Source organism: Mchenga conophoros, linkage group LG12 (assembly GCF_057382185.1).
Source record: "Mchenga conophoros isolate Kocher_MC1m ecotype Shallow Benthic linkage group LG12, M_conophoros_male_GT1.1, whole genome shotgun sequence".
Classification (NCBI taxonomy): Eukaryota; Metazoa; Chordata; class Actinopteri; order Cichliformes; family Cichlidae; genus Mchenga; species Mchenga conophoros.
The window spans coordinates 3,074,984-3,147,072 of record NC_140537.1 but is presented as its reverse complement, the minus strand read 5'-3'; the positions used below and the strand labels follow the sequence as shown (position 1 = coordinate 3,147,072).

The window sequence follows — 72,089 nt, the reverse complement described above, 5'->3', positions numbered from 1 at the left end:
GTTACAGAGTCTTGGACTCTTGGGACTTGAGCTAAGGCAATATTTCACAAACCCACAGTTACTGTGTTACTAATATTGAAACTGCTTCTGTGTATCACATCTGTGCTATGGAAGGAGAGGAAACTGACCTTTTTCTAAATTGGGGAAGGACTAATTTAAATTTGCAAAGATCTTAAGATCTGCAAAGGCAAAGTCTGTTAGTTTTTGGAGCATTTTAGTCAAAGAATCAATGGGCATGGGAAATTAGTGGTGCACTGGGAATTATTATATCAAATTCTTAGCACAATAAAAGCATTGCTGTATGGGTTACAGTGTGAGTGATTGTGTGATGGCGTCAGCCACACATAGATAAAACAAGTCCATTCATTCACTTTATTAGTTTGATTTGCAGTTGCTTCACTAATATAATTCATTAATGTTTTTACTTAAACCTGACACTAATTTAATGAAGCGTGCACATAATGGCATTGTGTGGTTTTTCTAAAGATGTTTTTTGTTATATTAATTATGTTTTTCTTTCTTTGAGTTACCTGGTTTGGGGCGGTGGCTGTTTCCTGTCTGGGCAAAAGGCGTGGCCGAGGGCTGGGGGCTTTGAATGCCGACCACTATAAAATCTACCCTCCTGTGTCTTTGCGATTAGGCCAGTTTGTGAGTTAAATTGTGTCAACTTTGTTTCAGTTTCTGGAAGTTGTGTTTTGATTAGAGTTATATTTAGTTGACCTCTTTTATGGGCCCACTAATTATATTTTTGAATTCTGTCTCTTTGAACTTTTTTGAGGGTTAAAATAAAGAAAACCCATTTTAAAGACATTATTTCTGTGTCTTCTATAATATAAAACTTGCACAACCAAGATATGGAGTTGTTTTTTATTATAAGACAGTTACTTTAATACACAGAGAACACAGTGACTTCAGAGCCAACATTTAGTTTCACACCATGGTCTTTCCTTTACCTTAACCTAGGTGCTTTTATTGTCTAACCACAGGCTGGAGTCTGGATGTGAAACTTGGAGTGTGGTGTGGCAACACATGACATGGTTTTCTTGCTGGCAGTTTGGCATGTGACAACAGGAAACGCACAGGTGATACTGAAAATGTTAGAATACATGAGATCATTCCAGAATCCCTTATAATACAGACTGTCATGGTTTGGTGGGATGCAATCATGAATGTCTGCTGTATGGTTTGTAAGTTTATTAACAATCCCACCCACTCGCTGGTCCCCAGTGCAGTTCATAAATATGGTGATTACTACCACCACCATTTAGTAATATATATAGAAAAGGAAAAAATACAGAAAATAGTTTTGTGTATAAGATAGTTGTGAAATAATAGATAAAAGATGGGTACTGTGTGATATCTGTTAATATTTTGGGTACGTAGAGAGATCTTCACTGTAAACCAGCTAACTATATAACATCTGTGTTGTTTCTAAATGGGAATTTCAAACATAGTCTTCCGCCAACACTGGATCTTGGGACTCAGATACCAGTCATATCCATGTCATATCCACATGTTAGAAATTTCCAGTCATTTCTGAATCACTTCTGTTCTGAATGTCTACCTGCCCCTTCCTGAAAGACTGGAAGGTATCTCGAAAGTTTTGCGAACCGAAGTAGTACAACAGTGGATCCAGGCAGCTGTTTACTCCCGCAAAAATCCAGGTTGCGTAATATGCTGTCTCAAACTGAAGGAGAAGATGGCATTGTTGCGGGTAGTATTTTTTTAATATGACTCCTACAGTCCGTACCACATTCAGAGGCAGGAAGCACAAAGCGAATATAACCAGACACACACCTATCATCCTCTGAGATTTCACCTTCACTTTCAGACCTTTAGCTGTGCTAATGTTTAAGCGAGTTAAGGTGTTTGCTAGACGGCTATAGCATGCAGCAGACACAAAGAAAGGGAGTAAAAACCCGAAGATAAACAGGATAAAGTTAATGACAAAGTAGGATTCTGTCAGTTTGGTCTGATGAATGGAGAGACATTGTTTGTTTTTCCCTTCTGTGGTGGTAGGAAGAGTAAAAGCAAAGATCAGAGCCTGGATCAGTAGCAGAGACCAAACTCCAGCGCAGAGCTTCCTGACAAACTCCTTCCGTTTTATACAAGAGCTCCTGTTGAAGTGAACAACAGCCACATACCGATGAATGCTGATGAGAGTGAGGAAAATGGTACTGCCATAGAAATGTGAACTCAGCAGGGCAATCTTGAGTTGACACAGGAACTGACCGAATGGCCAGTTGTTACCCATAGCAAAGTAAACTGCCATCATGGGAGTGACTGGTGTGGCGATGGCATCGCTGAGGGCCAGGTGGAACTGCAGCGTGGTTCCAGACGTCCAGCAGGGCAACCGGCAGCAGAACACCCACAGGCTGAAGGTGTTCAGGAGGAAGCCAATGAAGAAGACCAGGCAGAGCAGGATGGTGATGGACACATGCTGACTCTCCGCCAGGCAAAGGTCAGAAGCATTGCTGTTATTCCCAAGCTGAGAGAGAACTTCACCAGGCATCTTTGAGTTCCTTACACCTGTGAGAAAACAAAGCAATCATCACAACACAGTCATGTGGCAAAAGCTGTAGTTTGACCGCTTGAGGCTGGCTCCAAAGAGAGTAATGGGTAGTTATGCTCACTGCGTTGCCTGTGTCGTGGGTGTCACACCATGTGTATCTTTTTGTAAGCTGTTCAGCTGTGGCGACCAAGGCAAGACGCAAGTGTATGGTTGTGTCGGTTTAATGTTCCCGCGCAGAGACATACAGACATACAGAGGGAGACGTTGGAACAGTTTGAAAATTCTGGACCTTGTGAAAAACAAACACATGACAAATTCTTGGCTTCTGGTTTTGACTTCTTCCTCTTTTACATCAGCGTTTGTGTGACAATATTGTCTGAGTGTCGACACCTGTTGTTCAGGATAATACTGCAGCGGCTCCTGTACCTCAATGGCGGTTTTAAATACAAGTGACTGTGACACAAGGTTGCAGCAGTGAATATAAATGGGCCCTTTGTACTCACTGTTCTTGCCCCAAAATGACACACATACTGGTGCAAGTCACATTTTGGTATGGTTTTGGCCAGTTGTGCACATCTCAGTTTTTGTAACCTTGTGTGTTTGCTTGGGGTTTATTGGGGCTTACATAACCACCACACTTCTCTAGGTGATTTTTGTTTGCTTGTTTTTTTTAAAAGCTTATTAGTTGAGATTTTGTTGAGGATTTGGCTGATTTGATTTGAATGTAAATGAACCGGTGCCTCTTTTCTACTCTAACCCAGCACTCAGAGCACTTTACACAACTTGCCTCATTCACCCTTTCACGCAAGCAACCCTAACCCTCCTTGGGATTGATCAAGAGATTGCTGAAAATAAATGAGGCCTTAAATTACACGGGGTAACATTTTACTGGCAATTTTTACCATCTGTTTAATAGAGTTGAGATAAACTGGGTAATCAAATGCCATTGAAGTGTTGTGTGCTGTTAGGAATCCTTAACTGACCAATCAGCATGCAAATATATTAGTATTATTGTCCTGCTTCTGGATTATTATTTTAACCATTTAATGCCATCTGCTCCTGTTTATTGAGGACTGTGAGTGACAGTCACTTCAGGCTCCCAAAGCCTTTGTTTGAACTCTGAATTGGCAGTATGTTTAGCCAATTCCTCCCAAAAAGAGAAAGCTCGTGGAGAGAAATCCTTTCATTTTGTTGATGCTGTTCTGCAACTGAGAAGTGTGTGTTTGTTTTTCCTTTATAAACACACCTACACATCCGTGTCCATCATCTTGCTTCCCCAAAACAAGGCTTCCTGACATTTTACTGTGGTAAAACTGCACAGCAGCATGGTTCACCTTGAAACCATTCAAACAATCCACTTCAGAAAAGTAAGAGTAAAGTACTCAACAGATTCAGTTTCAGTGCCTCATGTTAATCTCACTTTATTCATTCTTTTTTCCTTTGATCTGTTTATTCTTACTGAATCTTTTCTATATTATTGCCCTTGCACTCTTTTTCATTATTTATTCATAATGCTGAATGAATAATGAACAACTTTTAAGAAATCCGGCCACATTCTCTTCAATCTGCTTCAATCTCAGCACAGTTTGAGATTGAAGCAGTTTCCCTTGTTGCCCATGCTGATATGACTTCAGGCTCAGCTTTGAAACTGCCTGTCTGAGTACAACAGTCTGCGTTTTTTCTTATTTGTTATTCACAAATAAATAAATGTCTCCTGTATGCATCAGGCTTAAATAGGCTTATTAACTGCTTGGTACTTTCTTACTGTCAGGCTTTCTATGATCCTGTCTGAACATTTTGAATTGCACTATCCTATGTGCTGTAGTAATGAGTGAAGAGCTGCATGGATTCCAGATTCTGGTGACTCAGACATCATCCCAGCGTGATGTGGCAGCTTTCCTAACAGCGTCAGTGTTCAGTGGAGCTAAGGTCAGGTGACATGCAGTTATGTTTGTCTTCTTCTGTCTTCAGACTTTAACCTCCCTGGTAGAGGTAATGTAAAAATCATGTCTGTTAGTAGAATTCATGATGCCTGTGATTTCAGAGATTTTAGAGATCTGGATCCAAGAATTTTTGGAAGAATTCTATTAACCTATATGCAGTTTTGAATCTTGAGCTGCTGCTTCTTCTTGTAAAATGTTTGGATGTCTTTGTCTGCATGAGCCATTTGTCCTGCTTTAGCTTTCTGAACAGTGTTTTGAAGACTTTCCTCTAAGAACACCACCTGTTGATAGGACCTGTGCTTTTTTGTGGAATCAAATCCTGTATCTGTATCTTTTCTATCTCTCACTGAACTGATCTTCCAATAGTGAGCTCACCTTTGGTCTGCCTGTTCCTGCATTTGATGCAACTGATTCAGTTTCCACAAAGAGTTTTACAGCTTCACGTGCTTAACTCTTACCAACCTTGTGTCTAAGATCAAACTAACAGCTCTTCTGACACTTTTAGATGCCATACTGTCCACGATAACTGTTTACATTTAAGAGTGTTTTTTGGAACAATGAGTTGATAAAATCAGTTTCATCTCCTTAACTCAAGGAAATTTGACCTTTGGTTCGGAGGAGCACTGAAGTACATCTTCTTGCTCATTAGTCCACAGTCTGAAATATTAATGTTCTTTTACTTTTACAGTTAGAACTGTACTTGTGTAATTTCTCACAGTTTCTTGTTATTTCTAAGCTTACATGAAAATGTGAAAGATTTCATTGGCTACAATCATACATATGTGACGCATATATATGAATGAACCACATGCTTTAAAGCAAAAGCAAAGTAAAATATGTAAGTCTTGTACTTTCTTGTAATTGCAATTGTTTTAAAGATCTTACCAGAGCTGAAGTTATCCTCAGTAATTTGTATCCAGTAACACAATGACTGCCTCTCTTGAGGAGTGTCAGCATGTAGAGTTGTTAGGGGCGGAGCTCTACAGTGACAACTACTGACAGCAGCTTTTTTTTCCTGCCAGCTATGTCAGGACTCAAAGTAACAATTTCCTTAAATGTGCCTTGTGTAGATGACGTGAAACTGCCAGCTGCCTGTTGGGATGCCCGTCAGTCAAAGCAGCCTTTTTTTCTGTTTCAGCTCTCTTTAGATTTTTCAGTGATCTATACAACGATAAGACTGCTGCCATATAACTGATAAATAGTTAATCAAATCTTCCTTCTGTTTACGTTCTAATAGAGTTCTTCATTAAAACACATTTAGAAACTCGACCAAAGAAAAAGTGTCAGGAGTGCACAGTAACGCTTATGCCTCTGCAGTATGCAGCTTTTCACATGCAATGAAAAAGCAGTTGTAACAGAAACTAATGTGAATTGTGAACTCTTTTACTTTTTTGCAATCTGCAGTTTCATCAGACCACATGAGCCCGAGACCTCCGTTTCCACACACAGAGGATGAATTTCTTATTGCTGATTTTATGAGGGGTGCTTCATATACAAAGTATATTTATTGTCTTGTGTTTCTGTCTGTTTTGTGACTCTTAAAAAAAGGATTTTGAGAATTTAACCAAGACAAACTGTCTCCGCTGTTCTCTACAAAAGCCTTGTGTTGATTGTGTAGATTGTCGTCTCGGATCTGTCTTGTGATACATCATAAATCCACTTTACTGCACGAGGATGTAACCATTTATATACTCCTATACTCATCACCACAATATGTTTAAATACTTTCTTGTTGCTAAAACTGATTCTGAAGAAGGATTTCAACAGCTCAGAAAGTGTAGCAACTGTAGCAGTTTGTCTTGAAACAACAACTGTAATCTCCACATTTTTACACATTTTTCATTTTTTACACACTTTTTTTTTTCTCAAAATAGATTTTCAACTTTAATATCAAAATTTTGACTCTTTTTTTTCTCTTCTGGTAGAGAAAGTGAGGCCTAGTACACATTGATTTGCTACGGCTGCCTGTTGGGATGCTGTCAGTCAAGCAGCCAGATGTGGACGTGGATGTGTGGATGAATGTTAAAATATACTTTCATCCACCATATAGTAGCAAGGAAGGGGAAAACTATCTCTAGGGTTTGAATCTATTTTCTGCACCAAGCTGGACACACACCATTTAATGCAGTAAAGTTACTATGTAAGATTCTATTGACATTAACATTCTTTTGGAATTAGCTTCAAGTGTTCGTTAGAGGAACTGCAATTTGTAGCAACTCCTGATGGCTTCAATTTCCCTCGGGATTAATAAAGTATTCTGATTCTGATTCTGATTTAGCCTTACTACTTGCTTCTTCCATGTACATTTGACGCTGTAGCCAAGTGACTGAAGTCTGCTAAATAAAATACAGGCATATGTCTTGTAAGCTCTGAAAAGCAACAGAATGCAGTGCCTTGTTGGTGCTTTTCAAAGCACAGCACATAACACAAAGCAACATAAAAAGTTTTTGCAAGTGACCTAAACACACTTTCCTACATTTTTTTGGTGCAGATTCTACATGTGCCTTTATTATTTTCCAGTCATGTCAAGAAAGGCATGGAGCATGATTTTATTTTGTACCATATTAGATCTGGATTGTCACAGTAAAGCATTCAGCATAGTTTCATTCCAGAAACCCCGGTAGCAACCCTCTGTTAGCTGAATATCATGTTGGAAACGCTCTCCTTTGTTACTCACCATTCACAGACTTTTCAAATGTGAATGTAGGAAATGGGTTTTCAGTGACATGCAGCAGCACATTTTCTGTTTACTTCCCAGTATGCAGCTGATTAAGTTTTCACAGAGCCACTTGAATGCTTTTCAAGCTTAAAGCTTGGTTGCTTACATGCATAGTCGAAAACCATCGTCCTTACATACCCATGCAAACAGCAGACCGCTTTTACCAATAAGTCTTCATTTCCTTTTGTGCTGTACGCTTTGACTTCTGGTCCAAAAATAGTGGTCAACAAACACAAAATGTATAAAAAAGTTCATCAGAAGAACTAGATGTCCTGGAGAAAAACTAAGTACAGGTTTGAAATCATTGTGAAAATAACTAACAGAGAAGTACCTGTGATGATTATTGCCTGCTGACCTGTGTAATGGATGAATGCTGGAAAGTTGCATTGAGCATGGAGCTGGACATTTTTACTGCCACCACACTGATATGCAGAGAATGAAACCAAGAAATACTGCAGACACATATGGTGCTAAATTTTCAGCCACAACACAGGGCCACCCGACAGTGTGTCATCTTAGCCCTCTTTCTGATTCTAAAAGGACCAAAATTTACTAAATTAATTTCATGGTGTTTTACGTGACATAAAACAACCTTAAATTTATCAGAAAAGTGCACTAAGGTCTCAGGCAACACTGTAACCAAAGAAGCCATCATGTTTGGCGTCGCGTTTCAGACCTGAAAGCTAGATTTTTTTATATACATGCTATGTTTAGTGAGCAGGAGCTTCAATGGTGACTTAATGAAACCCGTGTGGCCTGAAAAACATTTGCTCTTTCACTATGAAAGAAGAGACATGTCCTTTTGCAGATGACAAACTACACAAAGAAGGAGATGCAGTGTGTGTGTATTAGCAGATATTACTTGTGAATTCAAAGAGTTCCTGTTTTGTCCTGTTATGCCACTATTTGGTCCAGTACTCAAGACATAATCCAGCATAGCTAGTAACATTTTAAAATGCTGTGAGGGGCCAAAATCATCTTTCTGTCCGATGGATTCATTTATATTAAAATAATGTTGGAGAGAAGTAGTCTACTCTGAACTGCGTCAGCTGTAAACACATGGAGAAACTTGTTCCAATTTCTAGTCTTAGTGTGAAAAAGTATGCTTTGCATCTTCTGTTGACAACGGACCTGCTTTTATTAGTAACACATGTCAGGGACACATGATAGTGTGTAGAGGATGTGAGAGTCAGTAGGGAATTGCCAGGTAACCTAATGAAAAAACAATGAGGGGAACAAAAACGGTGCATATTTCCAGCTGGGGAAATATTGTCAACATCGTGGTAAAATGTAGAATCCTGGACAGTACAGACAGAATAACACCGTGTGCTCTGTCTGAGGGCAGACAGACATGAACACTGCTTTATACAGAATGTGTTCTGCAGTCTTTTCTTAAACTGATTAAACCATTTATTTGCAGCTTTCAGAAGTCTGATATTTGTTTGGACTGCTTCCGATTATTCTGTGTTATTTGTGTTATAATGTTATAATATAAGAGTATGTAAAGCGCTTTGGGGTCCTTAGGGATTAAGTACAGCGCTATACAAATACAAGCCATTTCTTTTAGGACTAGGCTACTCTAAACCCTTCTTCTTCGTCCTTTTTGAGTGATTCAGGAGTGCACTTGCTGGTGTGTTTTGAATCACTGCCCTGCTGAATAACTCGAGTGCGCCCTGAGTTTAAGGACGTGAACTGATAGCTGGACATTTTCCTTCAGGATTTTCGGATTGAGAGCAAATTTCATGGTTCCATAAATGATGGCAAGTCATCCTGAAACAGTGAAGCAGCTCCAGACTATGACAGTGTCAGCACCGTGCATGGATGAACTGCTGACGGTTCTTTTTATAACTTTTGCCTCATCAGTCTACATGATATTTTCCCCAAATCTTGGAGATCAGCAAGATATTTTTGGCAAATGTAAGATGAGCCTTGTCAAAGGAGCTTGCAAAGAAAAGCGTCTGGACTTCTTTAAGTTGCTTCAAGACGTTTCACCTTCATCCGAGAAGCTTCTTCAGTTCTAGGGTCAAATGGTGGAGAGTCCCAGATATAAACCTAGTGGGAGTTTCCCCCCACAGAGGGACAAAAGGACCCCCTGATGATCCTCTAATCGCCTGAGCCAAGGTAACTGGGCGTGGGTCCCAATCAGCCAGAGTTTCGGGTGAGCTCATTGTGAAACCTGGCCCCACCTTATCATGTGAATTCCTGAGGTCAGATGGCCCAGGATGTGAGTGGGCGTTAAGGCGTCTGGGAAGGGATCTCAAAACTGGATTATAGATGGCAGAGAGTTGGTGTCGTAAACCACCGCCTCTGTTCAAAGATGGTCGCTCACAGTGGACATAGATGCTTCTTTCACTCCTCTTTCAAACCATCTGTCCTCTCTGTCCAAAATGTGAACATTGGCATCCTTGAAAGAGTGACCTTTGACCTTTAGATGCAGATGGAGTGCTGAGTCTTGTCCTGTGGAGGTGGCTCTTCTGTGTTGTGCCATGCGCTTGTGAAGTGGCTGTTTGGTCTCTCCAATGTAGAGGTCTGAGCATTCCTCGCTGCACTGTACAGCATACACCACATTGTTAAGTTTGTGTTTTGCCGTTTTGTCTTTCGGGTGAACCAGTTTCTGTCTGAGTGTGTTGCTGGGTCTGAAATACACTGGGATGTCATGCTTGGAGAAAACTCTCCTGAGTTTCTCTGATACAAGACAATGTTGTTGCGTCTGTCCTTCTTATCCTCCCTCGCTGGTGTCTGATCTTCTTTTCTGTGCCAAAAGAAGTCCAGACGTTTTTCTTTGCAAGCTCCTTTGACTACGATGACCTGGATGACTGAGAACCTTCACAGACATAAGATGAGCCTTGTTGTTCTTTTTGGTGAGCAGTGGTTTTCCCTTGGAGCTCTCTGTGGCTCTATGGATGCCATTTTTGTCAAGTCTCTTTCTTATTGTTGATTCATGAACACCTTCAATGCGACCCTTTCCAGAATGATAGAAGTCAGTTATTTTGTTTCAGATTTGTTTCTTTAGATCATGATGTGATTGCAATTTAAAAAATCAACACTTCACTGACTTTTGTAGGGTATTTGTTTTGTGCTTTGACTGTAATGCATTGATCGGTCTCTCCCAGTGCCCCTGCACTGCAGTACTGTAATCTCACAGTGCCAAGTGCCACTGACATCATGGGTAGCAATGTAACTTCGTACATATACTTTGATATTTGAATGTACTCTGCACTTGCAGTATACTTTATTTGGCTATTTCATGCTGTTTGCAAATGTTGCATTTTGTACTTGTAGATAAAAGTACCAAGCAGCATACAAATGATTAAAATAATCTCCATCAATGATGAGTACTTTCACTCCTAAAGTGTATTTTGATGCTTAAATGTTTTCTCTTTGCAAAATGGTTATTCAATACTAAACAATGTTTAAACTCTTGTGCAGCTTATTTTAATGACATACACTGATATGAGAGCACAGGGCCGAACCTTCTTCATGCCTCAAAACTGTCCTCAGTGTATTTAAACAAATATTCTTATTTCCTGTGCCCTCATGTCTCATGTTTGTGATGTACAAGCCCTTAAAAACAATCCTGGAAACACTTGTAGTATAATGTGTATTTACAGATACTGTGACTCTGATCTCTCAGCTCCTATGCAATACCCAGATAAGCAATAAGTGTGACCCATGTGGACAGTAAACAGACTCCCTTCGATTTTTCTTAGTTTCCTGTATATTTCCTCCTCATCATCATCATTGAGAACATTTTAATATCAGATAAAGACAACACAAGTAAAATGCAGACAAAATGCAGGTTTTAAATTATAAAAGCTGTCCAAACCTACCTGGTGTGAAAAAGTAATTGCCTTCCTTGTTAACTGTAATTAAGCACACTGTTTGTAAAGCTGAGTTTCACCAGCCAATAAATCACATAACATTCTCTGTCTGACAAAGTGAAGTAGGCTAAAAGATTTAAATACGCTGCAGTAGGATTACAATGCCTACTAAAGTATTTGGATGATCTTAAAATAGGATTGAGTCAGAAATAACATTACTTCTAAAGAAACAGCAAAATAAGTTCAGATTGATGAGGGAAAAAAGTACTTGTACTCTTATTTTCTTTAGAATAAAGTTACTTTTTAAAATATGGTTTGGCACCATTTTGCTCACAGCACTAATTAGGACCTCAAGCAGTTTATGTAACAGCTGTGTTGAAACCTCTGGGTACAACACAAAAAAGCACAAAAGCTTAGTAAGGCTTCATTAAACTTGCAAGTAATGAGGCAAAACATTTGCCATTAATATTACCTTTGCTGAGTCAACATATCCATATGTCAAAACGTGACAATCAGAGTGCAATGAGTATTTCGACATTAAATTACTTTTACATCTTTTGCGTGAAAAGTCATCTCATTTACGTTTTAACTATGTTAATGAGATTTACTGAAGCCAAGGCAACAATTCCCAAACTTCAGATGTTGTTCTTGTTGCGTGTACAACTGAAAAGAAATACTTCATCAAAACTGCCATTTGGATTTTAAAAAATCCTTTTTTTCAGCTGGTCTGTGTGCAGAGGGATACCTGAGAGCGAGAACATCACTGTGTATGCATGTGTGTGTGGTGAGGATAATTTATCATATTTGAGTAAAAAGGACCCACGGATGAAGAAAACAAGACTCGTGCAATAATGTCAGAGGCATCACTGATCATTTTTGTTTCACTGTGTGTGTGTGTCCCACTCACTCATGCAGCTTCCAGTGGCCTCGGAGCAGATCCGTACTTGTAATTCTCACTGTAATCCCTGTTTTTCTGCTTTGTTTTCTCAAAGTGTAATAAACGCGCAGGGACATCTAACTGACATGTTCATGCTTGTGTGAGAGCTTACCAGAGTCAAACAAGTCTTCAGCATGTCGAACTCTATGTTTGGCTGTTGGTAAGTTAACCAATGGGGTTTACACACATCAGTCTCTTATTTCCTGTTGCAGTCGAGTGTGTCTCATCGAGTGATTGTGTTACTATCCAGGTGGTGCATTTTGCCTGGCTCATAGTAAATCAAACTATATTTGCAAACAGTTCTTTATTTACAGGGTTCTTGCACTACTGACACACTTCATAAACACACACAGCCCAGATACACATGAAAATATTGTATATCTGAACAATAATGCAAAAAAAACAGCAGTACACTGTCAGAGCTGGAAGACACGTCTACAGGAATGAAACCTTGATGAAAAAGAAAAAAAATACTACAACTGTAAAATTTCCAGCCTTTCATGAATCAGCTGCAGCCTGCATGTAAAGTCTATCAGCGATTAAGATCTTCAGAGAGGTGTGGTTGGTGTGGAGGCCGTAGTGGGAACAGTCACTGGGTGCAGCCCCAAGTCCAGGGATGGAGTTTCATCTGTTGGAGGCGGGCTCTTTTTCTGCGCCTCCATCTTCTCTGTCAGCTGGGTGTAGAGCTCCTTCAGTGGCTCACTGCACTGTGAACACACAGCACACGTGTCAGCACATACAGTATACTGACATTCAACTCGCGTTCACACGTGTGTGTGCGTGTAAGACTACAATGATCACTGTCCGCATTTTAAAAATGAGTTAAAGTGCATCATCCTGTCCACACTCTATGCCCTTAATTTCATTCTGAATATGACAGCAAAGAATCGTGAATCTCATCTGTCAGCCTCTCTGATCCCCTGCTCGTACTGCTGCATCTCAGTCTGCAGCTCTGCTCCTCAGGCCTGACATCTGATTAGACTGCTCTGCTCCAGACGTCAATCTTTATGTACTCAGATTAGTTCTCCAGACTCTGAACCTTCTTCTCAGTTTATCTGGCTGCTCTGCACAGACAGCACCGACTCGCCCAGTTCACCTCTGCCTGTAATCTGCTCGGTCAGGGCTCAATATCCCATCCATGATCCTTTCAGCCTGGAATGATTATTTATCTTCTATCCAAGCACAGGCTGCTAGATGCTACATTAAAGACAACAGATGCCAATGTGGTGGATAACTGCTAAGAGTTAAACATCTAATGTCAGTTTGTGTGCCGGCCAGGTTAACATTTATAACCTGTTAACCTAATAACTGTTCAACACTACAGTGCTGTTGAAAATGAAACTTTTTTCTACCTCTGAAATCCCTCCAAGTGTTGTTTAGGGTTATGAATGTTAATTAATTCTGCTCTTAGTGAGTAGAGGAGCTGTGTGTCTGTGTGCAGCGGCACAGTGCGAAGTGCAAATTTCAAAAACAGAAAGACTATTACGAGAAATGACAGCGAGGGGGAGGAAGTACACGCCACTGTGGTCGAGGAAGTTCTACAATGTTCTAAATGCTTAATCACTGGTCAGCTACCAGCAATTATTGATAAGTCACATTTTTGAATTAGATATAACTGTCATCTAAATATTCAAGTTCATCCTTACACACAGGTATTCGGGCCAGTTAAGAGGCATATTTTGAAGGCGGAGTAAAAAATGAATGATGTGATCAACCATCATTGAACAGAGGGAGAGGCTCCAACACCAGCTGCCTGCCACCTGCAATGTAGCAAATGTACTCTTGAGAGTCCATCCCAGGCCCTTCAACCCCCACTCACACCTTTTGTCAGGTGACTTTAAGTGTTCGCATGACAGGGTGGGGTAATGTCTCACAATAGTTCTTCCCGAAACCTCTGGTGATAATGACCAGTGTTGTGCAAGTTACTTTGAAAGGGTAATTAATTATAGTTACTAATTACTTATTCAAAAAAGTACCTGAGTTAGTGACGGAGTTAAAATTAATTACTAGGAAAAGTAACTATTGCATTACTTTAGAAAAATATTTAACCCTCTGGGGTCCAGAGGCTGTTTTTGACCACTTTTGATGTTTCCTCCACATTTCACCTTTAAAAACTGTTTATTTGCCTTGTTTGGTGTCATCCTCACACAACCTCACGTGTCTGAATTTACAGTTATGTTTTCATTTTGATATACTGTATTAACACAACTGATCTGAAATCAGACAAAAAACATAAACTCTGAGTAGAAAAAAGTTAGATTTTTTACTGTAACAACCACAAACATGTTTAATGATCATATTTCAGAACTTTAAATGCAAATAAAATTGCAAATTTTAAAATCCTACGCACAAGTTTTGCAAACAACAAAGTTATTTGCAAACTTTTACCCTTTTTAAAATAAACATTTCAACCTATTTACAGAACAATCAGCTGTTCTGCATTAAATAAGACGCCACACAAATTTCTGTCCACTTTAAGAGAACATCACAGCCTGATACCTGCAGGTCTGACATAAGGTCATAAGCAGAGAGGTCTCGCTGCGCTGTCCTTAGATATTAAACGTGACGAAACTATTCTGCGTATATCTTGTTTATCATGACTCTGGTTTTACGTGGACTATCAGCACAATTTAAAAACTGGTATATATCACCTTGTTGCTTTGTCATCGTGAAGTGGTCATGTGATTGTTTTGCCACGACTACTTTATTCTTCCAAACAGCAGCACTCATGCGATCGTTTTGCTCCCTTGTGCCAAAAAGTGGTTCAACACGAGGGTTTAAATGGAGCTCTCCACCTGAAACCTACCTGTTTTGGAGGGTCCAGCGTTTTCATTAAAGTTTCCATACATGATGGTAACACTTTGTGGTGTAGATGCAGTAACATCCTCAGGGTGTGTCTGTGGACATTTTCTTTACTGTAACGAATTCAGACAGTCGAGACAATCTTGGTTAAAACAACAACAACAACAAATCATGTGATGAGAGAAGGGTGTTTGCTCTTTGGGCAAAGACGTGTCAATCATGAGTCTTTAGCCAATGACAATCCTCTATTCTCTAACACTGAATGACCAACTGGAGAGCTGTTCACTGTGCTGTGACCTACGTAAAAGGGACTGTAGGGGGTGAGACCTATGCAGCACAGTTTATGCCACACTTGAAGGTGACTTGTGTGATTGCCTTGTTAGCTTCCTGTATTATGCTAACAGGAACTCACGTTTACATGCAGTATTATGTTCCACAGTTAAATTATGTCCTGATACACACAGAATAAATGATCTTTCCATGTTTTCATGCTTAAGGACATGGACTGGCAGTTTTGGGATGGCCCCTTTCGGCACCTGCTTACATCTTTAAAATCACTTTTAAACTTCTGTAAAACGTGTTTATAAGATGCTACAGAAATTAAATCTTTATTGTTAATATTGTCATCCATTAACCTTCCTAACTGCTCAGCGAATTTAGGCTGGTGGCGTTGAAAGGGGACGGTCAGCAGTTGGGGATCTGAAACTACTGAACCACTAAGCTTTCTGCTATTGTCAGAAGCTGGGTGGTAATAAGAGCTTTGTGTATTTATAGTCAACTTTGGTGGTGTGGGATGAGAATGGTGATGTAGTCTTATACTGTAACACTGAGTCAACCTACCTGGAGAAAGATGTAAGGAGGAATCCATCAAAGACAACTGAACAAAACTCTTCTGATCCAAACTCATCAGAGAGAAGTGTGAGGTGTCCAGTCAGCAGGTGAAGGAAGATGTCACCAAAAGCCATATCATTGTAGGTCTCCACTACAGGGGGACAAAAAAGGAAACACTTGTAAGACTCAAACTGTTCCTATAAAGTGGGATGGTCAGTCATTAACACACTGAATGTGAAGTTTCTGAATATATGTTCCTGGTGACTAATTTCTTAGTTGACTAAACTAGAAAAGCCTAAACATCGAAAGTGTCCTTACTCTACTGAAGAAACATTTCTGTTCAGCGAAATTAACATAGGGGTGAAACACGTGATTTCAGTTCACTGGCAATAAGTCCAGCAGCAGAAAAACTCTTTGACAACAGCAGATGTAGTGGGAACATAGACAGCGACTTGCAAGTTGATGTAGTCATGGGAAACGACTAATACATGGCTGACTTTGGGGTTTTATAATTGAAAATTATTCATTTCTTCCTCGTGTGTTTTAATTATGTTAGGAGGGTATTGTTCAGCAAACTCATGGTAAAAGTTCATCACAGATACGCGTGCTTCCCCACACAGACCAGTGGTGGCACTTTTGAGGGAGCACAGGGACCACGCCCTTAATTGTCATCTGACAGCTCTAAGGTAGGGACACACAGCATGTGCGTCCATCAGCTTTGTGACTGTCCTGTTTAGATCAGAACCGGCAGTTTTCATCAAGTTTCATCATCAAAACAAGAAACTGCTTCCTACTCCAACATGATGTTGTTTGCCACTACCTTATTGCTTCTGTTGTCTGGATACGTAACGACCTCATCTTCCAGTCCCAACTTGCTAACAGCACCTCGCAGATATGCTGCCAAGTTTTCCTCTAATCCACAAATTAAAAGCATTGCTAATTTCCTTCAGTAATAAAAGGACAGATTTTTGACACACGACTCATTTGTCGTGGAATTTGAACAGCCTGCTGTTGCATACTTAGCTTCATTTCCTCTGTCAGTTTTGGTTGTGCTACAGTCTGCCAGGCACCGTGTATTCAGGCTCATTATATTTAATGAACTTTTGAAAGCCTCTGCATTCAACAACACTGAGTGAAATCTTCTGCTGTGATGAGCTACGAACTGTAGCATATTCAGGTAAACAATGTCATACTGGTGTGGCTAACGTTAGCAAAAGCTTTCTTTACATGAAAATGAACGTCCCCATGCCTGTGCTAAATATGTGTATTGCTCATGTTGAGTGTTGACAGCCAGTTTATTCTGACAAAGCCTAGATACAACTCTGTTTTCATTTTCTGGAGCAAACCACGTTAGGAGGGGTGCAGCTCCATCTGGGGGCAGAGGGCTACATAACAACTATGTACTGGCACTGGACAGCAATCAAAATATTAACGATCATATTACATGACTGGTGCGTCTGTTGCAGACTGCTGAAAATATTGTAGAGTAGTCGACTAATCGCGCACATCTTTGTTAATATTGTGATTTATTAACAAAACCATAAAACAAGCAACGTAACTGAGAGATCAGGTATAAGACTCAGTCACGTGAAAAAAAGGCAGTGATACTGCATTTTGACTCAAGTTACAGGATGAAATTGTTGTTATAGTTATAATTCAGACACTCACCAAGTGCAGGCAGCAACCGTTGTAAGGCATTCTTGTTCCTCAGTTTGGCGATGTGGAGGACATAGTAGAGACCCATTTCACAGGCCACTCTGTTCTCCTGCAGGTATCTGAGGGGGTAGGGAAACAATAACCTGCTACACCTCTGTGTGTGGTCCTGGAGACAACCACTGTCACCATTTGTTCAGCTTAGTGAACCGACTTAATGAATTGCCTCCACAAACGGATCCACCCACTAATTCACTACATCCCATTTCAAATTCCACCCAGGACAGAATCAGAATCAGAAAGACGTTATTTATCCCCAAGGGGCAATTAACATACAACAGAGCAGCATAACGTTGAAGATAAGGACAATAAGAGTGAGATAATAAATACACAGAATATACAGTCTAAAAATCAAAGTGACTGAAAGTGAATAAAGTGTTGGTAGTATATTATTCTATGTGTGTCATCGATAGTCTGGATGCCCTTGCATCATTAGGGCAAAGTGAACAGGCCAGCTACTGGTAGACAGAGCAGACCAGAATGACCAACCCGTGTACTTGTGTAGGAAAGCCTATGATTCAACCCAGGAATGCCTACAACTGCAAAGATTAACAAAACCCCAAGAGCCTTCAACAGTAATTCAGCGGGCATATGGAAAATGAGACTAAAGGCCAACTTCAAGCCAAAGCCTCCATCAAGTGCAGGATTTGCCAAAGAGATGCTCTGTCCCCACTGCTGTGCTGCATAGCTCCTCACTCAGGTCCTTAAATATGACAGGCTACAGACAGGCCACCTCCTCTACAGATGGTTGACTCCAACGTTATGCCAGAAATAAGTAAGACATCAATTCACTGATCCACAACACTTAGATAGACGGAGCTGTAGGGACTGCTCTGATAGAAGGCAACGCTGCAGACACTGAGGATCGTTATAAATACCTTGAAATCTGACAGGCAAATTTTAACCACAAAGAGGCCACTGGGAAAGATGCAACTACCAAACAGCTGCAGAGGAAGCACGAGATCTGTGGAACCAACACGTATGCCCTGCCAATCATCGGATGCTACTGATGCCTGGCCTGCTGGGATAATAAACTGACCCAAGGAGAAGTTGCTAGAAGCATAGAAGTCATTGTCATAAAGACAAACATGCCCAAGGTTTCAAGTAATGAAGTCAATGCAACTGATCTCTTACACCTCATACGTGGTTACATACATCATGTTACATCAACATCTCTATAGTTTATCATTTAAAACTACTGTCTCTGAGAAGAAAAATAAAGGAGCAGTACTAAAGACTTGTGGTTTATGATTTCTCACTTGTGTTTGGTGATTTGTTTTGTACAAACATGTGAAGAATTGACATTTTATAGTTACATTTAGAAGTGACCTACATTAGAGTCAGATGTGAGGGTTACTGTGGTAACAGTGCTTCTTACCTCCCGAGAAAGGAAGCTATGAGATGAAAGTACTGATGACAACCTGCGTTTGATGCAATATAACATCTGCCTCTCCTCTTTTGCTGCTGTGTTTTTACCTGTTGAAGGATTCAGGCAGGGTGGTGGGGTATGACAGCGAGCTCTTTTCTTCACTTGGGAGCTTCTGTTCCACAGTAAAGGTGTGATCATCCACAACCACTGACATCATTGCAGGCAAAAAGCGAGTAACCACTTCCAAATCCTGAGGGTGACATAAAAATACCAATAATGTCACGGTGACTTCTGCTGGACTGCTTTCCTGATACTTGCAGTGATATCTTTCAAAGTAATGTTTGAAATTATTACAATGGAGATTTATCATTTGCTGATTTGGATTACTGTAACCGGACAATATAAAAGACTTCAACAATGCGCATCATCACTTTTTAAAAGCAAAACGAGGAAGGAACGAGGCACGTGCAGAGGTAAAGAGGAGGTGGAGAAGCAGCTTTCCCTGTTGCTGTTACAGTACAAACAGGGTGCAGAAAATGCCAAATATAAACTCAGGTTGCATTAGAGTGCTCTTGGTGCTTCTAAAATGTTTTTATTACGGGGTAGGGCTCCCATCTCTGATGAATTGAGACACCTAAGTCAGCCAAAGTGGCTGCATTGGTCACTCTGACAAGAACAGCAGACCCAAGCTGATCCCAGAAATATTCAATGGGGTTGAACCTGCATGCAGGCCACTTCATTCTCTCCACTCCCAAATAGTGGATGTAGTCTTTGAGATTGCCTCCAGTGATGACAAGCTAAATTTCCAGTGACAGAGATGCTGCCCCGTGCCATCACAAGTGCCATCACAAGTGCCATAGGCAGAATCTGGACTCACTGCTGAACATAATGTTCCTCCACAAGTTCCCAGCATATATTACCATCACCAGTACAAATGGACCTGACAGTGAAAGGCAGTGAATGGCGATTGGATGTGTGCAGTCTGTTCTGGATAGTCTGGGTAGAGGGATAATCTCAGCATATCTGTAGAAGACTGTCTATGGTTCCTAAGTGCTGAGAGGGTAAGGATACAGTCGTTGCGTTGTCTCCTCGGACACCCACTTTGCAGCCTATTTCTGACATCTCACGTTACACTGGAGCTGGGCCTTCAATTTGGAGATGGTACTAGGGTTCACTTCAAATAATGCTGCAAATTGGTTTTGGGGAACACCAGCTTGAAGTTGCCATATGGCACAGGGCATAACCAGATTGGCATGCAGGGTCCATGCTCACAGGTACAAACCAGGCATCTGACTATCAGCACCTGGGGTACCAGAAGCTCAAGACAAGAGTCAATAGAAGAATTAGCTGTATGGCACTGGTAGAGAAGATTTGCCACATTTTAGGTGCAACCCACAGTCAACTTTGCTGCTCAACCTATTAATGGATTGGCCTTACAAATGTGGCACAATGTAATGGGACATAAATAGGCTTTCCAACAGCATAAGATTTAGGGCGAAGAAGCATTCTTACAAGAAAGAAATAACTGACTAAACACGAATGATCTTACTTTTTGTGGTAAGTGTATTTAGTTCTGTGTCAAGAAATCAAGGTTTATTGAGATATTCAAGTTCATGAGCTGTGTAGCTCTGCCTATAACACAATGCAAGGACGGCATGAGGGAAGTAATTATTGAGTCACTAGGGCCATGACCTTCTAAAATTTTGGAATTGAAAATATGAGTTACAGGTGTAGTGACCACATCAGCACTGCGATGGAGACATGCGTCTAAACTGTCTTCGCCCCTACACTTCTATGGGATTGAGGCAGCTAGTTTATTGTAGACTAAAAGAGAATTTGTTGTCATAGCTTTCAGTACTTGTTGAGAAAACAAGTATTGAAATATATATTACATACGACTATTATTGTAAGATTATCAGTATTTTAAAAAACATTTCTTATTATCTGTCGACAGTTGACATTAAATACCATGAATTGGATAAATTACTCAATTTAATACATTTTCATAATGCAATCAAAGGTTAGACAGCAAATTATTTTATAATTCTAATGATCATTTCTGAGTACTGCTGGCCAAATAAGTACTTCTCATCCACTGTAAAAGCCAATGCGCAGAACCATGACTTTATTTTAGATCAGTCCGTTTGGCCTGTCTTAAGCATCTATTAATTCCCTCCAATCTGTCCAAAAATGTTCTCAAAGGTTCTGCACTGGCTTCCTGTAACATTGAGATTTCTGTTTCACATCTTGGTTCTTACTTCTATACCCTTACAAGGCGAGGCTCCCTCCTACATCCTTGATCCACTCCACTCCTATTCTCATGTCTACAAATAAAATTCTTCTTGTTGTCCCGCACACCTGTCTGAAATCTATGGGGGACTGTGCATCCCAAACTACTGAATAGCTTACCGCCCTCTCTTCGTACCACAGCCTCTGTGTTAAAAAACAGTTTAAAACTCATCTGTTTGGCGTTTGGCTCATATTTCATGTTCTGTGTTGTTTTACAAGTTCATACATGTTCATTTTGTCCTTAGACAAGCTGGTTATTGAAACCTCTGTAAAGCCCACTGTGACTGGTTTCTTGCCTTTCAAAGGCCTATATGGTATGAATACATTTTACTTTTTTTTTTTTTATTAACCGAAAGAAATTCAAATCAAATAGAAATCAAACTAAAGGAATTTGCTTCAGTTTGATTTATAGCTGGTTTAAATAAAAATACAGATTTTTCCAGAGACACTACAATACTGTGAGTAACAATATTTACGTACACAGCAGGTCCCCTGTTTTCTAATCAGTGAAAGCAAAAAATTGATGCACAGATTCAGATAAACCTGTGTTGTCGGCATTTACGCACCAAACGAGGCTCTTTGAAGACCTGACTGTCAATCATGTCCCAGGCTCCTTGACCCAGTGAGAGCATCCTCAGCAGCAGCATCAGGTCAGGACTATCCTGTGAGCAAAAACATACGACATGAGACTGTTATCAAAAATGCTGCCCCATCACAGTATATGTATGTGGGTACAGACAACTAGTAATTAGCATTAGACAACATTTAAAATTAGAGATGCACTGCTGAACAGCATTGAAATATTATGTTTAACCTAAATTAGTGCATGAATTTTGTTTCTTATTTCGACTAGTTTAAAACAAGCCCACATTCAACATAACATTAGCTCACTAACTGAAACTGATTTTAAAAACATAACATGTACTGGGGCAGTAATGGTGTTGTCGTGGTTAGCACAGTTGCCTCACAGTAAGAAGGTCCAGTGTTCAAATCCTGCTTTGGCCTTTATGAGTTTGCATGTTCTCTCCTGGTATTCCAGCTTCCTTCCCCCAAGGATAACTGGTGAATCCAAATGTGAGTGTGAATGGTTGTCTGTTTCTGTCAGTGGCTGCATGAATTAAATGCACCGCTCTGACTGCTTGCTTAAAATCAACCATTTTTACACTGTTGTATTTTCTTCTTTTACTGAAATAACCTCACAACCTTAAACATAATATGACACTGCAGAATAACTGCAGGGAATTATTGTGTTTTGGGTTTATTTCAACTTTCTGTGTTGCACAACTAAAACTTGCACTTAGAGTGGCACTGTTTCATCGTCTAAACTTCTAAATGTGCCTCCCTTCCTTTTCTTTGCCACATTGCGTGTTTTTGCTGTATCACCCCAAAGTTGTCAGTCAGTATAATACCACAAATTGTCAGCACAATTGTGTATCACTTCTTCTGTTTCTCATGCACAGTATACTCACTCGTGGTAAAGCATCCTGACTCAGCAGCTCTTGCAGGTTCCTCATGATACTCAAGACTAGGGTGTTGCAGGCAAACGGGTCACACAGGATCATAGACAGGTCCCTGCAATGCACAATGATCAAAACATTATTTTGTGCATCTACCAATGATCAGCAACTATTTTCATAAACCAGCTCCTCGTCTGTTACCCAAGGACTTGCTCTTGTCCTTTCTTCACTCCATCCAGGAAACCCTGTAACTCTCTGGCTCGCTTACCATCCACAAACTTCTCACGGATACAGGCATCTAAACACCAAGTGAACTGTCAAAGTGCACAAAACAAACGAGAAGAACCCATTCAACACACAAAGTAAAATACACTGGAGATGTGATTAGGGACTTTATTTACCACCAGTATCTGTGCCCTCACCTTATGGCAGGGATCCACCGAGCAGATCTCACTGATGTCCAGGTCATGAAGAGACATGAGCAGTTCTGCTCTCAGGGTGCAGTAGTGGACATTCCGGGTTCGCAGAAAGAGAGTTCGTAAAAACTGCAGCACCATGTCATACAGTTTCACATTCTTCCCGATCATCTGAGTCAGCTTTAGAACCACCTACAGTACATAGACAACAGGAATAGTCAGCAAAGGGAATTCCAAAACAGGAGCTGTATATAATTTACATGCTCCTGAGAACCCCAGACCTTTGACTAAGAATGCCAAGTTATTTTTACTCTCCCCTAAATACAGCACTTTCATCAACTATTTAGACCTGCTGTTTCGAACATTAATGATGGGATTTCCGGCTCTTTTTAGAGGACCGGCTCTTCGGGTTGTTTTGTTGCTTTAATTTATTATCAACAACAATATAAAATTATGCACAAAAGGAATTACTAATGTAAAAAAATTTGGTTTTATTTATATAATAGGGGTGCAACGATACACAAAATTCACGGTTCGGTTCGGTTCGATACTTTTGTGTCACGGTTCGATATTTTTTCGATACAAAAAAAATGTTCATGCCTTTTTAATTTGTCATTTATTAAAATTATAAATATATATTTTAACTCAAAAGTACAGTTTTTAAATTTAACCCTAACCCTTGTGCGCGTTTTTTATTTTGACAGCGAATGCGCATCAGTGCTGTCGCTCTCTATACACAGTTCGCGCGATTGCAAAGTGAAAGCAAAAAAACAAGCGCAAATTCAAATGCGACTTCAATATGTCACATATTGACAGTGGCTCACCGATGCCAATGACATAATTACCCAGCTACATTTCCGAAAGAATGCAAAAGCATTGACATATATTTTTCCTACAATAGCCCGACGGGCAGGGAAGAGATAGATTTTGGTAGCCCGACTGAAAAAATCGCTAGCCCCGGGACGTTGGGCTAGCGATATTGCGAGCCCTGTATCTGATTGAGGAATCACTCATCTTTGGAAAAGAGAGTTTATTACAGAGAAATGTCTCTTTCCAAAATAAAAGCTATACTATCCGCTTCTTCTGGGCTATATTCTCAGCAGCATATTAAACAGCTGTCTAAATGACTCGGCTAAAGTTAGTAGCATGCTTGCTTGTTTTTTTTCTGCTTCCACTTGTCTTTGCACTAGGATGATGTGAGCGTAAATGTGCAGTCATATTCGTTGTGTTCCCACTAGTGCTTTCAGGTTAATCTCGTTGAAATGACCTTAACGCCACAACACGGCAAATCTCCGTTAACGAGCTACCGCCGATCGCCCCGTGCATGGGGCTAGACGGCCAACACGTTAACGAGCTAACTGCGCTAACACACTAGTTCCCACCCATGTAATTAAGCATTGCATGGCACATCCAACATACTGTTTTACTTTAGTCCATGACGCGCTTACCTTCAGGGTCATACGTCACATGAAAACCAAAATAATTCCAAACGCCAGATCTGAATGAGGGTGGGGGAGGTCCATCTTGCAAGGAGAGCTTAACTTCTGTCTCGCTAGCTTGCCCTGCGCTCTTCCTTCTGATGATGCTGTCTGTGTTGAGCGCTCAGTGGATCTGCGTTCGACTACTCCGCCTAGGCTGCACTGTCGACCCTAGGCTGAGTAGTCGAACGCAGATCCACTGAGCGCTCAACACAGACAGCATCGTCAGAAGGAAAGTTGATAAAATAAATTACAAATGTTGTATTGTTCGATACATATGCGTACCGAACCGAAAGCACTGTATCGAACGGTTCAATATCGATACGAATATCGTTGCACCCCTATTATATATGTTTATATATAAATATATACGGTGGCCCCTAGAGAAAAAACACGTACAAACTCCAGAGCACATTGTTTTGGAAGTTCAATTAACGCTAGCAGAGCTACCTAGATCACTTAAATTACACAATTGAAAGCATATGTGTATTGTTTGTGTATTTATACACAAACACTCATATATATTCAAATAATTAAAAAAAGAAGACGAGTTAATTTACCTGTTACTACCACACACCAAATGCAGTCGTTGGTACTTGCTGGCTTGTGTAGCCACGAGGTAACAAAAGCTCAACACTGCCCCCTAGCATCCTGGAGCACTTCTGTTGTGTTTTGGAGTTTGTGCGCATTTTGGAGGTTTCACGTGCTTCAGAATTTGTATGTGTTCTGGAGTTTGTACGTGCTTTGTCTGTAGGGGCCACCGTAAATATACTTGTATTTATTCACACCACATGAAATGTAATAAATAAATCATATAATACAAAAACCAACTAGTTACATTTCAACTTTTAACTATTTAAATGCATGAATAAACTTACTGAATCCTTTATCATCTGCAACTGAAAATAGTTGTGGATGATTACTATACCTTTCTAATGTGACCTTGTTGTCCCTGGTTGTCTGTTTCTGTCAGTGGCTGCATGAATTAAATGCACCGCTCTGACTGCTTGCTTAAAATCAACCATTTTTACACTGTTGTATTTTCTTCTTTTACTGAAATAACCTCACAACCTTAAACATAATATGACACTGCAGAATAACTGCAGGGAATTATTGTGTTTTGGGTTTATTTCAACTTTCTGTGTTGCACAACTAAAACTTGCACTTAGAGTGGCACTGTTTCATCGTCTAAACTTCTAAATGTGCCTCCCTTCCTTTTCTTTGCCACATTGCGTGTTTTTGCTGTATCACCCCAAAGTTGTCAGTCAGTATAATACCACAAATTGTCAGCACAATTGTGTATCACTTCTTCTGTTTCTCATGCACAGTATACTCACTCGTGGTAAAGCATCCTGACTCAGCAGCTCTTGCAGGTTCCTCATGATACTCAAGACTAGGGTGTTGCAGGCAAACGGCTTAAGCTTAAGGAAAGCTCTCTTTCTCTCTCTCTCCCTCCCGCTCTGTTCCTGTGCTACTGTGAGTGTAACTACCGCCCCTCCCCCCTCTGCCCAGTGCAAAGCACAAGGCTGATGTGCGGAGTGAAGCGGGAAAAAGTGAGAGAGAGAGAGAGGGTGAGAGAAAGAAGAAAAAACCACAGCTCCCAATAAGGAGCCGGCTCACGTCGTTCACTTCAGAGATCCGGCTCCAAGAGCCATTTCGTTCGTGACCGACACATCACTATTGAACATTTAAGAGTTTCCTATGCATCTTTGGTGACGTTATTTTCTCTTTCATTGCTTTTCAGTGCCTATGCCTTTCTTCTAATTCCACTGTCAGAACTGCTAAGAATTGTTAACAAAATAATTTCAGAGTGACGATGCTAGCACCCAATAGTTACAACCAGGTACAGCACGATCCATAATCCTGACTTATTCTAACATATTGACTTTAGTCATCTGTAACTCATGTTACAATGGTACAATGCAAACATAACTAGCATTTGACTTCTACAGATTGATAACACCGTGGCAAGGTGCCAGCTAGCTGCATGTTGTGCAAGACACATTATGAAAAGCACATACAACATAACAGGACAACAGGACAGGCAAGTCCTCTGTATGTCTCTCAACTAATTTGGTCCATGACAGCTTGCACACAATATGTCAACATGAGCCATATGCAAAGCGAAAGTAACAGAAGGTTGACTGGAGCTTGCTTATTGGATGACACCCGTGCAAGTAAAGAAGTTGCACCAAACTTCTTTTCTTTTAAATAAATGAATCTGATTCACAGCTGTGGGGACTGGGACACTAATCAGATCTAAGGACGGCCAAACAGACAATGCACATGGCCTGAGACGAGAGCTATAGAAGCCTGTCGACCTAAACAACACTACAGTGGCTTTTACTGTCTGTGAATGGTGCAAAAGAAGCCCACCATTGGCTGGGACCACCACTATGTTTTCTCAGGACTGCATTCTCAGCCCCTACTGTACGCCCTGTACACCTATGACTGCACACCAACCCACCCAACCAACATCATCGTCAAGTATGCCGATGGAGATCAGACAGCGCAGAGGGCGGAGATAGAAAACTTGCTCCGCTAGTGCTCCGAAAATACCCTGAAGTTGAATGTCCTTAAAACAAAAGAACTCATAACTTCAGGAGGCACAGACAGGTCCACTACCCTCTTATTATAAATGGAGAATGGGTGGAATCTGTCCAAGAAATGTCCAGATTGTAATGGCTGCTAAAGGAGCTTAAGGAAATTAAAATTGTGTTACATTGTTTAGTCTGAAATAAATCTGAAGCCAGTGTTATTGTGCTCTGCAACTCACCTCGCCTTGGCGTCGTGTTTTTGGAGAAGGGCTGAAGAAATTGTGCAGGATGGAGAGGTCGCTGCTGAACAGAGCTGCTTCCTTCTCCACAATGTACTGTTTTAGGAGAGGTGAGACTTCATCCCCAAACAGAGCCTGGTTGTCCTGCCAGATCTGCCTTTTTACCTCTACTGCACACACCTTGTAGAGCTCTTTGTCAGCCATCACCATCTTTAGTTTCTTCTCTGGCACCTGCAGGAAGAAGCAAGCAATAAAGGTTAAAAAGAGGTCCGCCTAAAACGGATCCTTGGCTTCTTGTCAAAACTATATTTTCTCATGTACTGCTTACAACATTCCCCTCCCTTACTATGAGCATCAGCTAATGCTGGAGACTGAAGTTAGTTAACTTCTCCAGTTTGCACGATGGCTGATTATTTCTATGCTGTACCAGTGTCTGGCAATAGTAGACACTCACAGTGATTGTTCTGTGGGAATTAAAGAGAGTTGGCCAAGAAACAAATGCAGCATGTCTTAGGTTATTCTCACACCTGCGGTATTTAATCTCTTTAAATCAAACTCCCCCCACCTCCCTCCCACCGAGGCTCTTTGGAGGATGTGGTCTGAGTATGGTTCCAAATGAACTCCAGAGTGCTTTGTTTATGGTGTGAAAGTGATCCGAGCCCAATCCAACTCCCAGGTGATAGTTTAAACTAAAATAAATCCCTTAGCCACATTTGCTTTGTATTTTCAATGCAGGATTAATTACGGATGAAATTATTAATCCTTTCAATTAAGGATCAATTCCTATAACGGATAATGGTTGAAATACTTGCCTTAGGTAGATGCTTCAGGACCTGCATCACCACCGGCTGAATAGATGGCATTTTAACAAGTGGGAAGCTCTTCTCGAGCAGCTCTTCAAGCTTCCTGTATCTATAGATAGAAGAAAAGAGCAAAAAAAAAAAAAAAGTCATAAAAACACTGGTTCCCTCAGCAAGCATACAAATAAATTAAAAAAACCAAAACACAACCAATCACAGACCTGTCCTCCTCCTTCCCCTCGGCTATGACGGCAACTCGCTCCATCAGCTTTTCTCTAAGCTCATCAAAGACAGACTGGTGGAACTCAAGCCGAGGCGTGCCATGGAGATCGAGAAAAGGAAGAGCAGACTGGAGCGTTGGCAGCAAGATTCCATTTTCCATCTGCAATAATGTAACATGTCAAGGACTCATCAGGAATTAGTTCTAGCCGTGCAGCTACTCTATTCAAAGTCAGCTTACCCATAAGGGCACACACCTGTAAAACATGGCCAACCACATTTTATACTCCATGATATGGTTCATATAATATGGGCTTTAAATGGTCCACAAAGTATTAAATGTAAGTTAAATATGAAATGTAAATTGCATAAATGAATAAACTTAGTAGGTTTATTGACTCTTTGCCTAAAAATGTAAACAGAAAAAAGAATTAAGCACGTCAGGAGAAGAAATACACCATGTTTTCATTTTGAATATTTTGATTTGAAACCGAACTGAGAGCTGAATAACAAATCAACTTTAACTGTGCTATAATGGCTACACGACATGGGCATAGCCTATATGCATAATAGGAACATATGTCTGTAGAAAACAGCAACTTATTGTAAGTTGTCCAGAAAAAGAATTATTCTCATATTCCCCCATACATTTGTTAGTCATCTGAATTATAACGTTTAGGGAAATCCCTTATAAAAAAATTTCAATCAATATGTCATGTTTTTGTTAAACAAAATTTAATTGTTATCACTGACCAAAGTAAGTTTGGTGATGGCCGTTTTGTTTTTCACATCGCCTTTGGAAATATCCTTTTTTCCCTGATGACCAGTCAAAAACCTAAATATTTTGAGCTTAGCATGAAAAAAATGCAAAAAAACAAACAAACAAACACCCGACAAAGCCACAAACACTCAGTATTACCAGTGAATGCTGAGGATTGGTGTTTGAAAAGCTCAAATAAACAGTTACTGAATTTGTTGCAAGTGAATCTGAATTTGATTAAATCGCTGATTTTCTGTAGCTCTGTCATAATGGTTGGTATCTGGGAAAATAATAAAACTGCCTCAGCATGTTCCCAAGCTGAAAATGTTCAAGATTGTTAAAGCTCTGATAAGAGAGACTACGTTTAATGCAAACGTAGTCTCTCTTATGAGTTGGCAAATCTGATCAAACTGACAAAAACACAAACACAGGATATTTCTATTTTAATCATGTTAGATTTTAATTTACATTGTAACACCTCTGAAAACCTACGGTATTACCTATGTTGTAACTTGACATGCTCCGCCCTAAAAATCACACTTACTTCAGTTACTGTGATCGGTTGATTCAGCACTGTTCATTCTCCCTTCAAATTTCTAGCTACTTTTTGGCTGCAGTGTTTTAATTTATCAGTGAAAGAATAACTATGATCATCTCAATATAGGAAATAACAAACAAAGCATCATTACAAGGACTTACAGATGTCAGAAAAGACTAGTGAAGCTATTGGAAGGAACATGAGGGGATGTACAAAGAAGTGGAAAAACTTGAGGGACAAATGTGTTTACTCCTAAAAAAAACTGAGGACAAAAAAAAAGAGACCCAGGAGGGAAAAATGTTGGCGCATCTTATTTCAAAGATTCACCGCAGATGTGGACAAGATGATAAACTTTAACTTTTCTACTTTTACAATCATTTATTAAAATGTATTTCTTATTTTACTACAGCCAGTCTCTTCATGACCTGGACATCAGTGAGATCTGCAGCTTTAAACTGCAGGCAATCACTGGTTCAGTGAGTTTCACAGTCACTGGATTTCTTTAAGTTTCTTGAAGATGTTTTGTTCATGTTTCTCTCATCCAAGAAGCTTCTTCAGTTTTCTGAAATAGTTCCCTGAACTGAAGAAGCTTCTTGGATGAAAGGTGATCTTCAAGAAACTTTTATTTCCAAGCTCCTAGATTACCATGACCTGGGTGACTGAGAACCTACAGAGACTCTTCTATGAAACAAACTACACATGCAACGGGCCTTATAAGACAGTGATTATATACTCTCGTGGACACTGCGTGGATAGTGCTCATCTTTTTGACTGCACAAGACTATTACATCTGTGCAATTTTAAGGACAAGCGACATAGCTGGAATTTACAAATCAGCAGGGGCAGAAATGTGCAAAAGATGGAGTTAGCCACATCACCTGCTAGTTATCAATCCGACGTTCTGAACCACGCTGTTCAGTGCCATGGAGAGACACTGCATGCTCATATCTTAGTCGGTTATGGGACATGAATATCAGGCTGTATTAAATAAAACTGAAACTAGATACTGAGCCCATGAATCACCCAGTAAAGTGTCTATTGAGGACACAAATCAAAGAAGTTTAATGGTTGCTTTCCCATAAATGTCTACAACCAAAGGTATTGCCCCAAGGTGTCTATGTAAAAGAATGCAGGTTTAGATATGGTAGAGCCATTACTCTTAATCCCACTATACAATGTTCCTTCCTGTTAAAAACAAGTTTTTCCTTCCTACTGTTGCCATAAAGAGTGTCTGTGACATCCCTAATACTTAGGGAAGATTGACTTGAGTACAAATCTTTTTAAATATCTTTTTTTTAAAAAATGGGACTAAATCTTCTCAACCTCTTCTACGCAAAAAAATAAATAAATAAATAAATAAAAATTAAAAATGCACAAATCACGACAGGGGCAGGAATCTGTTTTTTGCTGCATCTCCATGGGGCCCAGTCTGGGTTATCTAGTGATGTGACGTTCTGTATCGAGGCTTCGAAGCTTGTGTCGAGTAATGGAGGGGGCGTTTCCGCGATGCGCGTATCGAGGCTTGCTTCATTTATGGGAGGAGCTGAAAATGATGACGTCCGAAGCCTCGCTGCCCGGCTGTACCACGTGACTGGTTCATGAAGTGGTTCGAACTTTGCCGTGAGCTATGACAGCGATATAAACCCCTCAGATTTCATTCAAAATGTGGGTGTTTGATGGAGAGTTGCGGTTAGTGAGAGTTTGGAGACAGTTTGGAGGTTTATGAGAGTGAGGAGAGAAAGTCAGGAGAGAATGGAGCCAGCTAAGAAGAGGAGGATGTCCTCCCCTGTGTGGGAACATTTTGATCTTATTCCTCCCAACAAGGTATGTAAATTTCTACAGAAGATGTATTTTCATGATACTGATGGTGCAATACAATTTATGTTGAGCTGTCTTGACTTTTGTACAAGGTGAAGTGTTTGCTATGTGCCAGGGAGCTGGGCTATAACAACAACAACACCTTATCCATGCTTAGGCACTACAGAGCTTTGCATGAGAATAAGGGGGACACCGATTGTGGAGCAAGACCAGGTGAGCCATCAAATGCAATGATAATATAGCATGCAGTAATGTTACTAAATGATATAACAATATTATACAACTGTTATAAGTTACGTGTGTGATATTTATATTTGTGCTTTGTCTTTATTGTCTTTCCTCAGGAGAACAATCTCAAATAGATGAAGACCTGGTTAGCATGGTGATTGAGGACTCCCAGCCATTTAGCATTGTGGAGGACAAAGGATTCAAAAGATTTGTTAAATCATTAAATCCCAGCTATGTTCTCCCCACTAAAAAGGACGTAAAAGCAGTGAAAATTTAGTTTTTACAGAATAAAATGTGAACAGGCAGGACTGAGGCTCAAAGCCTCAGTGTGTAGCTGTCCATACCTCAACGTTACAAAAGCACAACTACTGTCCACACCCCACCTCACAGTAAATGATCATTTCCATGTCAAGCATTTCCAAATAATCATTTCCCATACTGCCACTATAAATATACACAGTATACTGCCATCACTACAATATACATGTTTTACACACTCCTTTTGTTGTTGACATTTACAGGCTGTGTGCAAAAGGCCACACTCTTCAAATTCATGCCAACTAATATTTTTACGTCCAGTAGGTGTCCTGCTAGAGCAAATGAAGCTTCAAGAAGCTTTGCGCTGGGATGAACCAATTGGATGAAAAGCTTCAGTGCTTCATGAAGCTTCATCTGCCCATCACTAGGGTTATCTCCTGAGCACCGATATAAAACCGAAAGGCCAAATAGCACGATTACTGGTTTCACTTTTCACATGACATTTTTCATATACAGTCTATGGTTTGTGCTCAAACTGTATTACCTATTTAAGACAATAAATAGCTGTTCAAACTCTCTAAAGCTCTAAGTTGTCGTCGACTTATATCACCTACTCTCACCTCATGGAGGTAAAAACACTCCAAACACACCACAAACAAACACAACAGAACGGCATACGTTCTGTGCATTGTGAGATTGTCTGCCATCTCCAATCCTCTCTCCTGCTTTTACAGATCTGGCGGGAGAGATCCGAATAAAGGGCGAGAAGGCGATGAAAATCCTGCATTTTGATTTTTTTTTTTTAATGCAGGATATTAGCTCAAAAATATGAACTTGAAGTAGAGAGCAATTTTCATTGACCATTTCTCCCACTTTCTCTTTTTGCAATCTGTGTTGTTTTGTTGTTGTTTATCGCTACAACAGTGATGAAAATAGCTTGGTAGGAAACAACGAAGAACGGTGACTAGCTTTGGGTGGTTAAGAACATACGTTATCGTTTGTTTATCAATCCGGGAACGCTTATTTACCGTTAGTCGAAATGTACACTCTATCACTCGAAGCATTAAGCTGTTGGGTGTTACCTGAAACTGATCGATGGCTTTCAGCGGCTCTGTGCAGTTAGTGAGAGTTTCTTTAAGATCCTCTCCGTTGGATATACCAAGCTCAGGCAGCCCCGCGAACATCGTGCTTTCAGTTTAAGCATCAATTAAATTATCTGAGTCAAATCGATGTCTTCTGGCGGGAGTTTAGTCAACAAAAGTAAATTCCTTCTGCAGAAAACAACACATCCGCCTTTTCAGTGAGAGCTTCCTGTGTTGCAACTTTGTAAACACTCCGCCAGAAACATCCGCGATGAAACGTTCCAGCGTGCTCTGCGGTAAAAGGGCGAGCATCAAGGGTTCGATTGCAAGCTGCGGAGAAGCGCGAACGTACAGAGAGCTGATGTAAAACCGAGTGTTAAAAGTGTCCGCTGCATTTACTGTCTGTGCCTTTCATGCTGTGTTTTTGTTCGCGGTGAACTCAGCTGAAGCTGTCTGCTCTATTTCAAACTCCCTTTGCTCCACCGTAAATTGGCCGTACTCACAAACATGGGAGGATTCTATTGTGGCAAAGATCGTGGTAGAAGTATAATTACCTCGGGAAAATACGTTTAAAGTTTTATTTAAAGTCTCATATAAAGTCATTTTTAAATGCTTAACTAAAGAGATCAAAAAGCATATTTGCAGACTCATACAAAAAAGTTTGAGCATATTTGAAAAGTTTTACTCCATCAAAACAACTAACAACTTTTTTAAAATTTAAACATAACACATCAGTCTTCAAAATAGTGATGTGTCGGTCGCAAACTAAACAGATCTTAGAGCCGGCTCTTTGAAGTGAACGACGCGAGCCGGCTCCTTATTGGATTCAGAAAGTTTATTCATGCAGGCCCATATGAGAGAGAATGTGCATCTTTTTGTTTTCATATTTGAATTTATATTTAATTGTGTTGTGGTTTGCAGTGTTTTGTGTTGTTTCACTTTAAAATTGTTTAAAAGGAAAAAGCTGAAAATTTAAATAGTTAAAAGTTGAAATGTAAATAGCCGTTTTTTGTATTATATGATTTATTTATTACATTTTATGTGGCGTGAATAAATAAAAGTATATTTACGGTGGCCCCTACAGACAAAGCATGTACAAACTTCAAAACACGTACAAACTCCGACGCAGGTACAAAACACAACAGAAGTGCTCCAGGATGCTGGGCGCAGTGTTGAGCTTTTGTTACCTAGAGGCTACACAAGCCAGCAAGTACCAACGACCAGATTTGGTGTGTGGTAGTAACAGGTAAATGAACTTTTTTTTAAAATTATTTGAATATATATGAATGCCTGTGTATAAATACACAAACAATACACACATGCTTTCAATTGTGTAATTTAAGTGATCTAGGTAGCTGTTTTGGAAGTTCAGTTAACTCTAGGAATGTGTTTTTGAGTTTGTTCGTGCTTTGTCTGTAGGGGCCACCGCATATATTTATATATAAACATATATAAATAAAACCACGTTTTTTTACATTAGTAATTAATTCCTTTTGTGCATAATTGTATATTATTGTTAATAATAAGTTAATTAAAGCAACAAAACAACCTGAAGAGCCGGTTGGGAGCCAAAAGAACCGGAAATCCCATCACTACTTCAAAAGCCTTCTGTTAGGCACATGGCTATTTTGAACGACACATTAGCTGTTAGTGGTGTCTTAGAGTATGTATGCCACAGTTCTATATTGAACCTTAAGTTGTCCCTGATTTGTTCAGAGGTAGTGTGTGATAGAAAATGCGTTCATAGACTGCCTGAATGTGTGTGTGAATGGGTTTATGTACTATAGCTTGTAGCAAAAGCTACTTTCAGTGCTCATTCAAACTAGAAAAGTGCTAAATAATGACAAGTTAATCACAAGTGGTATTGTATTGCACACTGAGTCTGGAATATTTAAAAAAGGATCCCATTTATTTTGGATTTTGTGCACACTGACATGAGTAAGCTGAACATTTACTGAAATTTGTGAATCTAAAGCAAAACTTGTATAGGGCGAGCTTTACTTTAAGAATGATTTTCGCTACATAATATAAAAAGCCAAAATTAAAAAGGTGTTTACTGAAGGCTTTTTGCCTGAGAGAAATTTACTTCAACTTGGCTACCCTTGCTCTCAAACCATTCCTTCATTAGCTTTTGCTTTTCTGTAGACAAAGAGAAGGTATCCCAGTGCAAAGAAGATGAGGATGATGGAGAGGAAGAGGATGCCTTTCCAGGGCCCTATGGGCAGGGCCTTCATCACTACAGGATTTTCGGCTGGAACTAGATTGGTCAGGTTTAGCATGTAACCCAAAGCCCAGCCTACAGATGCTCCTCCGGCCTACAGAAACACAAGAAGAGGTGCAGTGATATCACATCATATTGTGGATTCTATCAGTTTCTAAATTCCAGCAAATCATTTCGTTTCACCTCTCACCTTTTTTTCAAAAGAAATAGAAGGAAGGGAAACCTCGTTAAAATGGTAGCCCTGTGTTAAGAGCACCTGGACGAAATTGGAGACGGCGCAGACATTCTTCATGTATTTCTCATCCTGCTTTGTCCTAGTCGTCATCTATAAGTGAAAATACAATGTGTGAGGTTTTGTATTATGTTATTTAAAGCTCATAATCAGAGAGATTTTATCAATCCCAGAGAGAAATTGAGTTGTCAAAGCCGGAAATATACAACAAACATCAAGCACTCATAAAAAACGAGTGTAGAAACAGAGATATTGATAGATATATAATAGATAATATATGTAGATATATGTCGACAGTGACTTTAGAACCTTCAAGTAACATGGTGAAGAATTGGTGGCTTGTTTGCTGGATTTACAAATCAACACGTCTCAAAGTCTTTATGGACAGTACCTCAGAGATGCTCATGTTGCAGACGTGCCGGACAGCCTTTGCGGTTTGATTAGGAGACGTCATATCCATGTTGGTGAGGGTAGAGATGTATTTGTGAGTGAAGTAGAAAGCAGAGAATGCCTGTGGAGAAGAAAGAATAGTGCAATGGATGAAGGTTAAGTATCCCCCTGCTGCTTTGACTGAATTTCTGTTTTTGAAGACAGAATTAAAAATGTGACCTGTAACCACAAAGGAAGCGTCAGTACAATCCATTAGGTCCTGATACAAATGCCTGTAATGCATCCATCTTTAGTGTTTAGGAGTATTTTCAATCATCAATCAATCGATGTATATGTGTGTGTGTGTGTGTGTGTGTGTGTGTGTGTGTGTGTGTGTGTGTAAAGAAGAAAGGATATCAGAAAGCAAAAATTAGTGCTCATTCAGTGAAGAGCATACTGCACTATTATTGACCTGGAACTGAGGAAATACTGACTAGAACACTGGTTTCTACTGCTTTGTCAAGATTAAAAACCTGGCCATTCCCAAAGTCAAGATTGCTGCGGCCCACTTAAAAAACCCCACAAAAATCTCTTAGGCACACTAAATCTCAAGTCTTCCCCCTAATCCAGGAGAAAGTGATGTATTTTCTTGAATAAAATGCATTAAAAAACATAAGGAATACAGGCTGTTGGCTATTAATTGTTAATGCTATCCAGTCATATGCATAAATCAGTATTAAGGCCAACGTGGGACCGAGCCAACCACCAGGGCACAAACTTCAAAACAAGAGCCACATATTTAGGTCAGAGTAATAAGCCATATTGCAAACTAATCACCTCATATTACCAGTTTAATTAATTTCATATAGATAAATACGTTTATTTAAATATTTAATTGTATATGCTTGTGAGTAATTTCAGATTTATCTTCTGTTATCACCTGCAGTACCTTCATCGTCCACCAGTGGGCCCACATGTCACTGGTAAAAGAGGTGTTGTATCTGAACTTTTTTTATTGTCATTGTACAGTTTCTTGCACATCGAAATTAGGTAGCAAGACCACAAAGTGCAAAAGTCTATTTTTAAAAAAGTAAAGAAAGCAATATACAAATAAGAATATATATCTAACTAGTATATAATATTCTCACTCTATATATATACACGGTGTATGAGTCACAGAAGCATTGTGGGTGTGTGTACAAGGGCAGCAATATAATATATAGATAAGGGTGGAAGGGAGGTCACTGGTCATTTAGGATGGGGATGGTAATTGCACATCTGCCAGGATATTGCACAGAGAACAAAATATTGCACAGAAAAAGGGGAAGACCAAAATATTGCACATGGAACAGAGGCAACATAGTCAATAGCAGAGACAGAGTGACTGATATGTAATAAAGTGAATGCCGGATTCCTGTGATTTTATCCAAATGTTTTCTTGAAACTTTCCAGCTCTTTAAGTCTTGTATGCTTGTCTGTATGACTGTTTATGTGCGAGTAAGTCTCTTAGGCAAAAATTGCAGAAAGTGTGCATAAGGGATTCAAAATATCTACCAGAGAGCTCCCATACACGTGACGATTTCGGTGTAGAACATCTGGAAAACTGTTCAAACACCTGTCCAAACTGTGTCCACATAGGAAGCAATTCACTCGTTCCATATCTTTAAAGTTGGTGGCTGTTCGCTAATGAACATTCCAGGGTCTGGTTGCATAGCTGTTTGATGCAATTACTACCACACTACCACTGACTCTCTCCTTCTTTTCTGTCTGTGTCTGTCTGTGGGCATGTTTTCTGTTGACAGTGTGTTCACCATTGAACAGCGTGTATTATCTCTGTCTCTTAACCTCCGATTCAAAGATAGCAATTTTACTTTAACAATCTGTAAATAAACCTGTTGAATGTTTTAACAGTGCTTTGTGAAGGTGTTTGGATGGAGGGTTCCAGGGGATCATTGAGCTTATCCTAGATGAAAAAAGAAAAGAGGCAGGGTACATGCTGGATAGGTCGCCACTCCGTCAGAGAGCAGGGAGGAAGCTATTCAGCATCACATTCATACTAACAGCAGGTTAAGATATCTCGATTAACCTACCATGCATGGGTTTTAACTGATCACTCAGAAAACATGCACACAAAAACCCAGCTGACCTAGAGCTTTTCTATGAATTACGAATGCTAATAATTACAGTAGAATTAGAACGTAAGAACTAGAAAAACTCACTGTAATCACTACAATGAGCAATCCAAGAACAAAGAATTAAAAATGATACCCAAAATTGAGTCTACGTTATGCTTCTATGCTTTTTTGCCTCAATATAGGATATTTTAGACAACATCTAAAAGCCTCTCACCATGAATCTTCCTCTCAAGCTGGGCTGAAAGACTCCATTAAAGGAGCACTTGGAGTATTTGCAATTCTCAAAGGAGAATATCTTCTTTACATTCTTTAAGCAGTTTTGGTAGTCCCCTGTGCCCACAACGTTTACATTCATTTCCAGGTCAATCTTGTCTGGCTTGGAGTCCACAGTACACGGAGAATCAAAGACGTCCTTCCCCAGGATGACAGATTCGTAGAACTGCTTTGGATAGCAGGGGTGGAACACTGTGCTGTTTGGATAGTTATCCTTAAAGTCAGAAGATTAAAATTTTATTAGAAAACATTTTTTTATATTTTTCTTTACAAAGACCATTTCACTGTTGAAGCAATAAAAGCCATCCATAACACAGACACTGCATTGTTCTAAGGTTCCTTGTAGCAACAACTCTGATTTTCCTAAAACTGGTAAAGACTGGTTATTTAATTTGGTTAACGAGCTAGCAGTTCTCCTGTCCAATCTGTATGGCAAGCTTTCATCTCTCTCTTAGCAAGAATGTAACAATATGATCCCAAAATGTGACAAATGTGAACTTAATCCATTTAGTAAGCTTAATGGAGATGTTTCAAACATCCTTATAGCTTAGCAGGACTGCAGCAAGACAATAAAATGTTTACACATGCTGTTTTATATGGTCTTGCTATCGGAACTTCTCAGTTGTTGAGAAGATACAGAATCATTATAACAAACAGGGATTTGGTCGCCATTAACAGTTAGAGTCTTTTAACTTGTTGAACAGTACCTTAATGAGATGAGCCAGCAGTTTCCTTAAATACTGGTCTTGGCCGTAACACAGGAAGCTCTGGGTGTATAGTCTGTAGGTTTTTCCAAAAAGCTTCAACTCCATTGTGTTACTTTTATTCTCCACCTTTTCAGAGGTCTCAAAAGTAATCTGAGTAGATGCTCCTCCTAAATCCAAAGCTCCAATTGTGTCTCTGCCTGGATTCATCCAGTGACCTACAAAACCATACTGGGTAATAACAAAGGACACCACAGTGGAATTAGAATCGCTTAGAATCAACCAATAACATTCAATGAAAACGTTTAGGGAAAAATGACCAAAGCACTCGAACGCTCTAAAACTGTAAGAGAAATTTAGATCTAAAATAGCTGTTTGGCTTCACTTGTAAATGGAAAAGAGGCCACACCCCCACCTAAACATGCAACTCATGCATCATAAAATACCTCCATGTAATTTTCAACTGGGACGCTTCCAGCACTTGGCATCTTCATGTACACCAGTCAGTCCATCACATTTCTAACACAGTGCTTAATTAAAAATGTTAACTAGATCCTGAACTCAGTTTTCATTATGTTGTTAATAATACTCACTGTAAGTAAGTTAACAACCACAAACAAGATACTCAGCTAAGTACAAGTAAAATTATTAGTTAATAAGTCAGTTTAACTAATAAATATCTAACTTGGAAAATAGGTGAAGCGATTTACTGAAACATATTCAGGTTAAAACAAACAATTCTAACAGGCTTGATCATGAATACTCAGGATGACTGTCTTTAATCATCAGCCTGAAATCTCTTAGGAGAGCTTTTTTGTAATTTCTGTAAGTAGTCTTCAGGAACAGGACAATAGACAATAAAACAATAAAAGGACAAAAGGACAATATAAAAACTCTTCTTTAGGTGATCGCTGTTATTAGTCCCTTTCTAGAAATTTCAATTTTGATTGCTTACTCCATCAGACCTGTTGCCCCTATTTTTCATTGCAGATCTTGTGCAATGTGACACACCTCATCTTTTTTCCCCGTTACCCTTCTTTAAGAATGGCTTGTAATGGCTTTGTATTTCTTTTTTGCAACTTTAATTTTTATTAGCTTTAGTTATACAGTAAAGAAAATTACAACCAGTCTGGAGTTTACATTTCTTTTTCCACCTTCTATCACATGCAAATCTCTTTTTATGTCGTGTTTTTGGTGCCACTTAAAAATGTTTTCCACTTCCTCCATTGTCTGTCATACTTACACCCCATCAGTCTAATATTGAAAGTAATTTCTGAGATACCTTCTACAATCCTAATCCAATCTTGTTGAGTGGGAGGGTCTGGGTGTAACCAGTTCTTTGTGATTGCTTTCTTTGTTGCGGCTAGGATTATTTTTACTAGATACATGTCCTCCTTTTATACCAGTTCCTTTATGTTTCCAAGGTACATCACTTGACTGGTGTTTGGGAGTGCATAACCCAGAATATTATCCATGGTCATTTTAAGGTCTTCCCAATACTTTTTGATTTTTATGCACTTCCAAAATATATGTGGGTAATCAGCTTCTGTTTCTCCACACAGTCTCCAACTTTTATTTATTCATGCTATCTAATCAGCACCTTGACATGCCACACCTGTGAGGTGGGATGGAGAAGTTCTCACTAACACAGATTTAGACAGATTTGTGAACAATATTTGACAGTCATGGGTCATTTGTGTATGTAGAAAACGTTTCAGATCTTTAAGTTCAGCTCATGGAAAATGGGAGAAAAATCAAAAGTGTTGCGTTTATATTTTTGTTCAGTGTATGTACAGATATGGGCTATGTCCAAAACAAATAATAACAGTAACAATAAAAACATCTATGTGATTATAAATTAATATTTTAATCAGAAGCTACTATTTAAGTTTATGTTTAAAGACACTGACCCTTTCAGTTCTAGTCATATCCTAAAAAAACAAAACCTTTCATGTTTCATGAGGTTGTGAGGCAGTGCACTCTGCTATCCAGCTGCCTTGCATGTTAACAGAAAAAGCAGAAATTCATCAAAGAGACAACACTTACCTTGACAAAGTTTTCCAGTAAGTAGTTAACAGTGACCCAGCCAAATACCCCTTCTGCCTGCCCGCTCAGAATTATTGACTCTTTGAATTTGAAAGGGTAGGACTGGAGTTTGTTTTCCACTTCCTTCATTACACGCTGCGACTTTGAGGCATTGGTGATGCTATCAATACATTGGTTAAATGAAGCTTGGTTAAAAGACTTTCTGAATTCATTTCAATACAGATATTAATCACTGATGGAGTTTGTGGTGAATTATTAACCACTACTACTAACCTCAGCAGCCTCATGCCTGCAGTCGCTCCCAAACAGAGTGGAGTTTGATGGTGTCTGAATTTGGGGATATGCGTCAAAGCTTGTTCCAAGCACTTCTCGAGACTCTTTGCTGCTCCACTAGGGTTGTCGGCATAGCTTGATATCCCACCACCTGGACAAGAAGAAAAAGTAACTCTAATTGTTTAAGAACCTGATCTAAGGCTGCACTTTCTTGTCTTGGAGTCATCCACTGGTGTTTCTAAGGAAACATTGATAACAAGGCCAATAAAAGGGGAACAGCTGGTACTTACTAAGTTAGCAAAGAATGTCTGGCGAGGAAGTGGACCACTTAAGTCTTACACAACACATACAATTTGAATATTCTTAACGGCACTGGATATTTTTCTATAGGGTGAAATTGTGGAAGTGAAAGTGAGAGTGTCCTCACCAGTGGAACCTTCTGGGGTTAAATGGTCAGTTCTGGAGGCTTGCAAACATTTTCCACTTAACACCAGCAACATTTCTATAAATAGTTTTGGTATTTCTTAGCAATAATTTGAGAAATATTTGTGATCCGTTACATATTCCATATGTAAGGGTATGACCCCCCCTATGTTGTACTGCTGATGGGTGCCCATCAGCAGTAGCCTAGGTCCTTGGTTAGCCTAGCAACTTGAGGGCTGACCATGAGTGGCTGCTCAGTTGCGATCCTTGCGTCTTGCAGGACTCGCTCAGGTAAGTCTTGCATCTGGCAGACTGAAGCCTCTGGCCCCTGGCTCGGCCTTTGCGTCTGGCGTGGCCTTGACTGGGGTGGCATGTATATATGTACATTTGAAAATTGTTCTTTTGGTACACTTTCTGGGTTTTCGGCTGCGCTGTCTCCTTGCGGGGTGTCTTTAAGAGTTACCCCATACATATGGAATGTGTAACGGAGTTACGGAGAGATAGTTTCTCACTCAGTGAACCAAGGTTACAATGTAACCGTACGTATGAGAGAGGCCTGATAGCTGAAGGCTCTGCTGACATTATACTTTTAGAAACTAAAAGTTAGATTTCATTCTGAGCAGTGGCGGTCCTAGCCTGTTTGGCGCCCTGGGCGAACACTCCCTCTAGTGCTAGCATGTGCTCTATTTGGAAGCAGCCGGCCCCCTCCCCTTTCAACGGGGTGAGACTTTAAATCATCAAACTGTAAATTATAAATTGTTATTGATCCCTTTACTCCTGGTCCTAAAGTGTATATTTATTTTCTTACTCTTCTTATATTTATTGTTTGTTTACTTGCACTGCTGTAACTGGAGCCTCGTCGTCTCGTCTCTATATGCTGGACTGCATGTTGCGGAGATGACAATAAAGTTTACTTTGACTTCAGCAGTGAGCATGCGCACCGAGGGCTCTCGCGCTCACTTTTCGGGTATAGATTTGAGAAAAACGTCGGTTCAAATTACAAGTCTGTATCATGATGTCTGGTGTTTTGTGTTTTTTGGTTTGTTTTTATTTTGTTTTATTTTGCGAGTTGGTTATTAGACGCTGCTCCAGCCAGCCAGAGAATCCCCCGCAGCCCCGCCCTCTCCTCCCTGTGCCGCAAGCAGCAGGCGCACCTCGCAAACGGAGGGGGCCCTTACTCCCAGCAAATGGGCGATAGAAAACCGATCGGTGCCTGTACCATTCCCAGTATGCGCTGGCATGACGCCGGGGCAGCATGAGTACGAGCAACTATTTTTATTTTTTGCCGATGCCCGTGATGCCGCTCCCCACCACGATGCTGCCCCGGGCAACCGCCCGTATCAAAAACCGCTTCTGATTCTGAGTATATGCTGTTGCCCACATTTACCACTCAAACCACGAGATAAAGTAATGATTGAGTTCTCTTTTGATCAACTTTGTCTTGAACAATGCAAATGAACTCACCTTTTACATTACACTCATCGTGCTGGGTAACGATGCCGGTATTGTTTTGCTTGTCAGCCGGCCATTTGTAGATATACATGGAGGTGTGGGATGAGCCTGCATCCAGAACGATTCCATACTAAAAGAGACAGATATACAGTATAGTAGGTGACCACAGGCAGAGGTAAGCCTCCCAACTTCATCGGGTATTTGTAAGCTATCTCTGTGACCCTCTAATGACTTAACAATCATCCATCTGCTCTTCCAATATACACATGAACCACAGATATATCACAATTATACATATATCATAAATATATATATAATGCTCTAAAGTTTTAGACCATGACGTTTGTCAATAACAGCTTCTGATGGGATAGAACATATTGCACAGAAAACTGCATAATGCATACGTCCTAAATCTTAATGTGTGTTAAGCGAGGTTGAGATCTGGTGACTGTGAAGGTAACAGCATAATTCACATTATTTATATCCTCATGAAATCACTCAGTAAGCCCTTGTGTCCTGGGAATGGAGGATTTAGCATCTAAAATAGACGAATCTCATTAGGATAAAATATTTGATCAAACAATAAACATGATCACCCAGAATAAATTTGTATTGAACTACAGACACTCTTCCCTGAAGACAAGTGTCTCCTCTCATATCGCCCAACTTTGGTTTGTTATTGTTCAATAACCGTGGTGCAGTGAGTGGATTACACAGTCAAGAAATGTTTTTTTCAGAAATAATCAATTAAGGGAAAAAAACGGAAATACAAGAAAAAATATAAACAGAAAAGGAAAAAAGGAACAAAACAATTACAGTACAAGCACAAAACAATGTAACATTTTAATGTTACACTCGATTAGTACAATTAAATATATTTTTAATTATTATTTAAAAACGTAGCGTTTTCAATGTCACTGGGATGAGTAACAAAACGTTTCTCCCATTGAAGATGCTTCACCTAGATGAACAGAATCAACCTTTGGCATTTACTTACCTGGATGATTGATCGAGCATCAAGACAGTTTATATCTATCTTTGTTTTTGTTTTTTTTACAAACATTTTGTTGTTGTTGTTTTTTGTTTTGTTTATAGAGTTGGGTCAATTGGAAACACTAAATTGCCCGTCGGATGGATGGATGGATTTTTTGTTGACCTTTTCTTAAATATTTCTTTATCTTTAGTGTGTAATTTTTTATTAGCATTATTTGTAGATATATAACAGCATAAATATGACTTATTACATGTCATTTAAAATTGTGGTCATTTCTAATTGAAACGATACATTGTTGTCTCATGAAGAGCAATTCTCCTTGAGGTGTCTAATTTTTCAGTTGTGCAGTAGCTTAAGAATTAGTGGCCTAATGCGTGTATGGTCTGTATTCTCAACGTCTGCAAGCATAGCCATTTCACACTTTGGAGAGGCAAAGCATGAATTGTGGTAGCTCATGAGGTGGAGCAGGTGCTTGTGTGAATGGGTAAATGAGGCAAGTTGTGTTAAGTGTTTTGAAAGCTCAGAGTAGAAAAGCACTGTAAGACCCAGTCCATTTCTTATTTACACAGTGGACCGGTGTGTCTGTTGCATGCTTTGCATGATATTGAGCTGATACTGCTGCAAATTGCAACTTTTTTGTACACTAACCTACTCATTTTGATAGTTGCAACCACTCCAATGTGCGAAGGTGGTATTATTTTCCACTTACTGAACTTTAAGTGAGGTCTTGACAGGATGTGGTTAAAACCTATAACATAGCAAGTTTGCAACAGTCGCTATTTTTGTGCAGATTTACTGCTTCTTTTTTAACGATACATCTTAGGTTTCTTCTCATGTATGTGTACTCTTTGAAGTGACCAAATCAAAGCAGACTTGTTTCATGAGACTTATTTCTAAATACCTATTCTGTGGTGCCCTTTAAAAGATTTCAAATTGTCTGTGAGATGAACAAAATGAAAAGCCCACAAGCAATTAGCACAGAATAACTATCAAATAAAACAAACTACTTATTTTATGTCACACTCTTTGTCTTGACTCGTTCAGGGTATTCTGTGTCACTTCCTCTTGCAAACCATTGTCAGGAAATGCATTCAGAGCTGGATGTGAAATTACGAGCATTTAGCTCAGATGTAGACAAGCACTGAGCAGTTTTAAATGAGCTCATTTTTCACTGTGCAAAGACTCGCTCCCTGTCAGTATACCAACACACATCCCACAAACATCTAGCAGTTTCAATACCTTTTGGCCTAGTTTGGCCTATCATACAAAGCTGTTGCTCTAAGAACTACAGTTGACAACACATACAAGCTAAAGTAAATTTTTGAAAGGTATCAAAAGCAGAGACAGGCTTTTAGGATCCTAATTTTTTCTACACATAGTGTAAACTCCGTGGTATAATTTACATAAAGTATTAAAATAAAGATCTTCTGTATTTCCTTACTTGGACTGATACATGATGATGGCAGAAAACGTAGTATGGGATGAACTGTGCATGTTTAGATTTCTTGTACTTTCAGTCACACCTTTGCGCAGAGCCTTCTAAAATGAAAATCTGACATTTTCCAAACTAATATTAAAATCTGGCTTAGCTGTGTACCCAAATTTAACTTCTAATGTGCATTTCTGATGCACACATTACCAAAATCCTGACCTAGATTTGAAACGGTGTTCTGCGCCTCTATGAATATATGCGTCTACAATAATATTTACCATGTTTTCTGGAGGCAGCGCCATCTCTTTAGCTGGAAGGACCAGCAACAGAATCCCCACAACTGCCACGACGATTAGCACAACCGCCGGTACGGTTTGGGAGCACCGGAGACCCATGCTGAACGCTGCTGCTTATGTTTGCCGCCAATAGTTCCGCGTAAAGGCGCATTAAATAACCATGGCTTTCGCGTGAGCTCCTGGCGTGTTACGCGCATGTTACGGAGTCCCGCTTCCTCTAACTTGTGCCCACACGGGCACTCAGACGTGGTTGAAACACTGTGTATAGAATATGAGCTTCATTCATGGGAAGCACAAGACAAATGCTTCATAGGGGAGTTTACAGACTTATCCCGGGCGCTCGAGCACCCCCAAATTTTACATATAGCGCATTTTAGTATTATTTTCTGAATTTGTCTTCAAATTTAATATTTCTGTAACTTTTCTGTTGATAGAATGAAAACAGGTGTTATGTCCAGTGTTGTTGATGTCCTCAGGTTACGGTCTCACACACACAGGCTGGTTTCTCATTAATAATTAGACTTTGTTGCTGCAGCAGAGAACAGATGCAGAGATGTGATGCAGTTTCAAACACACTTTAACTTAAATAAAGCACATGTTCAAACTATTCTGATAATGTTGCTGTGACTTATAGTGTGTGCTTATTTTATTTGTTCTCTAAATGTCGTCAGAAACATTAGGCAGTGTAGCTTAAATCACCAGAGATTATTAGCAAACTTTAACCTACTGATCCATACTCTGCTCGGATATCGAGAGTTTCCAGCCATGGAACTGATGTACTTAATTATTTTAGTTTGTTAAGTATATTCAGTGTTTGTTTACAGTACAGCTCCAGATCCGGGTGACAGCAGGTCAACTTATGTCACCTGCCCATGTGCAACTGCAGCCTGTTTTCAGTTTACATCACAGAAATTTGTCTCCTTCAGAAATTCTCTGATGACACAGCCATTATTGGAAGTGTGGTTTGGTTGCTTTGTGAGGTGGTTTGAGGTGAACCACCTGCAGCTAAATGTGGCCAAAACAAAGGAGCTGGTGGAAATCTGTCAGCACGAGTCTTCAGGCTTAAACTATAATAAATAAATGTGAAAAACACAGAACAGGGAGCAGCTATCCAAGACACTTATGGATGCATGAACTGGGATGTGAAATTCCCGTCCCTTGGAGAAACTTCAGAGAGCCAGCAACTACAAAAGAGTAGCTAGTTTCAAGGATAATTTGACTGAACTATTGCCGGTCACTCGTATACATTTACTGTATAATATAAAATATATAAACTAAATCTCTTTGAAACTTAAAGAATCTAATCTTTTGATTTCTTTTTTTTCATCAGAGCTGTGTGTTATGACTCTAGTTTGTATCCTAACAAAGGTGTGTAGCTCCCTCTGGTGGATGTTGTGGAGTATTGTGTTGTCTTTGCTCCAAAGGTTTTTATACAGTTCTGGTGTTCCCTGTCACTGTGGGCTTGACAGCACAGCAGTACACAGCAGAGTCATTAAATTCAGAGCTCTCCAGATCTACACCTTTCTTAGTTTGGTCAATGTGAGCCGAGAAACCCGACACAGTTTGATGAACTGATCCTCCCTCCATGATGTAGAGCAGGAACGCAGGTCTGGATCTCTGGTATTGTCGGTACCACTGGATGTTGTTGATAAGACCATCATATATACAGGTCAGGTTGATGGTTCCTCCTTCTGCAACAGCTTCATGAAATAGAAAAGCAATAACTAAATGGGGAAAGAATGACATAAACAGAGGAATTGACACAAAAGCATGAGAAAAGTTAAACTGAGGGAAAAACTAAGCTCAAACAGTCTTGATGCATGCTCAGTTATGCAGGTAAGGAAATCCCAAAAGGTTCATTCTGTGGAAAAGCAGCGCAAAAACGTTTCATCAAAGACCCAAGATCATGATGGGCTTAAATGTCAGGTAATGTAAAAGTGTAACTGATTTGATCAGGCCCATTGGAAGATAAATAGGGAGAACTTAACTCTTGACATCCACCAGAGGGAGGCACAGTCTAATACCTGAAAGGCACCTTTGATGAGACTTCTTATAGCATTTAGTGTGATTCGACTTATGTGCAGGAATTTCTTTGGATACAGATTCCAGAATATTACAACTCTTCCGTTAGTTAATCAGTTTCAAGGGCTCATGGTAATATGAGAAAAACCATACATGTATACTTAAGTACGAGTTGTAGTTGCATGATATGCAATAGTGCGTTTATTGATAGTTGGTGACCTTTTCATGAGTCACCTGACAACATTTAGTTTCACTGACAGTAACAACAACAATAAACATTTAAAATACCATCACACAACATACAATACACTTGATAATATGTCAACATTCCCGGGAAAATATCTTGGCAACACCTTGGCATCATTTATAATTGTAAAATGTTTTTCAGAATTAATTTAAGACATCTTTAAGGAGCCTTTCCTCAGCTGCTCAAGAAGTAGATTTAAGCAAATTAAAGCTGGACTGTCACATCTACCAAATGTGTCTGTACTGAACTGTAGATGACACGGCAGTTTGTTTTGTCTCTGTGGTTGGTAGGGGTGTGTGTGGTAGTGGTGGGGATGATTACATGAACAGAACTTCAAGGGGTGACACAAATGGCCATGAGGTGAAGAGGTCAGCAACATAATTCTGAAATGCACAGATAAATCAGAAGTGTCCAGGCACGGCGTCCAACCAGCCACCTGATGTTTCCTTTCCAAACACCCACTCCTCCCCCAACAGAGCTGCTACACTGTAAAAAACGTACTGCCTCAAGGCTGCACACATGACTGCCACATGCAAGAGCAGCGGAAGAAGAAATTCTTCTAGTATTCAGGAATAACCCCCCCCCCCCCACACACACACAAAAACAAGCCTTAATTTTGCTGCAAGCTTCTTCCTCTGTTATCTTTTGTTGTTATTGGTGGTTTAATTGTATATTTCCTGACCTGTGCTAATCATATGGTTTTTGTTTCAGTAGTGCTCACCTGCAGCTCTTACTTGTAACTACAGCTGCAGCTGTTGTGCTACTGCTGCAGGTGAGAGGTGGTGATTGCAAACATCCATCAAACTTCTCAAGAATGAAGTCGCCGGTTCTTACGAGGGACATTTTAGCTGTCTCAGAGAAAATTTAATTACAGCTTTTGTGTCATTTAAACTGTGTTAAACCATTTAGTGACATAAATGAAAAGACTATTTTTGTTCACTATAGTAACTAAAAGTATATTTAACATACATAAACAAATATGTACCCTATGTCCTCTGTAATGGGCGAGTCAACCAGATCAAATCTTTGCACAGACATCACGACACATACAGCAATTATTAACATCTATATGTAATTTAAAAACATTTATTACAAAGAGCAATTCTTCTGTTTTTCTTATCACCCCACTAGAACTGTGATGTTACATTATGTTCAGTTTGCATCATCTGTGTGTAAATTAAAAGTCATCAAAGTTTGTATACGTTCTGTTGCTTTGGTCCTGAGGCAAACAGGACACATGAAATAGGCTGACAAGTTCCACATCAGCAGTTTGGTTCATCCACACTGTGAACAGTAACTTAAATAAATGACTAAATAAACAGAAGTGAAGCTAGACAAACAGATGATGACCTTTGACTTCTTTGTTTCTCTGATACAGAGACTACTCTTATTGTCTACAGTGCCAATAAGAAGTATTTTTCCCCTTCCCGATTTATGTTTTTTTGCATATTTGTCATACTTACTTATACCTCCGTCCTCCGATGTGGAAAAGTAATTGCCTCCTTTGTGGGTTTTCTTTTTTTTTTTGGTCCGCAGCGGTTTTCACCTTGGAACCCTCCCATGGATGCTACTTTTGCCCACTCTTTTTCTTACTGTTGAACACTGACCTTAACTGAGGTAAGTGTGGCCTGCAGTTCTTTAAATTTTGTTCTTTTGTGGCCTCCTGGAGGAGTTATTGACACACATTTGAAGTAGGTTTTCTCCATTTGTGGATAATGTCTTTCATCATGGTTCACTGGAGTCTTAGAAACAGCATCATGCCAGATGTCACTGACTTAGTTTCTCATCTAGTCGTGAATTTCTTCAGATCGTAGCATGAAGTGTTGCTTATTCATCATTTAGCGTACTTCACTCAGACAAGTTTTCTTTAAATGCTTTCTTGATTCAACAGGTCTGGTAAAATCTGCATTTTGTATTTACTCCTGTTATTGTGAAATATGTTTTCACAGCACTGTAACTATGACAACACTGACAGTATCTATCAATGAAGAGTTGCTTTTAATAGCTTTAATCAACTTCCTTTCATTATCTACATTAGCAGCTTTCCCAAATCCCTCCTGTAACCCAACAGAACACTTCAGAATATATTTAACTAGTGTTTAATTCCTGTGAATTGATCATTTAATGCAAGCCACTGACAGTTCCTGACAACTGATCATTTACCGTCCAAGCTTAAATTGAATACATTTCAGAAGCTCGGCTCGATGGAAGTGACTCTAAAGATGAAAATGGACTGCATCTATGGTATTACTATGTTAGATAGGCGAACACGCTTTCTGTGCATCTTGTCAAAAGTAATTCAGCTGAGCTCTAAAGACTACATAGCTTCAGACTCAACATCTTTTGCAGTGTATCAAAGGTCCTGAGAACTATCGTAGGCTGTCCTGCATACTGCAGGGCCAGGGCACACAAAGGGCATTCACACCTTGTTAAGTTTTACAACTTGTGCATTTGTTGGTCCCAGGATCTATTGCCCCTATGACTTGGTGTCTGCCTGAAGTGACCTTCTATGTCAACCTAGGTGATGGAGAAATTTAGGGTCTTCTCTAATCAGTGTGAACACACCTTTGGGTTTATATGGCTTGTTGGAAAACACTCTACAAACTAGGCTTAGTGAGACTGTCCTTCGAGACAAGCCAGTCTATCATGAGTTCAAAACATTCTTGTACATCGAAATGCATAACCTCGATTGGCAAAATGTCAGAAGTAAAAATGAAAATAAAAATAGGACACAATTATCTTCATTTAACTGATAAAATTTTTTTTTTTAAATCAGCTCATATCAAATAATATGATAAATGGTTGTGATTTCCAGGACCTCAAGGCACACAGTATGGACAAAAAAAACATTCACCAAGATAAAGCCAAGTTACCTGCAGCACATATTCCATTGCTGCTGTATTGCTGCTTATCACCTTTTGAAAACAGTGAAGATCCGTGTTGTTCTCAGATGAGATGAGAAGACAGATGTCTCAGACCCTTTTCGATATAAATGTAAACATAGTGCTTGCTTTCTGTTTCTTTAAATCCGTTACTTTCTTACATTTGTTTGTTTTTACAGTGTCACAACATTTTGTGAAAAAGCAATGAATACAATCTTAACATTGCACATTAAATGACCAAACCCCACAGAAATCCTGGTCTACCCGTTAAAGTGTGTGCTGTGATAGAAGCAAAATGATGCTCTCTTAGATATTCCTACTGCGATCTGTTCTCAACTACAGTAACTGCTGCTAAAATTACAGAACAATCCTCTAATCCCAGTTCAACTAACTGGTTATTATTATTAAACATTGGGCACAAATTGTATGAACCCTGAATTTGTGTTTGTGTGTGTAGGAATTCTTTGTCACATTTAGATATTCGTGGTTTTTACAGGCGTGTTCCTCGTGTGTTTTCTTCTTGTGCAGCGCTCCAAGGACTTTGTTGTCGTTGTAGCTTGCATGGATTGCTTCACTCTTGCTTTGAGAATTTTTTCGCTTCTTACCTGTGCATGACAGACTGCTGTAAACTGCATGAAGGAATGCCTATTGAGGTGATTAAAGAGCAGAAAGCAGGTGATATTTAAGAGTGGGGGTTTGGGAGGGGATGTGGTATGTGAGGATGGACTTCTTGAAACAGAGGGAAAAGAGGGGTGGAGGGGTGAAATCTCAGCCATGTTAGGAGGTGAAAGTATGAGGCTCAAACCACTGTAATTCTACAGCTTAGTTCCATCCTTTCACATGCACGGCCTACTGTTATTTGTGTTAGTCATCACTCACAAATACTACAGTCAGGAAGAGTATCCTGGACAATCTGGCCTCTGTGAAAAAGCAAGTGCGTTGAGAAGAGCTGCAGTGAAGGATTCAGAGGCGAGTCTGTTGAGGATCAGGATCTCTACCTTGTTCACCTGAAGAAGAAAAAAGTCAAAGATGAAAAAACCTACTATAATACTGATTTTTTTCATGTTCTCAGACTTTTGAGGGTGGGTAGGGATAAGAGGTAGACTGGAGGCACCTGAAACAGTGTTGTACCCACCTTTTCAATATGAATGACTTCTCTTGTCAGGACTGAATGTGGGATTAAATCTTTTGAGCATACCCACTTTGCAGAAGCTGGATGTGAAATAAAGGCAGCTATTGTGTGACACTGGCTCTCCCCCAGGGCTCTCACAGCTCCCCATCCTTCCCAGCCTCACCTCACATACTGAACCGGCAATTAGACGGTCAAATCAAAACCCTGGCACTCAGGGCTAATTGTTTCTAACATGCCTTTGTAAAGTGTCATGTTGTTTCCCATTCAAGACAGCTTCCCTGCCTCCTTGTGTGTCAGATAGGGGAGGGCAATGCTCCAGCCGGGAGATAAGCCGCAGGCTTTTTTTAATGCCCCAAAATAGACTTAATTTTTACCCTCCTTTCACGGTTCAGGTGCACTTGAGCATTGAGATGGTCAGAATTTGCAGTGGGTGGGTTAGTCTGATGGATACAGTACCCTGCAGGACATCAATTATTGGTAGCTTCTGGAATGTCTTTAAAAGAGAGCATGTGTGAGGGTCCAGCATTTTTCTTCTATTCTGCAATTTTTTTGAGAGTGAGGGCTAAAACGACTATCAGGACATGAAATGCATTACTTTTGAAAGTGTAGCTGTTAGATCTAATCGTAGAGCAGCTTCATTCACTTTGGCTTTGTTCTTACAGGTGTTGGGGTTTTCTACACTCAAAAGCCGCTGCTATGGCATGTAATGTTAAGCACCATAAAAGGTATTTATTGGAACTGGAAATACATTCAGATTTCTAATGAGAATTTTAGCCACTTGGGGGCAGCAGCCAACACACGCATATAACACTGTCGCTTTGTTTTAGGATAAAAATGCTTGCAAATATTTGTCTGCTAGTGTCTAGCAGCAGTCAGCAGGCTGAAAACTGAAACCAACACAGTGATCCAGGAGGTAGAGATGGACCAGTTAGAAGGTCGGTGGTCGACTCAGCCACCTGAGATGACCAATAGGTAGCTCAGGTGGTAGAGCAGGTCACCTACTATCTGGAAGTTTGGTGGTTTGGTCCCAGCCTGCAATGAATGCATTTAAAACAGCATAAGAAAAAGGTGCTTGTTTGAATGAGGCAAGTTTAAAGTGCTTTGAGTGCTCAGAGTCGTAAAGTGCAATGCAAGAACCAGTCCATCTACCACTCCCCAGTGATTTTAGTCTTGGGCAAGATACCGAACCCCAACTTGTACCCACACACAAAGTATTACTGTGTGCATTGAACAAAAGCAGAGGACTTTGCTTTGACATTACTTGAAAAAACTAATCGGATTACAGTAACGCGTTACTTCCATCTCTGCTGTCTACAAAGCTGGGTTAAAGACAGGAATGTACAATCGTGTTGGTTTTTATTCAGATCAGAGATTCCCAGATTATACAGATCACACTGCCACTGCTGTAGTTCAAAGTTTGTCGAACCTCCCAGCCCCCCACTGCGGCCCTAAGCAGCTGTCTGCTTTACCTGGTAGCAAGCAGCGCTCGACATGGATGAATGGTCGACAAGTGGGCTAGCACAGAGAAGGGAGGGACAGTGGAGTTCACAAGGAAGAGGAGAAGCATAAAAGAAACATCAAAGGTAAAGAAATAAAGATGAAAAGTGCAGATAGCAGCTTCATTGTTTTTCACACTCATTTTTATTTCCACTCTTTGTGTGTTATAACGTTGCTCTTCTCGACAGTTGGCCGAGAAGACCAACAAAAGAACAAGCAAGAGTAGCCCATAGTCATAGTAGACGGACTGTCTGCAGTTCCCGATGGTCTGTCCTCACACTGCAAATGGAGAATGATGCTCAGTCCTTCAGGATGCTGGGCGACTTCCCATGATGCACCAGGAACTTCTCCTTCACTCCCCTCTCTCCCCTATGTGTGTAAATGTTACTATTACATGTGTGTATTCACTGACACAGATGTGAAAATGTGCTACAAAAATGAAATTAAACTAAATTACACAACGAAACTTCTTTTGACAGCCAGAGAATCGGCTGGCCATTAGACCTCAAACATTTGCACAATGTTTTCCCTTTTAAAGAAGCACCACAAGAGAAAAAACTTTTTGATATTATCAGTTGATAATCACGCAAATATTTCACAAAGTAGGAGTGGTGAGCCACAGCTGCCAATATAAAAAATACACAAAAAACGAAACAATAGATTTACAGAAACAGGCAAATAAGTGGCTTAATGAGTGTGGCCCGTGTGCTGCTTCTCATCTTTGTTCAAATAATAAAAGGCAATAAACCTCTTGAACATTTTACTGCTATGCTTTCAGGTAGAATGAAAGCTTACACTCTCTTTCCCAACAGCCATGAGAGATTAGAAGTCGTGCTTGCACATCTTCTTCTTTGGTGTAAAAGAAAAACATTGTGAGGAGTGGGTGTCTAACTCTTTTTGTCTTTGACTGACCTTCTGTCTGCACCTAACCAGCCCCGAGAGCAGGGAGCTGCTTCTGTTTTAATTGGAGTGTGACTGGAAATATACAGGGAGCTGTGGGGGAGGGAGGCTGTAGGAGGGTGATGCTTGTCCATCAATGCCCCCCACACATACACACACAGACACACACTCCCTGCTGTGGACCCCTGTGTCTGCTGCCCAGCCTGTCAACCTGAGAGACGGGAAGGAGGGAGAGGGGACTGGAGTGCTGAAGTAAGGTATAGGCAGACATTTTCTCAGGAATGCTGGGAGCTATCAGAAGTGACATGTAACCATATCCCCTGTCAGATCTCAGACTTTATCTTTGCTCTGCTGTTGACTGCTCCTTCAGTATGCTGATGTATCCTGTCAGAACCTGAGAGCCTTGCATGGGAGCTGACCTTCCTCCTTCCATCTCTCCAGGAACGTTTTGATCAGGACTAGGTGAATAAAAACTTGTAAGTATCCCTGTAGCTTCATTATTTTGTCTCTGGAGATATTTAGAGGTATTCACTGGAAGTCTCATTAAAGCGTGATTTAGACTTCTATGTCGTAATTTGTGATTTAACCAGAAGCCCCTTTTAATCCTGTGCCATTACCTTCTGCGCCAGTCAGTCTTTGCTGCATTGACCTGACATGTAGTTACATTTCTGGAGAGGTGCACCTCAGCTTACTCAGATAGTTATGGTGCAAGGGTTAAAAGTCAGAATCAGGCCAAAGAGTGAAATGTTTCCTAATAAGCTAATTGCTGATTTAAAATATCAGAAATGTTAAAATATATTTGACAAATGACAAAAATAAAGAATGCTTGCAATACAAAACCCAAAGACAAATTCCCCATATATAAAAGGAGAAATACCTAACCCAGCCACGAGGGGTTAGTGCAGTTGGAGCACACTAGGAGTAAACCAGTGTACTCTTAGTGCTGGTCCCAAGCTAAGATAAATAGGGAGGTTTGCATCAGGAAGAGTATCAGGCATAAAAACTCTGTCAGAGCAAATGTGCAGGTCGTAAAGAACGATGTTTGGTTGGGGCACAGGTTAACAACCATATTAACCTGTTTGCCAACCACCTATGGTGCTGTTGGGCAACAGGTTGCCGGTGGAAACTGTGCTACTGTTGGCTGAAAATAAAGGAAGAGCAAAGGGGGAAGGCACGTTTGGAGACACTGAGGAAGAAGGAAATACAGGGGTGAGGTGGTGAACATGGCGGCTTTAAATGTTTAAAATTGAAAGCATTAGAAAAAAAATAATCTCACAGACGTAACATTATGTAGCATTGTGTGCTTCATCTTCATCTCCAACCTTCCTTTCTTATCAAAAAGTCTTGAAAGAGTAGTCGTACAACAGCTAACTGATCATCTGCAGAGGAGTGGGTCATTTGAAGAGTTTCAGTAAATGGAGAGTCACCTTCAAACACTAAGGTTATTTATGGAGTTCCACAGGGTTCTGTGCTTGGACCAATTCTGTTGTCATGCTTTCTGTATCATTACAAGGCATAGCATACAGGTTCACTCATATGTAAGATAACACACCAATTAGTTAAACTGTCTTCTTATCTTATCTCAATGACTTTATAGTACCATATCACCCCATTAGAGCTCTCTGCTCTCAGACTGTGGACTTGAGGTTCCTATAGCATTGAGGTTCCTGCCTCCCTTAGTAGAATGAGAGGCAGAGCCTTCAGCTTTCACACCCCTGTTCTGTGGAACCAGCTTCCAGTTTGGATTTGGGCGACTTATAAGATTAGGCTTAAAACTTTACTTTATGATAAAGCATATAGTTGGCGCTGGATCAGGTGAATCCTCCCCTAGTTGCGCTGCAATAGGTGCAGGCTGCTGGGCGATTCCCATGATGCCTTGACTGTTTCTCCTTCAGTCACCTTTCTCACTCACTATGTGTTTATACACCTCTCTCTATTGAATTTTTAGTTATTAATAATCTCTGGCTCTATTCTACAACATGTCTTAGTCCTGTTTTCCACCCCTTACCCACAGACAGTTGTGGCAGATGGTCGCCCCTCCCTGAGCCTGGTTCTGCTGGAGGTTTCTTCCTGTTTTTTTGTATTAATGTAGGGTCTTTACTTTACAATGTGAAGCACCTTGGGGTAACTGTTGTTTTGATTTGGCTCTGTATAAATAAAATTGAATCGAACTAAAAAATGCTGGGACACTGACTGGTAAAGGATGCTAAGGATAGGGTGAAATGGAGAAGAAAAACTCAATCAATTGAACATTTTTGTCACTGCGATCTGGGTTTTTATCTGCCACCACCATCAGGTTAACATTTACATTTGTTTTGGTTTGATCTATGACCAGGTGGCAGTGTTGAGTGCTAATTAGCTAACTAAAACATGTTAGCATGGTAACTAAGACATAAAGGCGTTAAAGATTCTTGCTGGATAGTTTCTTTATCCATGTATTACCTGTGTGCGTTACCTACAGTAGATATTTGGTATACCCTCATTTTGGAGAAACTATAGGAGTAACTGGAAAGTAAGCAATGTATTGCTTCAAATGAAGTCAGAAAAACTTCTACTGAACAAAACAAAATAAAAGAAACAACCAAAACAGTTTGCTTAAAAGGGGAGAAAGTATTTGCAGTATTTGAAGCATTTTCATTCCTGTACCTTTCAATTGGAGAGATTTTTGCCAATGGAAAATTGAACTATTACACAACTCTTTCTCTTCCACGCCATCAGACTCCACTGATGTAAAAAGCAAAACTGTAACTTTTGTCATTGTAGAACACTAAAAGTGCTGGTTTACCATTTCACAGTTTTGCTGTTTAACATTTCTGTTTGGGTGCAAAACGCCCTTTAAAACAGTGAAGTCACATAAACTTAGGTCCATGTTCTGTACATTGACTATGGAGAAGTTGTTTCATGCTTAGGTGTGAATTACTGTGTGTTTGGGGACAGATGTGTCGGTGCCAGTGATAGAAATAAATCAAATGTTGGGCCTTTTCCCTGCTTTTGCTGTGGTGAGTTGTTTTAGATTTTTTTCAGAGGCAAACATATTTGTCCCTCAGGTTTTTCCACTACTTTGTACATTCCCTTATGTCCATTTCAAAAATGTCAGCAATCTCCCTCCAGGAATCTCCTGATATTCATGAGTCGTTATGTTAAGGCAATAATTATTATTCTTTATGCTGGGGTGATGATTAATATTATCTTACTGTTAAATTTTAAAAACTCCAACAAAAAAAGTAGCCAGAAATACACAAGAAGAAGGCATAGCAATAATTGTGGGCTATGTTGACCTGATGTGAAATACATTCCTCAGGAGGTGCACACCAGCTTACATCGTATGGTACGAAGCAGGGTTCAGAGGGGTTTGCAGTTACCCTGCAGGTTACATATGGATTTCCAACTGAAGCGTAAATCAGGCATTAGAAAGCACCACTGTTCTTAAGTACAAAAAGAAAAAAAAAAGAATTCGATTGAAAAATAGTAGATTTCGTTTGTGCTAATGGTCTTTCAGTACTTAATAAATCTGGGTAATATAATATTTCTTCCTGAACATTTTAATTTTTTTAATTGTTTAAGTGGAAACATTTAATGTTTACCTAAAAAAAGAGCTCTAGTACAGAGTAATTAGAAAGCTGTTGTTTATTTCATAATACTATGCTAATACCCGTTTGAGGGTTCACAACCATCATCCAATTAGGTCATGCACCCATGACCCAACTGAATGTGCTAATGGAATTACTGCAAACGTCTTTGACCCCCACAGTCGTTTACCTTCCACTCAACCAAACAAGATCAAACGTTGTTATCAGAGCACCCTTTGAATAAGACCACTTGGCCATCAGCAAGTGAGATCCAGCTTCTGATTGCAGTAATGCCACTAAGTTAGGGCTTAATGGAGACAATTAATAGCTGATATGGGAGGTTAACACTCACAATTGCAGCCACACTGATAGATCCTGTAGGGACTTGCTTAGGGCTTGATCCAGGAGAAGAAAAAAGAGACACACTTGTGTGGGTTTTTTTGAAGTGTTTAAGTGCTGTTCTCTTAGAGAGATCCCTCCAAGACCACCTGACCGTATCCCCTCCTGCATAATGACATGCTTATTGATACTCACTGGTGTTACTAAGCTAGTTTTCTGAGCATTTTAGACATTTCACTGAGCATAGTTTAGACGGGGTTACCCTGACGTTAAATATTATGATCTCTCTCCTTTTTAATTCTGTCAGACCTGCAGAAAAGCAATGTAATTCCTAAATGTGTGAAAAAGATATGAAAAATAACTTAAGACTCATTTTCTTCAGTGTAAATATGTCTTAATGTACAAGCTATAAACAAATGCGTCAATAATGTGTTGCACAGTTTAATTCTCTGCACCACACTAAATTTTAAATCAAACAATAAATATATGATTGGAGTGCAGACTTTCAGCTTTAACTCAAGGGGCTTATTAAACTTTTGCATTAACAGCTGTTTTTTAGTGCCTTAGAGGTACAAAATTAACTGGAGAAATTAACATAATTTTAATGATAATGATGGTATTTAATACTTGGATGAAAATCCTTTGCAGTCAATGACTACTTGAAGTCTGGAACCTATGGACACCATCATATGTTCCCTTGAGATACTCTACCAGATACTAAACTCTATTTAGTTTTGCATTCATTAGTTGACAAGCGTGCTTTTTGAGTTGACAGGTGACTGAATTGACCTTAGAAAAATAACCCACCTCTTTGCAGTTAGAAACAAACTCATTTTTTTTGTTTTGCACTCATTTGGTCATTTGCACTGTGAAGCATTGCTTGATCAGTGTCAGCGAGTATAAGCCTTTATGCTTTAGTGTTAACTCTGCTACCTCAGTCGGCAATTACATCATCAATAAACACCAGTGTTCCTGTTATGGTATGTGCCTAACCTAACCCAACTTGGTGAAGTTGTTTTCTTAACTGTGCAAACAGTTTTATCGTCATTCACACATGTTGTTCAGCTATGGCATGAAACTGTTTGCCAGTTAATTGATTAACTTCTTGAAATTGGGCGACCATGTATAAAAGCTGCTGCAATTCCTAAACAGTTATTGTAAAACTAAAAAAATGTATAATAATAACTATTTTATAATAATTGAAAAAGGCCGTTTCAAATCATAATATGTGGCACAATTAATTGAAGTTTAAATCAGTATTAATTACTGATTAATACTGATTCTCAACAGGAGAGAAGGCTGATAGCTGTAGCCTCTGGTCCTCGGTCTGTGGCCCAGCATGCTAGTTACTTCCTGTTTTATTTTGAAATCCCCTTGTGTTGTGTTTGTTATGTTTAGTTTTGCTTCCTCTGTTTTTAGTCTGACCTAGTTCACCTGTGCCTTGTTTTCCCCAGCTATGTACCATCTCCCTAATTACCTCATGTCTGTTAAGTCCTCCGTTTCCTTTGTTTTTGTTACGTCTCACTGTCTTTTCCTTCACGCTGTGTGCTCTTTTTTTCCCTTGTCCCTCATTCCCAGCTTTGCCTTTATTTTGTATCTTGCTCTAAGTCTGTCAAGTTCAGCATTAAAGCTATTTTCGCTACGTTCATGTCAGTGTCCTGCATTTGGCTCCTTTCTCAGCCTGCCACACTGTGAACCTTGACAAAGGCTGTTGGGACTGAGAGTTTTAGGGCAATCGAGTCATAAAGAATTACAGTAGTACAGCTTAAGGACAATGCATAGATATTTCTATTGTTGACAATATAGACAGAAAGATAATAAAAATGTAAACAAAGAAAGTCCTAGACATTTGTTTCATGAGGCTGGAAGTACAAATACTTTGTTACTGTATCGAAGTAAAGTTTTCAGGTAGCTGTTTTTTAATTGAGTTTAGATTTTTCTGAATTCTTTTTACTTTTTCTCTTTTACGTTTCACTCAAATATTCATACTTTCAACATTTTTAAAGCTGTTGTGGTCCTGGGTTGGTGACCCAGTGTTTTGTGTTTTTATTCATCTTGGTTTATGGTTCTGTATTTCTGGCTCTCTGGTTCTTCTTTGTTTCTAGTTCTTGGGTTTTGTTCCTTTGCCCCTCATGTTTAGTGTAGGTTTAGTTCTGTCTTCATGTTTATTTTCTTGTTCCCCAGTCAGTCGTGTCTCCTATCTCTGTGCTCCAAGTTCCCTCTGTTCAGTGTCAAGTCCAAGCCTCTGTGCCTGTCGTGTTTCCTGTTTTATTTTGATAGTCTCTGTCCTGTGTGCAGTGTGTCTGATTTTGCTTCTCTTGTCTTGTTAGGTCTGATTTGTCCCAGCTGTGTTACTGTTCCCATCCTCTCGTTGTCCTGCTTGTGTATTTAAGTCCTGTGTTTCTCTTCAATAGTTTTTGCATCGTACCCTCTCCGTGCTGTGTGTTTCTTCCATGCTCTTTGTATTTTCTAGTTCTCTCTCCGAGTTTAGTTCCCTAGTTTTCATGTTTCTGGTTTAGTTCTCATGTTTTCATTGTGGAGTTTTTTCCAGCAAATAAAGCTGCCGTTTTAAGTTTACTTCCTCTAGTGTGTTGAGCCCTGCATTTAAGTACACAGCACACACGACAAAACAGGCTTATTACATTTAGGTTCATCCATAGCTTACACTCTGGGGCCAACTCTGAAGTGGCCCAGAACAAGTACAGATGTCCTTAAGTTGTGGTTATGGTACTTGAGCCTCATATCACTGCTACTACCCTGCATTAGCAGTTCTCTCACCTCTTGACTGAAGTAACACAAGACCTTGTTTGCTGAAGTCATATATGTATAGAACTCGTGACTGATGGCATTCTGAGAGAGCCTATGCATTTTGTCTGCAAGAGCAAAGATAACAGGGCTGCAGAGTCTGCATAGGCTCTCGTTGGCTCTGAAGTTGTCATGGAGGGTAAAATACAGCCTGTAGAAGCCAGATGTGAGGAGAGATTAACAAAGGTTGATGATAGACCTCATGGAGGCTACAGTCAGGGAAAAGTGTGTCATTCTGTTACAGTATAGAGGACCCAACTGCAGACACGGAGATGAACTAAAGAAACAAAAAACATACCTTTATTTGAGCTAAAAATAGGCTCAAAAAAGTAGGCTCTATGATGCCTTGGATAGGAGGGTAGAAGAGGTATAATGAGGTATTTCCTCACGCTTGGACTATTGTAACTCACTGTTTATGTGTCTAAGCAAAGGTTCTCTGGATCGTCTGCAGGTTGTGCAAAACGCTGCAGCTAGGCTTTTGACAAAATCCTCTAAGTATTCACATGTGACACCATTACTATCTCAGCTACACTGGCTTCCTGTTGAATTTAGAGCCAATTTTAAGATCCTGGTCTTGACGTTTAGAGCCTTGCATGGACTGGCACCAGCCTACATCTCTGATCTGCTACAGCCTTATGTCCCTAGCAGGTCCCTGAGGTCATCTGATCAGGGCTTACTTGCTATAAAACAGACTAAGATGAGAACTAAGGGTGATAGAGCCTTTGCCACTGTGGCCCCGAGACTGTGGAACTCTCTTCCCCAAACCTTAAGAACTGTGGACTCAGTAGTTGTTTGTAAAAAAACAACTCAAAACTCACCTTTTAAAAACTGCTTTTGATTAATTTTTGCCTGTTTTATATTGTCTGTTTGACCTTTTATTATTTGTTATCTTGTGTGCAGCACTTTGTGACTCTGTCTAGAAAGGTGCTGTATAAATAAAACTTTATTTATTTATTTATTTATTTATTTATTTAATGAGGTCTTTCCAGAGGCGTGTCCAGCAACCACTGTCAGTGGAGGAGAAAACGGGAACCCTCAGGAGGCTGGCAGCAGTGAAGACAGAGCCCACCAGGAGGCCAGATAGAATGCCAGCAGTGAAGCAGCAGGACAGACAGAGATCGATGGCAGTCTACATGGAGGTCATAGCCACTTAAAAGGGAATTGTGTCATGGTATTGCAGGATATAGGACCAAGGAGGTTAGACCAGCAACAGAGGTACAGCTTCTATGGAGTACGGCTTTGAAGGAGGCCAAGAAAGGGCCAAAGATGGTGAGGCAGCCAGTGGCATGAATGGAAAAACCTGTGGGGGTGCTTAGGACCCACAAGCTTGTTTTCAGCCAGCTTGGGACATCCATACACAAGTTCAGGTAACTTGGGACCCTCATTCTGGCTGCTCATTTTCAGGTGGCTCGAGACCCTCGAGTTTAGGTTATGTTGCCATAGGACCCTCTGAAGGCCCTGATGACCAGGACTGCACAGGACCCATTGACGAACACTTGTGGCCAGGACTGTGCAGTTCCCACTGAAGACTCTTGTTGGGCTGAGCGTGGTACACGCTGTCATTCTGAGTAACCCACGGTTAACTCAGTTCTTTACAGACACTAAGCTGGGCACACACTCTTCACCTCCTTCTGTTCAGCTCTCCCCCGACTTGATGCTGCTGATCTGCGCGCTGGCGTTCTCGCTGTACAGCCCGCCAGAGAATTTTCAGCCCGGCTCACCGGAGGATTTTCAGCCTGGCCTGTTCGAGCATTCGGACCCCAGACCCTCTGACACCTCACTCACTGTGAGTAACTCTGTTAGCAGGTCAGCCTCTCTAGTTTCCCAGCCAGCTGAGGCCCGAGTGTATTGATTTTTCCAGTGACTATTCTCCTAGGGACTCTTGTGTTTACATGTCAAACAGAATTTCGACATCTGTTTCACTCCACAGCCTGTCAGTTTTGTTGCTTCACCCCCGGACACAGTTGTTCCCTTCCCAGTTTATTCAGACACAACCTGTGTTAATACTCCTGCACCTGTGACTGCTCCTGGACTTCTCTCTCCTCCTCCCTTTCCTGCTCCCAGGGCTGTTCCTCAGGTGAGGGTGGCTGTGGCCCAGCTGGTCCCTGCTTCAGTATCCAGGCTGGGGGAGGCTCCTTTTGTCTCTGCACCCACATCTACTTCTCTGGTGGGGATGGCGGACGCCCAGTCATTGCCAGTGCCTGTCCCTGTTCTCCGGGTGAGGGCAACTGTGACCCTGCCAACTCCTGCACCCTTTTCAGTTCCTTAGGTGGGAGAAGCAGAGGTCTAGCTAGCTCCTGCACCTATGCCGGTCCCAGGGTAAGGGTAGCCAGAACCCAGTTCGTCCCTGCACCTGAATATGTTCCTTGGGTGGGGATGGCTGATGTTCAGACAGGCCCAGCACCCGTTCCTGTTCACTGGAGGAGAGCAGTTAAGAGTCAGTCACCTGGTGTACAGTCACCGGCTGTTCCTTCTGGAGGCTTGGGAGAACCCTTCCAACACCTTCTCATGTTTGCTGGTGGCTCTGGTAGGTCCGTTCAGCCACCACCTGCACCGCCTGTGGCTTCCATGCCACTGCTGGCTGCGCCGTTGCCTCAGGCTTCCACACTCTCATCTGGTCCTGCCTCGTCTCTTCCTGCCTTGGCTCGTCCTGCCTAGGTTCATCCTGCGCCTACCAAGCCACGTCCAGTGGCCCAGCACCCGAGGGATGTCGGTGACAGCCACGTCTGCTCCTCAGCCACCGTCTTCAACACGGTCGGCCTCCGGACCAGCTCCATTTTTGGACTATGGTGCTCTCGATCCCCGGGTTGACCCCCAGAACTGCTTTGGACTTTCTGTTTTGTCTCATGGTTGACCCAGCTCCTCTGGTTTGTTCTGGACTCCTGCTGCTGGGCTTTTGATTTTTCTGGACTCATCACTGGCAACCTGAGTTCTTTTGACTCAGTTTTGGTTTTGTTACTTTGCCTTTCCTGTGCTCTTGTGTCTCGTTGCCTCAGTTATGATTTCATGTCTGTTATTTTCCGGTGTCGTCTGTGTCGGGTCTGTCTGGGTTTGGTCTGTGTGTTTCCGTTACTTCCTGTTTTACGTTGGTAGTCTCCTGTCTCCTGCACCATGTTCTGTTTTGGTTCACTTACTTTCAAGGTTCCTCATCTGATGTGTTATGTTCAGCTTTGCATTCTCTGTCTCGTTGTGTTGTTAGCCCCAGCTGTGTTCCCCATGTGTTTCCTGTTTCGTCCTCATTCCACGTGTATTTAAGTCCTTTGTTTTCTTCTGGGGGAAACAGCCACTGACAGGAGACCAGCAACCAAGCCAGAGGTAAAAGAAAACAAGTACGTGCCCCTGCAGTAGTGAGCAGGGAGTAAAGTAAGGGATTACTATTGCAAAAACGGTAATTAGATTACCGTTACTTTCCCGTAGGAACGCTGCGTTACTGCGTTACTAAAACCGTGATTTTTTTGCGAGAATGTCTCATGACAGTGACGTAAGCGAGTGCGACGTTCGTGACAACAGCTGTGTGCAGATCAACAATGGATCACATATCGATTGCAGAGAGAGTATGAGCGTGCAGCGTTTAAAGTGTGGAAGTACTGACCTTACTTTGAGTTTGATTCCATACAAAGTGACAAAAACATTAGTGTCCGCTGTGCGTGGGAAGAAAACTTCTTTTTACAGCGAAAAAAACCCCTAAACCTCCAAGCAAGCACCGAGTAGCTACGACGTAATGGGAAACTCACAGAGAAACTCGCGGATTCTTCCACTGACCGCTGCGGCACACCTGCACCAGGGTAAACCTCCGCCTGCTCCACTCCTGCTTTACAGGTGAAAATAGAGCAACAGGACCGCTGAGTCTTTGATGTGATTTATTTTCTGCTGTGTTTTACTTGCATCTATTTGAAAGACTGAGTGTAAACACGAAAAAAACCAAACATTTTATGTGCTGGAATGTGCAGAAAATAGGTTTAAATGTTAAACTAATTTCTTCAAGTCAGAGAATGTTGCATATAATTAAATTTTTGCTTGATGCATAAAGTTAAAAGATTCAAACTAATAAAACAAGTTTTAAAAAGAGACGTTTCCATTTGATTACATTTTGTATGATGATGATGCAGAAAAAGTAGAATTGGGCTGAAAGATCTATCGCTTTATCACCTCTTCAGGTTGTAAATCGTGTTTTTAAAAAGTAACTAAGTAATTAATTACTATTGAAAATAAGTAATGAGTAAAGTAACGGGATTGCTTTTTGGGGAAGTAATCAGTAATTAGTTACTGATTACTTTTTTCAAGTAACTTGACCAACACTGGTAGTGAGACTGTCTACAGTCATGATTTGCTACATAAGCTGTAGCCGGAGACTGATGGATTCCACAATCCACGTGGAGACAACCCGCTCAAACACGGGTAAAACATGCAAACTCTTTTTTTGGTTCTTTTGCATCAGAATTATTGTCTAAAGGTAAAGAAAGATGCCCAACGGAATTACTTTACCAAATGAACCATCCCAGCCTTGCCATATTGGTCTATTTGATTCACCTTCGCTTTTATTGTTTATTTTATTTTCATTTGCTGAACATGGGACAGACTTGACTGGGAAAAAGAAAGAGGGGAAGAAAAAGAGCGGGGAAGAGGGACGGTGATAAAGGGCAAAAACCAAAAACCAACAAAACAAAAAAATACATCTATCAATCACCTGGATCACCTGTTGACAAAGAAAAAAGAGAAAACAAGCAAAAAAAAGAGAGCAATATAATAAACAACATCATTGCAATGATCTATGTGAATATAACAGTAAATACTAAATATTAAACATTATTGTGCAGCACGTAAGATCAACAGCACACAGTGTGCTTTGAGGTAGGAGCCAAAAAGGGTGTAGTTTGTGTGTGTGAGCATCCGTGTGTACACCTGTGAGCATGAACGCGCTTGTATTTAAAAGGTTCCTTCATGTAATGATCTGCTAGAGGGTGTGGGGGGGCCACAGCCCTGTCCACCAGGGCATGAAGCAGGCACAGAGGAGATCCAGGCTCCAGACATCCAGAGGCAAACTCTGCAAACTCAACACAGATGGTGGAGTCGAACTCAGTCGAACTTGCTGTGAGGCAACAGCACTAACCAAAAGCAAAATTGGCCTTTAAATGTTGTCCAAGATAAAGACGATGTTGGATAACACCTCCCACCCACTCCATGACACACTGGTCAGTCACAGGAGCACGTTTAGTGAGAGACTAAGAGTACCAAAAAGCACCACTGAACGACACAGGAAATCATTCCTGTCTGTGGCCATCTCCCTGTACAGCTCATCCACTTAACACACTGTTTACTGCAGTAGCTACACCCTTTTTGCACATGCTCCTCTTTCTTATTCAAATATTTCCCCTACGGATCAATAAAGTATTCTGATTCTCATTAAATGTAGGCAGAAAAGGTTCATTTAGGTCGGCACAAACATGCTGGTAAAAGGTCCTAAAAGTATCTACTTTTTATTTTCTTACTTTGAGTACATTTCAGAACTTTTTCAGAACTTTTAGAGTAAGGAAATTGAATCAGTACTTCAACTTTCAGAGTATTTTAACACAAGTACCTGTACTTCTACTTAGCAAGAATCAGAAGACCATAGTTGTGATAGATGTCCCAGACAGCAACATCAGAAAGGAAACAGAGACATACCAGGGCCTGAACGAAAAATTGGAGTAGTTCAAGTTTTATTTGTCATATTCAGGTGATAATGGCACATCACTACCAGCAATGTATTTCTTAGGCTCAGAGCCCCCTCAGTATTGCACCAAGAAAAGCAAAATTTGCACATAAAGTAATAGATTCATCAACAACAACAACAACAAGCGTTGAATAAATAAATACAGATTATGACAAAATATGGGCAGCACGGTGGCACGGTGGTTAGCACTGTTGCCGCACAGCAAGAAGGTCCCGAGTTCAATTCCAACATCAGGCCGGGGTCTTTCTGTGTGGAGTTTGCATGTTCTCCCCGTGTCTGCGTGGGTTCCCTCCGGGTACTCCGGCTTCCTCCCACCGTCCAAAGACACGCAGCTTGTGGGGATAGGTTAATTGGATAACCCAAATTGTCACTAGGTGTGAATGTGCGAATGAATGTGAGTGTGAATGGTTGTCTGTCCCTGTGTGTTAGCCTTGCGACAGACTGGCGACCTGTCCAGGGTGTACCCCGCCTCTCGCCCTAGCTGGGATAGGCTCCAGCGCCCCCCGCGACCCTGAAAAGGATAAGCGGAAGTGAATGGATGGATGGATGGATGGATATGACAAAATACTGTAGTGGCTGTTGTGCAGAGGTAATTGTATACACTTGTACAGTGATACAGCAAAAGCAGCTGTCAGATATTTCAGCAGTTCAGTACCCTTATGGCTTGTGGGTAGAAACTGTCCCTGAATCTGCTGGTGTGGGTGTGGATGCTCTCATACCTGCTGCCATCAAGCAGAAGCATTAAGAGTGTATTGCTGGGATCAGAGAGCATCTGGAGGGCCAACCTCATACAGTGCTGTCTGTAGAGGTTCTGAATGGCTGGCAGTGTAGACTTTGTGATACATTGTGCTGATTTGACCTTCCTCCACAGAGCTGAGGTCCTACCAGGTCATGACACAGCAAGACAGAATAATCTCAATGATGCACCGATAGAAGTTGAGAGTCCATGCCAAACATCCTCAGAGAAAAGAGCCACTGTTTCACTGCTTTTGTGATCACATCCACGTGTTGTGACCAGCTCTTATCCTCACTGATGTTACTTTCTAGAAACCTGAAGCATCTCCACCTCTGTCCCCTCGATGTCAGCAGGGGTGTGCCCTCCACCCTGCAGTCTCCTGTACTCCACAATGAGCTCCTTGGTCTTGGTGATTTTGATCAGCAGGTTGTCCCAACACCAGGGCTCTCCCCTCTGCTCTGTAAGCAGACTCCTCTCCATTCAAAATGCAATTAATGATGCTGGGTTCGTCTGCAAATGTAACAATGGTCTTGGAGCTGTGTGTGGCCTCACAGTCGTAGCTGAACAGGGTGTACAATAGGGGGGCTGAGCACACATCCCAGAGGGACACCAGTGTGGAGCGTCAGTGTAGATGACGTGACAGACACCTGTGGTCTGTCCGTCAGCAAGTCCAGGATCCAGTTGCATAAGAAGACACTGATTAGCTGATTTCAAAGCTTGGTGATAAGCCTGAATGGAATTATTGTCAGGCAGCGCTGTGTGGCAGGCACGAGGTTTAAACACAAGGAACTCAGCTTAATTTGCTGGCAGGGAAAAAGCATACAAAAGCAAACTAAACTAAACTGGACCATCACAAACTAAACTCTAAACTCCTGTTCACTCCTTTGATTTTTTCCTCGTACTTTTTGTTTTGCCTCCTCGTCACGTCTGTCTTTGTGCGGAGCTGCCATGTTCTCCGTCGTTTTGTACAGAACTGTTTTTGGGGCAAATAAAATCCAAGTAGGGATTAAAACTGCAGAATTAATGATTACCGGTGCTGGAAATACTAGTGCTTGATGCAGTGTTTTGATTTTGCTGCCACTCGTCCCCGCAATGCGCAAAAGTCCCGTGGTCTGTCGATCTCTATACAGAGTGACAGAAAACACAAGAAACTCAAAACATGCAAAGACACAGACCACGAAACACAGACTTACAGAACAGAGGGGGCACGGGGAAACATGAAGGGCAATGAATCAAAACTAGAAACCATAGAATAAATCACACGAGTACAAAATACAAAAATCACAAAGAACTAAAAACGCTGGGTCTGGAGACTCAGGATCCTGACAATTATGGTGCTGAAAGGGGAGCTTTAGTCAATGAACTTATGGTTCAGGTGGGAAACGACAGTGTGCAGAGCTAGCATTGTTGCATCATCTGTGAATCTGTTTAGTCTGTAGGCTAGAAGTGAAGATGTGATTTGAGTCCTGACTATACGCTCAAAGCACTTCATAACAGTGGAAGTGAGTGCTAGTGGGTGATAGTCATCGAGACAGCTTTATTAGGTTTCTTCGGGACAGGGATGATGGCAGTCCTCTTAAAGCATCAGGGGACGACAGAAAAAAACACAGAGAGAGGTTGAAGACATCTCCCTGTTTTTTAACGCATGCTTTGAGAGCATGACCTGGGATGTTATCTGGTCTGGGCGCGTTTACTTTTTAAAGGAAATACACGGAAGCCTCAGACAGAAACTCCTCAGAAGCAGTCACCTCCCTGGTATGGATCTTACATTTAACCAGTCTTGTTAATTATATGGCTGAGGTGCAAATGATAAACGGACTGATTCTAATACTGTGCTTTTATTCTCTCCTGGAGCACTCAAAGCACTTTATACAACATGCCACATCCAGCCATTCACACAAGCACTTTCTCCTATGCTTGTTAAGTGCTTTCTAGCTAACATTCACACACATTCATACTCTGGTGGATGTATTGGAGAATAACCTGGGGTTAGTGTCTTGTCCAAGGATATTTGGAGTGCAGACTGGGGGAGCCAGGGATTGAACCACCAACCTCCCAATCAGTAGATGACCAGCAGAACAACTGTGGGGACAGAGCATCTCCTTGGTAGAGCACATGATGGTAACTTGTGCATTTGGCTTGAGGTTGGTCTCTAGTGTTGTTTGCTACATCTTGATTTAATTCCTGATGAAGGCTCTTAGGTTCCTGTTGATCTTGTACAGTTGTAGGCATTCCAGGGTCCATGTGAAAGGCACTGAGTCATAGGCTTTGTTGTAGTCTTTCAAGGCGGTGCACAAATTAGTCAGTCTGGTCTTGCAGTCTCAACCGACTGCTCTCTCTACAAAAAGCTGATTTTTTTTGCCCCTTTGGTGTTTCCACCAATTCCTTTCTATACCCCACTCATGTATGGAGCCATCTGCCTGGTTATCTTAGCCATTATAATGCCTGACAGGAGCTTCTATAGGGTACTGAAGCAGGTTATTGCTGAGTCTATTCTGGGGATCCTTGGGTATCTGGAATGCTCAACCTAAAGTTAGCCTTTCCAGGTGTGTCTCCTGCATTTATGCTGCCAGACGTTCATGGAGTGCAGTCAGCTTCTTTGGCCAGTAGGTGTGAATCATGTCAGGGCCTGGTGCTGTCCAACTCTTCATATTGGAGACGCTTTCTTGGATATCTGTCACTGTGATGCCTACTGGATCCGGCTCCTTATATGGTCTGCACGTAGCTCCATTAGCCACTGAGAATTGTTGTTATGTGATGCGTCCTTCTCCCATGTGCTCTTCTAGTATTGCTTCATCTTCAGCCTTGGTGGGGCTGTTCCCCTGCCCCTGAGAGTACACCTTAGATGGTTCAGTGGAGATCAGCTTGTTTATTTTCCTGCTTTTCTAGGTCTCTGGTATACCTCTGTAAGTGGCTGGCCAAGGCTGTGAGTCTTTGCATGCCAGTTTCTAAGGCCTCAGGTATGGGCAGCTTGCTGTTCTTCTTAGGCAGTGATGATGATTAACTGTGATTTACTCTAGCGTAGTGTTTTGTGGTTTCATTGTGAAGATTACACTTTTATGGTTAGATGTCTCCTTCATAAGGGTTTGTTTATTTTTCCTCACAAACTGGGTAAACCAGAGACTCTGAAGTCTGTGATGTCCTGATGCTCATGCCAACAGATAAAATCATAATGTCCACTTCTTTGTGGGGTATAAGCCCAAACCACATAACAATATCCTTTAAGATGTGCCTATTCGTTTAAGGTAAGTATCCTTATTTCCAGAATGAATTTGACAATAATGTAGTTATGACAAATGCCTAAACATAGTACCTTTAACAGTATCCTTTAGCTGCTTTTCTTTCATCAGTGACAGGCAGCAACAGAGTCATGGAAGCTGGATGGAAATACCAGGCGTGCTATTGTGTCAGTGGCTAGTATGGGTGTTGCTGTCACCAGCCGCCAATTTGGAAGGGTACTTGTCTTGCCATTGGTCTGGTGGCTGTTGTTTGATGGGGTTGGGGGAGGGGATGGGCTCCATAGGGTGACAGAAAATAGAAAATGGAAAATTCCTGTGTGAAGTGCAGTCGTTGATCAGGTGTGAACTGCACAGCAGAGATCAGAGAAGGAGGGAGAGAGCAGACAGCTGCTGCAGCTCTACATAAAGCTCTTCCACGGCAGCATACCAACTGGCACTGGGGCCCAGGGTCTCACATTCTCACCACACTAGTAGAATGAACATGCTGCTGGTAGGAGGAGAACTGTGCACAGATGGGAACTACATGTTTTTCCTCCACATATTTCATACAGTTTGTATCCTAGGAACACTCGTGCAATCATATATCTTTGGCCTATAAGTTCCAAATAATAATAATTATAACAATAATAATGAATAACTGAACAGCTTCTCTAATTATTGATATTTGTTTTTTACATACATACATACATAGAAATGTATGTATGTACAAGACCCAGGAGGTCAATGCAAGTTTAACTCTTTCACTGAAATAAGAAAACAATATTGCCTGGATACGAGTAAGTATAACAGGTATTTACAGCACAGGGGTCCATGCAGCATGAGCATCTTTTCCATTAGTACCTACTCAGATTGACTCATCATGGATCGCCACGACTTGACTAGGATTGACTGATTTTCCATTACAATCCAGTACTACCTAATGGGCGTGGTTGTTGTCATAGCAACTCTTGAATACAACCAAAGCTTGTGTACCAGAATAAACTAGGAGGGAACACAACAGAGCAAGGGCAGGTAAAGGAAAGCACCTAGCAAAGAGTGAAGATCTCAGCTGGCCTTGTATCCAGACCCAACCCATAGTGGTCATGCTGAACATTGGTAGTATAATGTTCTCCATGGCTTAAATAGACCCTTTGAGGTCTGTGACACGTGCTCAGGGTGAACATACTCTCATTTGTGAAAAGCAAAAAGGTTCCCACTGGTGGACCTCAGGCTGCAAGGTGCCAGGCAATGAGCACAGGGCCCACTAGAGGATGTCAAGCCTCACCCTCATCAAGTCAATTTCTGATCGTTTGGCCAGAGACATTTACACCAGTAGCCTGCTGGAGGTCATTTTGTAGGGTTCTGGCACTGCTTATCCAGTTTCTCCTAATACAAAAGACCCATCAAAGGACC

General features: G+C 40.7%; 3 protein-coding genes across 3 annotated transcripts; all 3 read right to left on the bottom strand.

Moving 5' to 3' along the window:
- Positions 1 to 971: 971 nt before the first annotated feature.
- LOC146561889 (P2Y purinoceptor 2) lies at positions 972 to 5,362 on the bottom strand. The gene is made up of 2 exons (XM_085293066.1): positions 5,341 to 5,362; positions 972 to 2,529 (listed from the first exon to the last, which is right to left on the bottom strand). The coding sequence occupies exon 2, from the start codon at positions 2,510 to 2,512 to the stop codon at positions 1,517 to 1,519; it is 996 nt and encodes a 331-aa protein (XP_085149192.1). The 5' UTR covers positions 2,513 to 2,529; positions 5,341 to 5,362; the 3' UTR covers positions 972 to 1,516.
- A 6,859-nt stretch (positions 5,363 to 12,221) lies between these two features.
- On the bottom strand, positions 12,222 to 33,019 carry nelfb (negative elongation factor complex member B). The gene is made up of 13 exons (XM_085293305.1): positions 32,767 to 33,019; positions 28,085 to 28,245; positions 27,876 to 27,975; positions 27,064 to 27,294; positions 22,816 to 23,001; positions 22,595 to 22,707; positions 22,406 to 22,508; positions 21,503 to 21,598; positions 18,755 to 18,897; positions 17,234 to 17,340; positions 15,575 to 15,716; positions 14,739 to 14,847; positions 12,222 to 12,639 (listed from the first exon to the last, which is right to left on the bottom strand). The coding sequence occupies exons 1-13, from the start codon at positions 32,866 to 32,868 to the stop codon at positions 12,481 to 12,483; spliced, it is 1,752 nt and encodes a 583-aa protein (XP_085149431.1). The 5' UTR covers positions 32,869 to 33,019; the 3' UTR covers positions 12,222 to 12,480.
- Positions 33,020 to 34,656: 1,637 nt separating this feature from the next.
- LOC146561887 (ectonucleoside triphosphate diphosphohydrolase 2-like) lies at positions 34,657 to 45,789 on the bottom strand. Its single transcript, XM_085293065.1, has 9 exons — positions 45,599 to 45,789; positions 42,907 to 43,024; positions 41,020 to 41,170; positions 40,747 to 40,906; positions 38,704 to 38,931; positions 37,938 to 38,210; positions 35,611 to 35,730; positions 35,178 to 35,312; positions 34,657 to 35,081 (listed from the first exon to the last, which is right to left on the bottom strand). Exons 1-9 carry the CDS (start codon positions 45,713 to 45,715, stop codon positions 34,875 to 34,877), a joined length of 1,509 nt encoding a protein of 502 aa, XP_085149191.1. The 5' UTR covers positions 45,716 to 45,789; the 3' UTR covers positions 34,657 to 34,874.
- Positions 45,790 to 72,089: the final 26,300 nt, after the last annotated feature.

Bases quoted from the DNA above. Each gene is read 5' to 3' on its own strand.
- LOC146561889 (XM_085293066.1), bottom strand. From the start codon at position 2,512: ATGCCTGGTGAAGTTCTCTCTCAGCTTGGGAATAACAGCAATGCTTCT.
- nelfb (XM_085293305.1), bottom strand. From the start codon at position 32,868: ATGTTCGCGGGGCTGCCTGAGCTTGGTATATCCAACGGAGAGGATCTT. The intron at 27,976-28,084 runs GTCTGTGATTGG...TTCTATCTATAG, and splicing joins GAGGGGAAGGAGGAGGACAG to ATACAGGAAGCTTGAAGAGC. The intron at 27,295-27,875 runs GCAAGTATTTCA...TTCTTCCTGCAG, and splicing joins TCCTGAAGCATCTACCTAAG to GTGCCAGAGAAGAAACTAAA.
- LOC146561887 (XM_085293065.1), bottom strand. From the start codon at position 45,715: ATGGGTCTCCGGTGCTCCCAAACCGTACCGGCGGTTGTGCTAATCGTC. The intron at 41,171-42,906 runs GTGAGTTCATTT...CTTCTTGTCCAG, and splicing joins CGATGAGTGTAATGTAAAAG to GTGGTGGGATATCAAGCTAT. The intron at 38,211-38,703 runs GTACTGTTCAAC...TCTGACTTTAAG, and splicing joins TGCTGGCTCATCTCATTAAG to GATAACTATCCAAACAGCAC.